At 35.7% G+C, this 72,089-nt stretch overlaps 3 protein-coding genes across 4 annotated transcripts; 2 read left to right on the forward strand and 1 right to left on the reverse strand.

Moving 5' to 3' along the window:
• Positions 1–17,245: 17,245 nt before the first annotated feature.
• Positions 17,246–24,663, forward strand: LOC132636342 (AUGMIN subunit 4). Its single transcript, XM_060353164.1, has 13 exons — positions 17,246–17,455; positions 18,905–18,952; positions 19,054–19,179; positions 19,595–19,945; positions 20,193–20,292; positions 20,757–20,802; positions 21,423–21,516; positions 21,655–21,726; positions 21,916–21,974; positions 23,071–23,139; positions 23,218–23,269; positions 24,212–24,289; positions 24,384–24,663. Exons 1-13 carry the CDS (start codon positions 17,327–17,329, stop codon positions 24,459–24,461), a joined length of 1,302 nt encoding a protein of 433 aa, XP_060209147.1. The 5' UTR covers positions 17,246–17,326; the 3' UTR covers positions 24,462–24,663.
• A 1,367-nt stretch (positions 24,664–26,030) lies between these two features.
• On the forward strand, positions 26,031–28,867 carry LOC132636343 (protein translation factor SUI1 homolog). 2 transcript variants are annotated; one of them, XM_060353166.1, is made up of 3 exons: positions 26,031–26,277; positions 27,532–27,590; positions 28,173–28,867. In XM_060353166.1, exon 3 carries the CDS (start codon positions 28,240–28,242, stop codon positions 28,579–28,581), a length of 342 nt encoding a protein of 113 aa, XP_060209149.1. In that variant the 5' UTR covers positions 26,031–26,277; positions 27,532–27,590; positions 28,173–28,239; the 3' UTR covers positions 28,582–28,867. The 2 variants fall into 2 exon arrangements, with proteins under 2 accessions (XP_060209149.1, XP_060209148.1); XM_060353165.1 differs by lacking the exon at positions 27,532–27,590 and having other exon boundaries at positions 26,034–26,277.
• A 3,661-nt stretch (positions 28,868–32,528) lies between these two features.
• LOC132636345 (calcium-dependent protein kinase 2-like) lies at positions 32,529–39,719 on the reverse strand. The gene is made up of 8 exons (XM_060353167.1): positions 38,428–39,719; positions 36,757–36,900; positions 36,507–36,659; positions 34,703–34,818; positions 33,546–33,713; positions 33,332–33,459; positions 32,900–32,999; positions 32,529–32,823 (listed from the first exon to the last, which is right to left on the reverse strand). Exons 1-8 carry the CDS (start codon positions 39,119–39,121, stop codon positions 32,749–32,751), a joined length of 1,578 nt encoding a protein of 525 aa, XP_060209150.1. The 5' UTR covers positions 39,122–39,719; the 3' UTR covers positions 32,529–32,748.
• Between the last annotated feature and the right edge of the window lie 32,370 nt (positions 39,720–72,089).

Here is a 72,089-nt window from a genome sequence, read left to right on the forward strand (position 1 = left end):
ACTTCACACCCGAAGGTTTACATGCTTTCTCCGACAATATCATCTAAATATATGTTTCGCTAAACAAAGTCTCACCATAGGATAAACCGTAACCTACCTGGAAGGCCGAACAGTAATATCACTAACAATCACACCTTAGCCTTTCCTTTCCTTTGAGGCTCGAGATCAAGAAAGTCCCATGGAAGAAACTTGAAGAACATCTTTGAATTCTCCCAAACCCAAGCTTTCAAGATGAGAGAAACCCCAAACAACATTAATAACAAAAATGCCCAGCTGTTCCACCTCGTTTCTGGTGCCAAACGATCCCAAAACTCCCTTTTGATGCATCCAATGGATTCCTTGTCACATTTCACTCAAGTTAGGCTTTTGAATCACTTCATTTGACCTTATAATGAATGAGATCCGGTGATTTCAATATTTGGACAAATGCATATTTTTAAATACGAATTCAGTGGCAATTTTATAATTAATCTGAAAAATTTGTCAACCCAATTCTTAGTAAAATGACCATAATTCCCTTATACAATGTCGAAACTTGATGATTTTAGTTGCTATGGTTCCGAAATTATGATACGGATACAATGGTTTAGTCGAAACATGAATCAAAGACCGTTTGCTCAATATGGTACCCTTTATGCTCAAATCGATGTCGAAACCAAAAACAATCACCATACAACTCAAACTTATCCAAAGCTCATCGGAACCTAACCAAACTTTATGGACATGTCCAAAATCATCATACAAATTTGTTGAAACTTTCAAAACATCGACACGGGATCATCTTGACCCGATGTTGACCGTGGTCAACTCCAATCCTAACTTAACCAATGATCCAAATCACACCCGAACCCTTCGGGAACTAAACCAATGACACCACTAACGACACTAAGTCATAAATCACCCTTCGGACCTAATAGAACTGTCGGAATTCGATTACGGGCACGTTTATGTAAAAATCAACTTCGAGTCAAATGATTTTCGCTTTAAGGCCAAATTTTTTAAAAGTCATTCCAAAACCCAAAGTGATGCCTAGGGAACTGTGCCACCGGTCCCCGCGGGTCAAAATAGTACTACCAAGGCTCGGAGATGAATCAATGGGGGGGAAAATGGTAAAAATGCAATAAACAACCTCGCAACCTCCTCTTCTTCACAGCTCTATTTCTTCATCTTCTCTCCCAGGAAAGGACAAAACACTTTCTTTTTTCTCCAACGTTCGTTTGGGTTAGAAATCTAGTGCACTTGGGTTCATCCACGATCTAGGGTTCCATTACTTACCTAACTCAAATCCTCAACCCCACGCCCAACCCCCATGAAACAGTTGAATGTTGCTGGAATAATACTTCAAATACCTTGTGTGCCTCTATTTAAATTTTTTAATAATGTATTCCACTATTGCTCAGCATGCTTTGTATTGTAAAAGTTAAATTTGGTCAATGGTGGTTGGTGAGTACTAAAGTAAGGGAAGAAGCTAGAGATCGAGCTTGGATTTCAGCAGAATCCGATAGTTTTGACAAAAGCATTGTATTTGTATTTAAAATTCTACTTTATATGTATAAAGAACTTATTCAAAATCTAGGATCCATAAACTCAAAACTATATTTGTCTCATGTAACAATAGTTATGGCTTATATACATGAGAAAAAACATGTATTAAACCATCGTCAAGTAACAATAGTTGCAACTTTATTCGAAATTAATGTCATTCTTCCTTCTTTTATTCTTTTCCATTTTGAAATTCCTTCTTTATCATCAAGTAACGATAATCGCAACTTTATTTCATCTGAAGGTTATGTCATTCTTCCGTCTTTTATTCTTTTCCATTGAAATTCTTTCTTTATTAAATTTTAAACTTGAAGAAAATTCAAATGCATAGGAGAAAATATATATTAAACCACCATATATATTGATAACAAAAACTATTGCAAAGTAAATTCTTGTAGCATCATGGAGACAAACTAAAAAGAACGACATAAAAAATATTACATCACATAATTCCTAAAAATATGTAGTTAAAAAATTTGTCGTTGTTTGTGGTTCTCAAAAGTGACAACAACTTGGGGTGATATTCACAAAGAAGATGAAGCCTCGTTTTCCAACTGCTTCAAACGACTATTCATATTTGAAATATTGTTCTTCAACCAAGCTTCATACCTTGTTACTTCCTCTTTGTTAAATTGATCAATTGACTCCCACCAACCTTTTTGGCCATTTACTTTCATTTCATCAAGTTGAAGTGCTTGAGCTCTTGCAGCTTCTTCTATGCTCATCAATTCACTACCCAAATTGTTGAGTTCATTCACTTTGTTTCGTGAATCAACCGCAATTAAGTGAGTGCTTTCACTTAATTGTGAGTTGGGATTTAAAAAACGATCAATGACCGCTTCAGCTGTAGGGTGGAGAAATGAGTAAGGTTTACCTGTAGGGGAAAAGAATATTATTCCAATGTCCACATCGCACAACGCAACAAGTTCGCTTGCCTTTTTGTATAGACCCGAGCGACGTTTGGAAAATGTCACACAGCGATCATCTTCGTTTTCTATTTTTGACATTGGAATCTTTTGCCGCCCTCTTGTCTGCCTATTCTCCATGACTAAAATTATATGGAATAAGAATAAAATAAAAGTTTATTGACGAATTTATATGTTTTTTGAAGAAATGATACTTATGAGAAATGGAATATCATGACACTATTTATATGCATCAAAAACATTTTCGCAGTAAATTTCTAACCAAATTCTATAATAGAAAGTAGTTAAACAAATCTAATATTTTAAGCTTAAGAAGTAAATATTTTTAACACACTTTATAAATTTACCAATTATGGTCAGAAAGTGTGAATATAGTTTGAAGAAACACCAATTATGCATTGGAATATTTCAAATGTTATTGCCCGAATCAATTATGCGCCTTGCATTAACAGAAAACAAGTATGAAATTTAACTTGAATAGAAATGTTTTAAAGAATTAAAACAGTAAAAATTCAAGCTTTCCATGTGCATTAACATTAATCAAATCCAAAATTTTAATTTTAATTGGAAATTTCTTAATGTTTGAAAACTTAAATAAGTGAAAATTAATTAGAATATTACCAAATTTAGAAGAAAAGTTATAAATGAATTAACTACAATAAAAATCTGAAATTGAACTTGAAATAGGTAAATATTTAATGTACTCACTAATTTAACTAAAAGTTATTTTTCGATGAAAATATAAGAGAACATAAGTTGAATACCAAAAATTTCAAATATACGAAGAACTCCCAAAATACACAGTGCTTGAAAATTGATCACACTCATACCTTCTATTCCCACAATGCAAACTAAGAAAAGCTAGCAATTTAAATATTTCATCGACAAAACATAAAATAACATAGAACAAAAATGAGGTGAAAAAATATCAAAGGTATATAATGAATGGACTAAATTATTTTTGTCGCTTCTTCTTCTTTAAAGAAAATGGGGATATTGACGATGATGTCTCACATCGTATTGGCGCAGGGTGGATGAAATGGAGGCTTGCTTCAGGAGTGCTGTGTGATAAGAAGGTGCCACCAAAACTTAAAGGCAGGTTCTACAAAGTGGTTGTGAGACCGACTTTGTTGTACGGGGCAGAGTGTTGGGCAGTCAAGAGCTCTCACGTCCAAAAGATGAAAGTTGCAGAAATGAGAATGTTGCGATGGATGTGTGGGCACACCAGGCGAGATAGGATTAGGAATGAAGATATCAGGGATAAGGTTGGAGTAGCATCAGTGGAGGACAAGATGAGGGAAGCGAGGTTGAGATGGTTTGGGAATGTAAGGAAGAAAGGCACATATGCCCCAGTGCGGAGGTGTGAGAGGTTAGCTATGTATGGTTTCAGAAGAGGTAGGGATAGGCCGAAAAAGTATTGGGGAGAGGTGCTGAGACAGGACATGGCGCAGGTTCAGTTTACCGAGGACATGACCTTAGATAGGAGGTTTTTGAGGACTCAGATTAGGGTAGAAGGCCAGTAGGTAGTCGTTGTTTCGATCTATAGTCTATTGTCCTTTGTTTCTTGCTACTATATGTTGTTTCTTGTACTTTGATTATCTTGTTTATCTGTGGTAGCTACTGCTCTTTTTTTTCAGACCGCTCTATTTTGACTTATTCGCTTTCTTTAGTTTTATTTACATTTTGCTTTGAACTGCTTGTGCTTATCTAACCTTTCTCGTTGTGTTTTCTCTTGAGCCGATGGTCATTCGGAAACAGCCTTCCTATCTTTCGAGATAGGGGTAAGGTCTGCGTACACTTTACCCTCCCCAGACCCCACATTGTGGGATTTACTGGGTATGTTGTTGTTGTTTCTTCTTCTTTAAGTTCTTTAAGGACAAGCAGATGAATATGACCAAACAATGATGTTCTTAATTCTAATTTGATAGATAATAATAATAGAATATTATAACTAAAATAATGGACAAGATGCACAAGAGAAATAGAGTAAGGAATTCTTATTCAAGTGATGTCTCCGGGGTAGTTGTTTGCCAATGTCTCTGCGAAATAGTAATTTGGTGAAATTGTGCTTGATAGCTTTAGAACAGCAATGGAATAATAGAATTGTAGTAGTGATGAAAAATAATATGAGATACAACTGAGGAGAAGGAGTGTTTTTTATAGCCTAACATTATGGAACGTCTTCCTTGATTCTCAACCCCATAAAGATTCATATCTGCACCGAAAATGTTGAAGTAGATCCTGGATTCTTAGGAAACGGTTGTGAAATTAGCTTATCCGGATTGACCACTGTTGTATTCCGATGTTGTGTCTTCAAAGCTAGGCGGTCCTGTACCATGGCTCCGGATCCTCGACGGATAAGACCAACCACCCCATACTGGTTCACATGTTAAGACCATACTTTCCCCTACAGAGCCACGCTTGTAATATCTCTATTCCATGAGTGTTATCTCCTTATTCACCCACATGTTAAGACCAAGTTTTTCCCCATAAAGATAGTCTCGTACTTTCCTGATATCCACTATATTGTGCCCTTGAAGTTGAAAAGTTCTTCAATTTTTTACGGGAAATCAAATGAATACTTCTGATTGAGCCGAACCGGTCGCCGAGGTAATCATGACCTTTTACCTTTTCGAAGCTAATATATGCTCTACTTTTTCTTCGTCAACACTTCACTTGACATTTTCGAATTTCTAAAGCTCTCTTCTCTGCTACTCCATCTTCTGTCTTTTGAGTATCGACCAGACCTGGCAACCTCTTCTTTTTCACAGCTCTATTTCTTCATCTTCTCTCCATGGAAAGGACAAACACTTTCTTTTTTCTCCAACATTCGTTTGGGTTAGAAATCTAGTGCACTTGGGTTCATCCACGATCTGGGGTTCTACTACTTACCTGACTCAAATCCTCAACCCCACGCCCACCCCCCGTGAAACAGCTGAATGTTATATGCATAATACTTTAAATACCTTACATGCCTCTTTTTAAAATTTTTAATAATGTATTATAGTCAGTTGCACTTGACAATAACAGGCCCAAATATGTACAACCACATGAACATAGCACAATCAAACCCAATTCTTTATAACTATTAGATTTTCTACCGAGAATGTCAGCCCACTTACGTAATGGGCTCAACTGACATATATATTCCCCCTCTTAATATGTAAGCCTTATACATTTGAATATGCCAACTTGACACTCATACAAACTTATGCGAAGGCTGATATACATATAACATTCAGACTCCCCATGGTATACCTGAAGGATATACATAGCTATATGACTCTTATATACACTTAGTGTATACTAAGGTTGTATACCATGTATATTTCGAGGTATATCATAACTCAAAAACAGGTCAAATGGAGAACATGAGAAATAACCAGCACTGAGTAAATTCAATACGCAACAAAGGGAAAGAGAATTCATGTTGTTATTCTTATATTTCACCCTAAAAGATAGTTCTTCACCCTAAAAGATAGTTCAAAGGCCAGCACAGCTCTGGAATTAAATTAAAAAAAAAACATCCAAGTATCTTGATGTGACCCAAATCGGTGATGAGCAAACTCCATCAATTTCATTCAATTCACAAAGACTCAGACTTGGACGAGAAACCAATCAAGCAAGGTAAACTATCATGTAAGGCAACATACAACACTCAACCATGCTAAATATCATGCTTCATGGCATGAAGACAAGTTCTAATATGCAAACTCAAAGCAATCAACAAGTCCCAACTTGTTCACAAGCAAAAAATCAAAATCACCTCAATACTTCACATAAACAATTGCTTGGGCTAGCAAGGAACACCACGTTGTTAACTAAGCAGTAAAGAAAAAGGGTTTTCCTTTTCTTTTTTTAATTCATTCAAACTTCACACATAAAATTCACAAAGAAAAGGGGAAATTGATCTGAGACACTAATCACTTTAGTATGCAGTCATAGAGACTTAATCATAAAGATCTATTAAGACCATGGCCATTTCAACCAACAAGTACTCAATAATTTATAAAAAAAAAAAAAAAAAAAAAGGCAAGGTCACTTGAGCAAATTTGTAAACGAGTAATGAGCACATGCTCTTAGATTGACAGTTTTAGGCATATATAGGCAAGCTGTTAGGGACGGTGACATTCTTTCCTAAGCGAGGCATGTTCAAGACCACTGTTTGACCTTTCATTCATTCAGAGGCTTTCAATACTAGATGGTGTCCTACACATGCTTACTATATGGAACATGACAATAGGCTAAGTATGGAATGCAGTTAAGGCTATAATCTAACATAACCAAAAGATTACATTTAAGATATGACATTTTTATACTAAAAGATTTAATACACATTTGGCAATAAATTAAGATTGTCTTAATTGTCTAACATTTGATTATATAAAATGAGATTACAAGATTACATCTTTGGCCTGTAGAGAAATCAATTGTACAAATTATTAATTGTATTTAAATGCTTTATTCCCATTTTATTAAGGGAAAATACACACATATATAACTGCTTGCCATTTGGACAAGCATAATTCAGACTAAGACTTTCTAAGTATAAGAAAAAAGTGATTTTGATTTGTTGCAAATTGCTTTGGGATTGAAAATGGCAAATCTCTTGAAATCGGTATTGGTTATGACTGTCCTTGTTGCTGTTGCATCAGGTACTGATTTTCTTGTTAGACTAATCAAAGAACCATGAAAAAAAAGATGTCACTATTTACGTGACAACTAAAACTATTTACGTGAAAGAATGAAATGACAGTCTTTTTGAAAAACATAATTCAGATTATAATTTTTAGGATACCACATTCATCTTCCTTCTTATACATTAAATTATTTTTAATTCATTTATGCCGCAGAATCCTTCCCATGTGTGTTTTGAGGGAGGGGATTTAAGGTGAAATTTTCTTTTGGCAACTTTACAGATTCTATTTGTTTCTTAATTTTCACAACAACAAAAAGTTGTCCCTTTTTGCTCAAAACTTTGAATTTTTCTCTCCTAATATTCTTTTATGATACTTCATTTTTTATATGACCTAACAATAATTTCTACTAAGATTTATATGTTTTTATGAAATTTTTATTATGAATGATTCAGATTTCATTAATTAAGTATGTTTGGTTTTTCAAGTTTGAATCATAACCGTTTAGATCTTAATGATCAAGTGTATTTATTTTTTCATTTTATCTTAAAACCACCTAATGAGTTTGAATAGTCAGATGGAGATTTATAACAATTATTCCCTCTGTCCCGATTTATGCGGTACACTTTTCTTTTTAATCTGTCCTAAAAAGAAGCCACCTTTCTATATTTAGAAAATTTTAATTTATGAGATGATTTATAACCACATAAATATCTAAGACTAGTTTTGGACCAAAATTTTTGAAAGTCTTCCTTTCTTTATTAAACCCCATGCCACGCCAAATGGTGCCACATAAATTAAGAGGGAGGGAGTAATATCAATAAGATGTCCATTCAAGGATTTATACATAGATGATAATTCACAACAACTTTATTCACTTTCACCCCTAACTATTGCCGCACATTATTATCAATAAACCACACCCCACAACCACTATCCTCAGCCACAACCACCGCCACCACCAATCACCACAGTCAGTCGTCATCACTGCTAGCCACTATTTATAATCATCAAAACCAACCACCATGACCACAACAACCACCAATCACTATTGTCAGTACTCACTACCATCAACTAGCAACCTCCACTATATATTGCAAACCATTGTCATCGTTCATAGCCATCGTTAGCTATCGCAATCATCTATCATAATAACCAGTCGTCACCACAAACTACCATCACTATTAACCATTGCTACCTGTTAGTTTCACCACTAGCCACAACCACCACTAGGGGTGTTCACGGAAAATCGAAAAATCAAACCAAACTGAAAATCGAATCAAATCGAAGAACAAAACCGACACTTTTTTATTTGATTTGGTTTTGGTTTTTCATTTTATAAACCGACAAAATTTGATTTGATTATATATATATATATATATATAGAGAGAGAGAGAGAGAGAGAGAGAGAGAGAGTTTGAAATTTTACGATATTAATCTTTTGCACTACTGATTCAAAATCTATGTTTTTGCCTTTATAGTAATCCAATTTTTGTATTTACTTTATATTTTGATTTGTTTTTATTTTTTATTTTGATAATTCTAAGAATCTATTTCTTGTTCAAAATAAATTGTTTTTGAGTCCTTTAATTATTCATCAAGATATCTCAGTATATCACAACTAGAATTTAATTTATTGCACAAAAACAAATTCATTGTAAGAACTTTTTTTTTTTATGTTCCTTGAAAATGGCTCAATTCTAAGATGATGCACACAAATTTTTGGAGAAAGTACATATATAACTTGATTAGATTTATATTTCTTTCTTTTCTCAAATAGGAGTAATTGATTTGGTAGTATTATGCTAGAAAATAGTCAATTTAATGTGTGCTTTGGCTTATATTGTTATATATTTAACTAAAAACCGACAAAAAAACAAAAACCCGACAAAAACCGAAGCAATGAAAAATCGACTTAATTGATTTGATTTGATTCTAACATTTGAAAAACCGACTAAATTGATTTAGTTATCTTTTAGACTCAAACCGAACCATGAATACCCCAAACCACCACCATCAACCAACATCATCACTAATTGGCACCACAGCCACCGCTAGCCATCACCACCACAACCTGCCATGTAATTTTAAAAATAATTCCTTGACTTATATTAATTTAATATTTTATTTAAATAGTATATTTATTAATTTTTACATATACATAAGTTTTATGCATTCAGATGTTGAGAAAATGATTAATCTTAATTATTTTCCATAGCTTAATACAACATCTTAATATTCAGATGTTTATTCACATTCAGACATCTAAATCTTAATGGATATCTTAATATTCATATGTGTATTCAGATGTCTTAATCATAATAAAAACAAATGAGGCTTTAACAATATGCACTCTTTTACCCATATAAATTATATATCTTTCATTTTGGTTTTCTTAATGTTATTTATGATTGTTAACTGTTGTATTTTTCTTAGCCAATTGTTAAGAGATATGCACTTCATTTTTATGCAGAGTATGGAATTGTATCGTTTGCTGAAGGAAAAATAGGAAAAGTATGCAATGTACCATGGGGTATTGACTATTGTAAGATTGGCTCCTCACCTCCAGACACATGCTTCCTATGGTGTTCGAAAGTTGCATTTCCAGACAAGGATATAATCGTAGGATATTGTGAACCCATTGGTAAACATTTTCGTTGTCGATGTGTTTATGAATGTAAGTTTGGAGAGGAGTAAATTAAGATAAAGAAATACTACTAAATATTACCTAATTTTGCTTCTATGTTGATCCTTTTGTTGTAACTTTTTATTCGTTTTGCAAAAGTAAGACAATATGTTTATCAATAAATATGATTTAACTTAGAGTTCATATCACGATTCAAAAATCTAATATAGCGTGATGACACCAACACCCAATCTGGTAGGTGAACCACTTTTATCAAATTAGCGGAAAAGTAAATATGAGAACATTAAATAAGTCATAAGCGGAAGTCCCATAATCATAAATACGAAAATAAACGTGTATACCCCAAAACCTGAGATGTCATGAGCATTTTGGCGGACCCAGAAAATTGAACAAGTGGATTCAACCAGCGACAAAATTGTAGTAATAGTTGATACTAATAGCAACTTTAGACACTATAAATGAGCACCATTAAGACAGTAAATGTGCTTTTAATTTTCATGCTAATCATCATATTTGGTTTTACAATGTGGTCTAACACCAATGTAGTTTTTAGTTTATGCTTATATTACTAACGGATCAACAAAGCGACAAAGATATTACACCACTTTTCAAAAAAGAAAAATGCATGTTACAAGTTACAAACTTCTTAAATCATATTATTAGTTTAAATAGTTTCACAATGTATATTCTCAAACACATAAATATTCAATAAAAATTCATTAAGTTTCAGTCATTATGCATCTTCATATTTTATATTATATTTTTAAGCATTCAATTTTGAGATTTATAATTTGATATTATTTTTAATTAATCACAAAATTTAACAACATAAAGCACAAAATTAGAACTATAATAATGAATGATCAATTTTGAAACAAGAAGTAACCTAACCTTATCTTATTTTTTTAAAGCAAAAAGCAGCCTATTAGGCTAACGAAACACAATAAATAAATAAATAAATGATTTCTCAACATAGTAAAATCACAAATAAAATACGAATACTAATCTTATTATAACAATAAACCATAAGTAAAGTAATGGAGCATAAGTACTATATCAAAAGTAGTGTCACAAACAAAGATTCAGGTAATTACGTATGAGTATCGTATCAAAAAAGTTGGCATCAAAAATTTTATGCTAAGCAACCTTCACTGAGAATCGAACATGAGACCAACCACAAGAGGACTTTGAAACCACTTGGACCGCTACACTACAACTTCCGCTTGCGTCGAGTGGGTTCATTGTTTTCAAATAGCTTAATATTTCGTTTTGTCAGCCAAATTAACATGTCAAAATAATATTTTTTCCGAACGAAGTGGGTTCAACTGAACCCTCTTGCAACCAGGTGGGTCCGCCCCTGGTCATGAGTACATGAGCCACTAAAATATGAATACAAGCAGAGCGCGAGGCGCACCAAGCGCCCCAACAACTGCGATCTAGGCGCGAGGCCTCCAAACATCACTGCCAAGGGTCATATATTTTTTTTTTATTTATTTATCATTTTGTGCTCAAAAGTTTTTTGGATTTCAAACATTCTTGATAAAATGTTTATTTTACTATTTTTTTTGTTCATTCCTTTTAGGTGATTATCACATTTATAGCTTAGCAAATGGTAGTATCAAATTAGGACATGCTATAAGTCCTTAGTTGGTCGTTAGTTTAACTTTGCGCATTTTATTGGCTACATTTATTGTCATACCCCATTTTAACCGAGTTAAAGCAGAGTACAACATATTGGTGATTCCTATTTTTTGTTTATTTGTTTTAAGGAGTCGCCACCTAATTATTTATGGTGAATTAGGACACCTAAAGTTTATTAAAGTTATTTTCTAAAGTTAGCTCTGTTTAAGGTCTGCGAAACTTAAGATTCTAGGTAAGGGTTCAATTAGTCTAAAGGGAAGGTATTAGGCATCCTTTAAGACCCATTAACAATGGTTAACCGACCAGACTTATGATTAGTTAGGCTAAGTGTAAATATAGTATTATAGAAAAGAACATAGCTTTGTAAATATAACTAAAGTGGTAAATAGCCATTTAAGAATGCTATTTGAAATAGGACTTGTAGAAAATAATAATTTGTATAAAAGAGTACTTCTAATGCTATTTTGAAAACACGACTCATAAACGTTGTTAAGGTTTTAAACGAAAGGGTAATAGTGTTGTTTAAAATAATACTTGTAGAAACATAATAATTTGCATAAAAGAAGATTCTAAATGTTAAAATGAAACTTAAAGATTTTGCTAAGGCCTTAAATGAAAAATATAATAATGTTATTCAAAAAATAAGATTCGTAGAAAATAGGATAATTTGCCTATGAATAATAGCTTTTTAAAAGGATGATTTGACAAATGTGATCTTTAGATAAAAAAAATTATATTATATGAATATGATGGTGTAGAAATGCCTAGACTTATATTCTTAAATATGATGAAAAGGCCATGAATTTCTTTCTATTTTTTTATCACTCTTATTTAGCGTTATTCGGGCTAAAATATGCATGATTGGAAAATGCATTCATAAAATATACTTGAATTTATATCTGCGTATTAGTGATGTTTTGAAATTTCTAATACAGTAAGAATGAAAACACGATCTTAATTCAAAATATGTGCTTATGGCTTCGTCCTTGGAAATCAATGGCTTTAACATAGATAAATATTATAGACACTATAAATAAATTAATATGGAAGAAGAAAACGAAACTAAGGAATTAATTATTGTTTCTTCCTACCCATTTTGCTAAAACCCACTAATTCCGCTAAGGCTCGCCTAATCTAAGCAAATAAAACAAATAAAGTGTTAGTCATGTAATTACAAATTAAATGCACAAAATAAAATAAAAAGGAGAGTAAAATGATTGAAAGGGGCTCAACCCATTGAGGACTGTTGCTGTTCACGTTTATTGGGCTTAGGCCCAGATTTTTATTTCCTTGTTTGGCTGCGGATTGGCTGCTACTATAAGGGGCTGACTCGAGAGGAGTTGTGTTGGGCTTTAGCCCAACGCCAAGTGCGGAAGGAGACGAGTCCGAGGGGCTCGTGTTCGATAGTCATGCATAAGAAATGAAAAGAAAAGGATTAGTATGTGATTAATAAATAAGACTAAACATGTAAAATATACACTCAAAACAAATCGGTAGATTATGTATATACTGTGTATATTTAGATATATCTCATGTATATGCATTCATAAGGATGTATAGAAGGTTAATATTAGAAAGCCTTTGCCTCCGTTTTCCCGATGTTGCACACGTTGGCTTAAAGTTACAGCCACAATGTAAGAGCTGCTAAAGTTTGCATCCATATGCAACCACGAAATGGCTCATAATGCAACGAAGATGGGCACAAAAGTGCAGCAACTACACAGGAACTTGTGTCTCAAAGGATGCAACAGCAGAGCAGCTCAATAAGGCTAAACAACATCAATGTACAACAGTAGTTAAAGCATAGCAAAGTGCAGCAGCAGGTGCATTGTTTTGCACCGCCAAAATGCAGTCTCTTAATAGCATTTAGAATTTGAAATTCCCAGTTCATGCAAAGTAAGAAAGGGGTAAAGGATGAGTATTTTTTTTTACATAGAAATGTAAAAAAAAGAACAAGCTCAAAACTATCAAATTCTTTTATATTTATTATAGTTATACTTCTTAGTTCACTTTTAAGAGAACAAACTGCCAACTGTATTCACTTGATCAGGCTTAACAAACAAAATAACTGGAGACATGAAAGGAAACACGTTAATTGAAGGCATGACAAATCCTTATGGGAGGTTGTTTTCAGTTCATCTATAACGAAGAGTAAGATTATTTAAGAGAGGGAACCACACATATATATGACATAAAATGCCAGGCTTAAAAGATTCAGGACATAGAAAGGGCTACCGCCATCCACATTTCTAATGCCGCACAAGGTCAAAAGGTTTCTAGAACCTTAGGCATGACATGCTATTGGAGGAGGCTAAACCACTCCCAAAAGTTTGCCCTTTATCTTACAGCTAGCTTGACCCATTAGCATCTTATTTCAACCAAACTAGTTGAAAGGTCTCCCACTCATCTTTTCAAGGCCAAATGTTTATCAGGCAAGGCAGTTTTTGGCTCCAGGAAAAGAAACAGTGAATCAAAGCCTTATAGATAGGGGACTATTGTAGATTAGGAAAACACTTAGTTTCATTTTTCAAAGCAATCAGAGACTTAAGAATAGTGTAGAGTGATTAAAATTCTCCAGTTTACTAATGATCTGTTAGTTTGAGAATCCAAAATGAATTAAATCTTCCTCTTCTAATACTTAAGATATTTATGCTTAATCTGAGAACGTTCTATCACACATGGAGGATATTTGCACTAAATACTAAAAATGAAACTTAAGGCAAAGTAAGAGGAGATGCAGACTACAAACTTCATCAACATGCTTTCTGAACAGGATAGTGAAGAAAATTAAAACAAAGGGCACTGTCGAACTCAACCAGACTGATTTGTAACCACAAATGCTTCAACAAGAATAAATCTTTGTTTGGTCAAAAAGAGAGAATCAACTTGGTGTTGAAAATTATACGAGTCAACAGACACTTCAGAAATCAACATTACAGTTACCTAGGAATAGAGATAGAGATGGAATATGTTCCACATTTTTTAGAAGAAAGATTGATTCTTGATAGTCTAGAGTTAAGTTATCATATAGGTTGCACTTCACTTCAAATTTGAACACTAAATGATCTTGAAATAGTCTTAGAAAACTGGGAAGACGAACAGATAGGAGTTTGTAATATCATCAGACAACCATTCAAGCCTCTCTTTATAGTTTCAAAATTAAAATATTGACTCCACGCAAGAAAGAAACTAAGATCCCTAACATATCACAACCATATCTACCACTAATTTCAACAGCTTCCAGATGATTTTATAATTCCACATAGAACGTAATTGAAGCAAAATGAAAAGGGGAAGAGGATTACATAATAAAGCAGAATTAAAATTAAAACAGAACTAAGCTACAGGAATTTTAAAACAAATAGAATTGAACGAAAGCAACACTATGATGAGGAAACTAAATATTTAATCGAGAATGAAACTAGGTTGAATGGGGACTTATTTAAACTAATGTTTAAACACACATGGAAACCGTTAGACTGGCTATGTTACACTGAGCCACACTAAGCATCTAAATGAACTAACAGATATCTAAACAAGCGCATGCTCAGTTAGTATCGACCATCCTATAAGCATGATAATGACTCCAACTTACTTAATACATATTTGATGATTACTAACCAGATTCAAGGCTATACTGACACATAGCAAGGATTAATAAACGAGCAAATTTAACATGCATGATTATTTAAACTAACTACATGATTAATTGATGCTACGCTATATTAACTAAGACTAAGTTCGACTAGACTAAACTAAACGACCATTGACACAGCTGTTAACTACACACGAACACAAATTAAACTAAACACACCAAATACTTAAAAAAATAAAGAAAAGGAAAAGGTTTACTGACCTTTTGTAGGTGCAGTGAACGGGGTCTCGAGGTCTCGAATCTACGCTCGATCTTAAAGTAACAAGCCGAAAGAGTAAAACGACTTAATTTTCAAATGGGTATTCCCAAGTATAGCGATTGAAATATGTAAAAAATAATTAGGAATGGTTGAAGTGGCTGCCAAAGAATTGAAACAGAACAGAATTCGAACGAATTCCAGATTTAGAGTAGTAATTAAAGATAGAAAAATGTTGAATGTCGTCCAAAAAAAAAATCCCCCGTTCTCCCCTCCTCTAAAGAAATGCTCCGTCCTCTTTTTTATAGGGAAATTTGAGGTGAGTGGAGGAGCGGGGTGCGGCGGTGATGATGAAAAAGGGAAAGAGAGGAGCGGGGGGAGCGTAGGAGGAGCGTAGGGAGAGGAGAAAGAGTGAAGAGAAAGGGAAAGAGGGAAAGGAAAAGGAAAGAGGCAGCTGAAGGGTTTAAGGGTGAAAAAAAATGGAATGAAGCGGACCGGGTCGGGTATTGAATGGGTAATGGGCTGGTCTGTTGGGTATTTTAGTTGGTGGGCTGGATTATTTTGGGTAGGGGAATGATGTGGGCTGGTCTGAATTGGTGAATATTGTGTTTGTGTTTTGGGCCATTAATTTAGCTGAAAAATATTGACCCTTCTCTTTTATTTAATTATTTTTGAACTTCTAATTTAATAACTAGTACACTTATTTACTATGATAATTAGTGATAACATGTAAAAATAAAGGATTTAATAAGGTATAATTAATTTAACGAGTACAAAAAATCCGAAAACAAAATGATGACGAGCCATTAAAAATTGTGATAAAGTAAATGCTCGTAATGTTGATAGTAAAGTAGTGAAAATTAGTGATAGTGAAAATAAAATGTTCAGCTCGTCAATAAATTTAGAAGCTCAAAGAAATAAATTGAAATAAAGGAGGGACAAAGTTGGATGTCAACATTTATGATGATGTTTTATATATAAAGATATATAAAATTCTAGTAGATTTGCTTAAAAATCAAGACCCTACCAATAAATCAAAAATAACAAAAACTATAAAAATTGTACCTCTATATATGAATTCTCCACTAATTCCTTTCTTTTTTTCTTAATTGCCGTCAAATTTTTCAGATGGAGTTAGGTCAATATTTGACAAAGATTACAACTATTAACTTTCGTCAAACATAAAAGATCAAAATTTTGGTGCATACTTAAGAGACTATTTTAAACATACACTCAAACATAAGGAACCACTGTTTCATTTTCTCACTACTAGACCATAGATAAAGAGTGAAGGACAAAAGGGAAGTGAATACTTGAATTCGAGTTGAATTGCCGGAGAAGTGAGGTAAGCGAGAAAAAATAAATAATTATTTTTTTCCAAATAAACCAAAGTATCATAAATTACAGAATTGTACCTCTTGATTTTTTCCCCCTATAGTTCTCTATAAATTTATCACATAGAGTTTGATAAGTATTTAACAAAGTTCAAAAATATTAATTTTTGACAAACTTTAAGAATTGAACTGAAATTGTTAAGTGTATACTTGAAGGACCATTTAGAACTTTGGACTCAAACATAAGAGTTTATACTCTCACTAGGATAAAGAGTGGAGACAAAAGAGAACTGAATCGTAGTTGAATTTGAATTGAATTGCCGGAGAAAGTGACGAAAGGGAGGGAAAAAAAATCACTTTCTAAATCTCACAACAACAACAATATACTCATTGTAATCCCACAAATGGGGTCTGGGGAGGGTAGACTCTACGCACGACTTTACCCCTATCAAGTACCAAAACTTAAACAATGTAATATAAAACACTGCACTAGATGCTATAAAATTATACCTCAAAATATTGTACTAGACTCTAGAAATAAACCAAAATAAAAATTACAAAATTGTCTAACGTAAAGAAGTAAAATTAATTAGCGCATATTCAAAGGACTATTTTGAACTACACTCAAAACATAAGGGACCATTTTTTCACTAGGATAAAGAGTGAAGGCGAAAAGGGAAGTGAATAGTAGTATACCACTTGAATTTGAATTGCCGGAGAAGTGAGGAAATCATTGGCATACATCAGAATGGGAAGAGGGCTGGGTTCGCAAAATCTACCGGGTGACGTGGCAGGGGTGATAGATCAGTTAGAGAGGCATTGCTTAGCACCAGATGGATCTCTCATCTCCAAATCTGCTTACTTCCATCTCCAAGGAGTACAATCTCTCTCTCTCTCTAATACTTACGTTTTGATTCTTAATGCAAAAAAATTATATGCATTTGGGCATGTAACAAGATGTAGGGTACGAATGTTTTCCATTGAGAATACTTATTTGAAAAATGTTTTCCAGGAAAATAAGTGGTTATTTTTGTATTTGTTACGTAAGCAAAAGATATTATCCTAAAATTATTTCTATATTATCTAAACAAATACTATGGGGTGGTGGGTGGGTTGGGTAGTGCGGGGTGGGGTGATGTGAGTTCGAGGGTGGGGAGAGACAATTAATTTGGAATGCCACTTTTGGGACTTGTTTTCCTAACTTCTATTAGGAAGTCATTTTTCTAATCTTGTTTTCTTAGAGAAAATATTTTTCAAAAATTTTGATCAACCGAACACGGAAAAATTGAAAAATATTTTCCAACTGTACTCTCTCTCTCTCTACAATGCTTACACAAACACACATTTGATATTTAATGGAAAATTAAATGCATTTGGTGTGGAGGCAACTATAGTTATCTTTTTCTGGATCATCTTCTAGTGTTAGATTGAAATGGGTAATCTTGACTAAGGCTGTGTTTGGTATGAAGGAAAATGCTTTTCATGGAAAATGTTTTCTTAGAAAACAAGTGGGTTTCTTCTTTATTTTCTAGTGTTTGGTACGTAATCAAAAAAGTATTATCCCAAGAGCATTTATATGTAATCTAGCAAAAGATTATGTAGGTGGGGTTCGGGGGTTGGCGGGGGTGGGACAGTCAAGGGGTGGGGGTTGGGGGCGTTGGGTGGGCGGGGAGGAGACAATTAACTTGGGTTCTCACTTATGGAACTTGTTTTCCCTACTTCCATTAGGGAAGGGAAGTCATTTTGCTCATTTTTAAGGAACTTGTTTATCTAGAGAAAATGTTTTTCAAAACATTTTGACCAACCAAATATGGGAAAACTGGAAAATGTTTTCCTCCGTACCGAACACACCTTTAGTGTGGAGGAAACTATAGTTATCTTTTAGTAAGAGTTGAGATATTTGTAAAGGTAAATAAGAAGTCCTTTTCCATCCATTTCTTGAAGAAAATAGTTTTCCATGAGAAAAAAAATTTCAAGGAAGAAAATCTTTAGATCATATCAACACACCCTTTAATGAGGACTCTAAGTGGGCGTTTGGACATAAAAATTGTGAAATTTGAAAAAAAAAAGTAGTAGTACTATTTGTTTTAAAGTAGGAAATTAGAGTTGTGATTGGACATGAATACAAAATGGAGTTGTTTTGAATTTTTGTGAGTGATTTGGAGTAAAAATTGTGAAAATAGCTTTTTGGAGTTTTTCGAATTCGGAAATTTTTATCAATTCTATGTCCAAACAGTTTTCCAGAATAAAATTTCGGGAAAAAGTGAAAACTATCAATGGCCAAACGCGCACTAATTTTATGAGATGATTTTATTTGGCAATGCAGGCGAGAGAAGAGATGTCAAAGGAGAGGCACCGCTATTTGGAATCCTTAGTAGGGCTTCTATTTTGGGTGACATTTTCTTTGAATTAATTTGTTTCGTGGATTTCTTGTCTAATTGTTGCATATACCTTTTGCTTGGATAAACCTTATAGGCAATATACATCGAAGCAACTGCGATGGTAGAGGATTACCAGCAGGCCCTTTCGGTGGCCAATCTCGGTGGTATTCGAGATGTTCAGGGTGTATACTCTCAATTGGGCTTGAAAAACCCTCCTCAGGTTCCACTTTTCTGCATATTTGGCCTTAGATTGATGTTTGTCAGTTCATTTGATTCTATAGATGCAGTTTTACATGCTTAACTACCAACTGTGTGTGAACGGATCCCTCTCCTTTAGTTCCGTAACATTACAGGTCTGACTTGGGTATAGGTATTTCATGCCGACTCTTAAGATACACGAAAATTACCAAAAAATTGCACATAACGAGACACGAGTAGTGAATGCTTATGCACACACACCCGTATTGAGTACACACCAATAAACAAATTGACCAATAGATGAGAATGAAAGATAAATTTCAATGGTACCAATAAACAAATTGAATACCAATAGATGAGAATAAAAGACAAATTTGAGGTGCTATACATTGTACAATTAAGTTGTCTGAGTGATTTTGACTCTGAAATGACTTCAGGTTTATGAGGCTCTTGAGCATAGGATGACTGTTGCGGAAGCAGCACAGAGATTGAGGCTTCCTCTTATCTCCAAAGACGGTGATATTCACGAGGAGGAAATCGAAAAGTGGAGTACACTGTCTAGAAGTTCTTTTGATAGCACAAGCACCAGCATTACATTAAACTCGAGCTCAAACTCAACTTATCAAACCAATGCATCTGCAATTGGAGCTGTTCCTGCAGCAAGCAGTGCTTCTACTACCAGTACAACTGATGCAACAGAACCAGATGTTGGTGGTGTTCCCAGTCGTTTCCTTGGAATTACACCTGCATATTTATGGCAAACTCAATCACATCAGATGTCATCAGTGGTATAGCACCTATTTGATTGACGTAGATAACCTCATGGTCTTGTGGGGAAAATCTTTGTTTTTTTTGCCGATTAATTCTTCAACGGAGTGTTGCAGTTATGTTCATGGCTATCTTTGTTGTATGCTTTTATTCATGTGTTGATTGCTTGTTATAAGTGAATTATCTACAAATGTGGAATGCTATTCATCTGGTTATTTAAATGTTAGTTCTACACGTCCATAGATGCTTATATATCTGCTACTATAGGACGTGGCAGAATATCAGAGGTTGCTTTCACGGGAGATTGGTAGCCGGTTAGATGCTAAATGTGATAAGTTAGCCGATGCAGTTGCTATTGATGACATTGGTAAGTTTAAGTTGTTAATTTCTCTTCCTTTATCTTCCCTTGTTCCTTTTCCTTTCAATATGTTGTTGGTTGCCAAAACTTCTAGCTGTTTGCTCTTATACAAAACCAGCATTGATACATAGGACCTGGGCATCTATGTCTGTTTTATTTAGCCTCTATAAGCAAATTTTTATGTCGATGGGTATAAAATGCTCTATTAATCAAATTGTGGTGCAAATAGGAAAGATCTACTGCTGAGGTGCATAAGTTCTAAATTTACTCTTTATCCATTGATACAAAACTGTGCCCCAACATCCCTCGGGGATTCTCGGTTATAAAAAAAGTTCTAGATTTACTCATGTCAGTGTATTCTTCAGACGCTGGTTGACTAGTTCTCGAACTTCTTAAATAACCGAAAACTCTTAGAAGTTGTTGTTCTCATATCAAGATGTATGTAAGAACATAAACCTACCTTGATTCTACAGATATATCTGCTGCCAGTCAAATTTCAGCTGCCCGACTTCCAGAAAGGTCTCTCTCTGAACTAATCTTTCTATGTTGTATAATTTATGTCAATCATTTATAAAACAGGTTGTGCATCTTTATTTTAGCTTGTTAATTTCAACATATTATTCCTCCTAGTTCCATGAAGGAATATACTCTACATTGGATTCACGTTAAGAATAAATCATTTGGCAAAACAAAATTTATATTCAATAATCATGTATTACAACTTCCCCCCCTAGGAGGTGATCTAGCGGTTGAGAGTTGGAGTAACAATCACAGGAACCATGTTTGAATTTAGGTGAACTGTTCCCATCAATTTAAGTTTTGGTGGATAGAGTTAACCTGTACATGCGCTAGGAGGTAATAGGTACCTATGTTGCTCGGGCTCTTCAAAAATGTCAACGGGTGCGTGTCGGATACAATTTTGGAGAATCCGACACGGGTGCGGCATCCAAGGTGAAGAGTCCACGCAATCAATGCTAGTGGAATAGGCGGTGCATGTGCAAGTTGGCCTGGCCACCATTTAATATAAATGATAAATTGAGCCATTTAATATAAATGATAAATTGAGTATAATCATATAATAATATTCTTGATAGCTTTTTAGATCTAGGCGGGGGAGCTTCTAATCCAGGATGTAACAGGGTAAAGTTGATCATTGAGGAGATTGAGAGAGAAGAAGAAGCATGGCGTGAAGATTTATATTCGTCTAACAGAAAATTTGCAGAATACTATAATGTAAGAGTGCCATTCTGCATCATTTTTGTCTACCTATTTCTTCTTGTCAGCCTTTCCCTTCTAAGGTACTTCCACAGATTTGGTTAGAGGCTTATGTTGCTCGAGAAAATATTTGACTTTATATGTTGCCTGTCTAAGGTTTTGGAGCAGATCCTTGGTGTTCTTATTAAGCTTGTCAAAGATATAAAGTTGGACCATCAACATAAATATGTAAGTTTACCATTCTGCTGTTGTTTCTTTTGTTTAAATTAAGGCATCCTCATTCCTCTGATTTGTCAAATGGACTATGGTCCCTGACACTTCGACTAATTTTGGATATTCTGTGGACACTACTGATGGTCTTTTTCTCTTTAGAATATATGTTTATTCTGATTATAATTCGTATGGATCCATTAATAGGATGAACTGCAAAAGACATGGTTGTGCAAAAGATGTGAGACCATGAGGGCAAAATTAAGGTATGACATACCTGATTCGTGTTCTGGTTCGTTGTACTAACTGGTGTCTTGTTCCCTTTTTGGCTTGGAGAGTTGAATAACTTCTTCTATTCATTTGTGTGAACATGGTATGGCTATTGATTTTTCAGAAGGGTTCTCTTTCTTTTCTTAGATTGTTATGGGGTTGGGATTGGCCCATTGGGTGCAAAGCTCAGTTCTTCTATTGCTTCTCTGCCTTAGTATGATAACCCCTTGTCAATTGCATTTCAGTGGTTGAACTCCTGGTTGCAGTTTTGCTATTCTTTTATTTCTTTATCCATTTGGGAAGTAAGGGTTTGAATTTTTTCATCTAGGGGACTCCAAGGCAGTGATAGTTACTCTTTATATGTCATGATCTGTTCAAACTAGTGTGTTCTATTGGTTTTCTCCTTTATGTCCAAAAGGAGATAATTTCTTGAGAAATCTCACATAGTAATGTAACAACAACAACATGCCCAGTATAATCTCACCAGGTGGGTTCTGGGGAGGGTAGAGTGAATGCAGACCTTAACCCTGGGAAGGGAGGGAGGCTGTTTCCAATATAGTAATGTATTACTTTGAATGAGAGTATTTTATTTTTCTTTTCATGTGAAATCCCTGACATTCAATTAGCATAATAGGGTCGTCATTAACTTCAATAGTTCTTATATCCTGTTATTCTCTTACTAGAGAACAGGATATCTTGCTTTGAGACTTACGCCTTTGAGATACTAATATTATGGTCATCAAGTTTAATAGCTTCTGAGACTTTCTGTTGTTCGCCAGAGTTCTGGAACATATAATTCAGACTTATGCCTTGAATTCAATTCCTGTACTTCACAAAATTAGGTTGAAATCTCTTGAGAAATACACTTAGTAATGTGTTAAGTTTAATGAGAGCAGTTTCTTTTTAATGTGAAAACCCCAGAAGATTAATTAGCATCACAGCTTTGTAATCAAGTTTAATAGCACTCTTTAGTTTTTACATCCTTTATAAAGAAATAACATAATATGTTGCTTTTGTACTTGTGCCTTTGAAATGCTAATGTTATGGTCATCAATTTAAATTTAGCTCCTGACACATCCTATTCTTCACCAGAGTTCTGGAACATATTCTCCTACTTGAGACTTATACCCCGGAAACTATTCCCGCTCTTCACAAAATAAGGTAAAGAAACATGACTTAAGAAATCCTTATTGCATTTTCGATGTCGAAGAACGTGTACTCAGTTTACCATCATCCCAGGAAGTATTTGATTGAAGCAACAGAAGAAGCATCACTTGCTTACGAGAAAGCGGTACACTTTCTTATGCTATTTTAATATATTTGTTTTCAGTTTGATGCATCATTTGGGAGTTTACCTCATTTCCTTGATTTGCGTACACTTGTTCCTTGGACTCTCACACCTCATTTGGGAGAATTATGGAATCTTGATCAGTCAAAAATTATATAACACTATTTAGCCCCCATGGCTTTGGTATAGTGGTAAGAGGGAAAGTGCTTAGGCCCATATCACGAGTTTAAACCCTACCAGACAAATACCTGGTATTTAAGTGGAGGAGGGTAGAGGGGTGGGCCATTATCCATTGAGTTTCACACCATGTGCCAACTGTCATCAGAGATTTCTCGGTTATAAAAAAAAATTATCTGTTATATGCAATTGGACAATAGCCTGGTATCATGTTATTCGTCTCCCCAAAAGGGCCTCAATTAAGATTGTTCATGGGCAGCTTTCATTTTCCATGTGAATTATGTCATTGGCGGTGAAGGACCTTGATGAAAAAGTGATCTCTTAGGAAATTGAAGACAACTAAATTTGACTTCACTGAATTACGAGCTCTTTCCTGCATATTTTTGCTTGTCTTTTGTTTGTCCTCACTATTTCTTTTGACAAAAATAGCTGAATACTTGAGCAAATGCCATCACTACTATAGGTCTCCATTTGGCTGGTTGGGTGTTGATTAAGGATGAAATTATTAGGCTTGAAACTAGTTGATCCATCAATCTGATGTTGTGGAGGCATGGCTTTTACTCCTAAACATCGATTCCTGTATTTTTACTTCTTTCAGGGGTTTTCTTTTTTCTCTGTTCATTGTATGCTGAGCTGTAGGTTGGATATAAAAGAGTTCATCTGCCACATGAAGTTAAAATATACTGACTCATTAAGATAGTAGAATTTAACTCCGTTTAGTGCTTGACACCACAAGACTGATACTTACTTTACTGTGAAATATGTTAGGCTTCCCGCCTTCGTGAGTATCAAGGGGTTGATCCTCATTTTGACGAAATTGCTAGGCAGTACCACGACATTGTAAAGGTAAAGAAAAGTTCCTGCGAGTTTCGTTAATTATTATTGTTCATTACTTTTCTTTTAAGTAGATAAATGCTAACTTTGACTCATATCCATGCAGAAATTGGAGAGCATGCAGTGGACCATTAACCAAGTTGAAATGGACTTGAATCCTTTGCCTGCTCACTCCAGCACCTAAAGCTTCTTCATATTCAGTGCAAGGTTCATGTAATATCCATAGTGTTTTTTGTATTATAGGAATTTATTAACTTTTGAATTTCGAATATATATTGTGTTCTATATTTTCCATTTGCTTGGCTTTTAAAAAGCCAAGTTTCTCAGCCACTGTAAAGAACCTAACAAGGAAGGAAAAAGTTTTTGTTATTGCAATCTTTTGAGCAGACTACCCTCTATAGTTCTATGGATTTTTAGTTCCATCCCTAAAGTAGGAACTTTGCTAAAGAAAAGAACTAATCTGATACGAATTTAATGTTTGTTTATTTACTTAGGAAAACATGTTCTTTAAAAATGAGGAAAATGACTTCACTAGGAAAATCAAGTTCCACAACCTTTGCTCAATGGTCAATATTATAGCTTGTGGAAATCGAGGATGGATGACTTCCTAACTATTAAACATTACGAGCTCTGGAACATAGTCACTTCAAAGTCGTTGATTACAGGATGATAGAAAAGAATGCCAACGCTATAAAGATTCTCATTTTTTATCTCCGTCTTGACGAGTATAACCGAATCTCTACTTGCTCAAACGCCAAGCAAATTTGGGTTGCACTCCAAATCCCATGAAGTAACTACACAATAAATCCAGAATTGAAATGCTCATGCAGAACCATGAGTTGTTTTCAGTTGGTACACCACTTAGACGCTAAGGAGGTATGAATAGTGTCTTGCTAGATTTTCGGCTTATTGAATTCTTGATTACTACGATACTGATTTAAGCTCAAGAATAGGTTCTTTACCTTGTTTCACAAACTCATGTAACAAGTATATTGCAGAAAGTAAATAAGGCAGAAGTTTTTACGTGAAATTTTCTTGCTCAATGGAATAAAAATGACATAATACATAGATAGACATTTTATCTTGACCTCAATTGGTAAGTAAACATCCCAATTTTGAGAATGCACATCTAGATACCTCAACTTGATTTAAATTGACTCCATAAACACCCCAACTTTGAAAATGCACATCTAGTAATTGATATCATCTTTATTGATCTAAGTTTGCCGGTCAAAGTCTAATATAAAAAATTGAGTTTTGATGATAGCACAGAACATCGCCACTAGTAGTAATATATGTCATCTTTATTAATCTATCAGAGTCTAATATAAAAAGAATTTGAGAGGCAAAGCTTCCCTTTCACTGAAAGTCTGAAATAGAATATGGCCTTATGAATTGAAATATTTTTTAAAATAGGAATATTTTAAGGCAGCAGCTTCGAATGGAAGGATAAGTGGACAACCATAACATCCTCAAGTTGCATATTTCACTGTTTGCTCATACTTCCTTTATGCGACACTCTTTTTCTTTTTCCCAATAAATAATAATATCATTTTATATATAAAAGTAATTTAATTTATATTTTCATTTTATCTTTAATAAGAGATGATTTATAGCCACACAAATTTCTATATGACTTATTCTGAACCACATAAATTTACATATATAATTAATGTAATTCAAAAGTATTTTTTGCTTTCTTAAATTTCGTGATCATTCAACCATCATCACATAAAATGAAACGATATATTCAAAGAAAAAAAATGATTTGCTTGGGGAGAAAGTAAGCATCTGTTTAGATCGAAAAGTCATCGTGTAGACAAAGTCAGTTCAGAATGTTTAGAACATATACGTGTTTGCTTAATTGTGTAATCTTATCCCTTTGCTTAATTGTGTAATCTAATTCCTACCCAATCGTTTCTATAAAAATGGAGCCTCGTTCCTTTCTAGTCCAAAATATCGAATTACATTCATCAAGCTTCGTTAATTAGCATCCCAAGGTTAGTCTTTCATTTCTTTTTCAATTCACCCGTTAATCGAGTGCTTAGTTAGTATTCGCATAGTATCTTATCCTTCAAATTTTTACTACCACTTGTTGCTTCATTTGCTCTGTTTATCTTATTATTTTGTTGCTGTTATTTTTCTTTCAATTCTTCTTTGACTACACTTCTTTTGAGCCGAGAGTCTATTGAAAACAATTTCTCTACCCCACAAAGGTAGAGCAAAGTTTGCGTAAATCCTACCCTCCCCAGACCCCACTCGTGAGATTACACTGAATATGTTATTGTCGTTGTTGTTGTAACTGAGTGAATTTGAGCTACAAGACTTTTTAGGCCATTGAACTTGAGGTTCTCTAGACCAACCTCAATCAGTCCTGTGAGGCCGAACATAAAAATATCATGTCATCAACAAGTACTATTCGTGTCTTGCTTTACATATTTTCTTTTAATTTTTTTTTTTTGGACATTATGATTTGTTGTTCATCTTCTGTGGATAGTGCATAGTGCTTTTCATGAATTAATGTGGTAGTAATTTGAGAAAATTAGTATACTAATCAAGATTCGTCATTGGGCCTCTTTCATTTTATTCGTTTGTTATAGCTAAGTATAGTAGTTTTGGTCCTTAGACCTTATATATGCATGACTTATGTTTGTGTTTTATCTTTGAATGACATTGGGCAAAACGAAATAACTAGCGAGTTACGTGGTGAACTTTTCTATACTTCGTTTAAAGATTAAATAGGTGCCGCAATTTGGAAGGTAATTCGTCCCACTTGGACAGTTACCATAAATACATTTATTAAATAATTATGTTATTATTTAATTTTCGTATAATAGTCCCCTAATTAGAATTCTGGTATAACTTATTCATCAATCAAACCGAACGACCCCTTAATGTCCAACAAAATCTCAAGTTTTTGGCTTTTTGGAGTTCAATTATAATTTTTTTCTTTTCGGGTTTTCAAGAATTCTTTTTAACCAGGGCATCCATTTGGAAGTTTGGGTGTTTTTATTCATGTATTTACTGAAATTGAACGTTGCCACTATGGTTTACTACTTGTCTTATGTCTAAGGTTAAAAATTGTTATTTTGGAGGATCAACATATTGTGTTCTTTAAGCTCGTTAAAATCTCTTATTTCATTCCTTCAAATTTTATTTATGATTTATACTTGAACCATCTACAATGTTATTGTAGAAATATATAGACTGATTAGTTAAAATTTAAATCATATATATTTTCAATTCTCTTGCAGTGAAATTACCAGCATCAAATTCATATGTGCGCAGAAGTTCTCATATAGAAACATACATGGTCGATACATTTATATTTATACTTTTTTACAAAAAGTTTTAAGTGTATTTTAGTCATTTTAAGCAAAGAATAGCTTATAACATCTTTTTACCAAATATATCAACTGCTTATTAATAGTTTCTTATTTATAAAATCAACACTTAAAATAAATCAACTCTCTTAAAGCTTATAAGCTATTTATAGCCTGTTTGGCCAAGCTTATTTTTTCCCCAAAAGTATTTATTTTTTCAATAAGTGCTTATTTTAAAAAAAGTGAGGTGTTTGGCCAAGCTTTTGGGAGAAAATAAGTACTTTTGGGGAGTAGCAGAAGCAGTTTTTCAGAAGCTAAAAAAAATAGCTTTTGTTCAAAAGCACTTTTTTGAAAAGTACTTTTGAGAAAAATACACATAGAAACACTTTTTAAAAGCTTGGTCAAACACTAATTACTGCTCAAAAGTACTTTTTAAATTAATTGGCCAAACGCAAACAGCTTTTAGCCAAAAGTTGAAAAGTACTTTTGAAATAAGCAGTTTTTAGAAGCTTGGCCAAACAGGCTATTACAATCAGCTAATCTTAACAGCTCTAAATCAGATATATTTTCAGTTCTCTTGCAGTGAAATTACCAGCATCAGTTTCAAATATTCATAGAAGTTCTCATTTAGAAACGTACATGGTCGATTCAAACGTGGAGATCCCAACAAGATTCGATCCATTTGCTGAAGCCGAGGAATTTAGCACCCACAGAGCCAAGGAGTATGTGCATATTCGCATACAACAAAGGAATAGAAAGAAAAGCTTGACAACAATTCCGGGTTTAAGGAAAGAGTACTTGAGTTACGAAAAGATCCTTAAAAATCTCAAGAAAGAATTGTGCTGCAATGGCAATGTTGTGCAGGACAAGGAGCTTGGCAAGGTGATACAGCTCCAGGGAGATCAAAGGAAGAATGTTTCTCAGTTTCTAGTGAATGCTGGGATTGTGAAGAAGGATCAGATCAAGATTCATGGTTTTTAGTTATTGCATATGTGTGGATTTATTGTTATAGGTGTTGCGTCTGAATTCAAAAACAGTCTATACTGTCACAAGGTAGAGGTAAGACTGCGTACGCACCGCCCTCCGCAGAACCTACTTGTGGGATTCACCGGGTGGTGTGTGTGAATTGTGTGAGGATTGACCTGTTTCCTTTTTCTTTATTTTTTCTTGTATTGCTCATGATCTTGTCATCATGTCATGGGTTCCTTTGTGAATTTTAGCTGCTCTTTGTTTTTCAATAATAAAGTTGGGCTTTCTTTAGCTGGAATATTGCTTTGTGCTTAATACAAAAGCGTGTTTGGTTGGGTAAATTTCATAAATAATCATATGACTTTGGCTAAAGGGAGTATCATTCATTGGAAGGTTGGGTTTTCCGATAAATGGCTATTGTGATTTTTGTGTTAGTAGGGTGAAAGTTTTGTGAATTTCTGTTAGAAAAACATATATAGTTATATGACTTTTGCTAAAAAAGTCTTAGTTATGTGACCATTTATAAAATTTATCCGTATTTGGTATGCTAAAGTTTTTTTGTAAGAATATTTTCCAGGAATTTGTTTTCATAGAACTTTTACCTTGAAATTTTGGTTTCACTTACTATTTCACAAATGGAAAAATGTTTTCGTAGGAACTACTTTCTTGCGTTCGTGCTTCTTCGTTTTTCTTTTTCAGGTACTTGTAATGCGCATGATCTTATTGTCATGGGTTTCTTTATGAATCTTATCTGCCCTTTGTTTTTAGATGATAATCTTGGGCATATTTAGGTGGAATATTGTTTGTGCTTAATATGGGAATGTTTTTGGTACGAAGAAAGTAATTACTTGATAATGTTTTTCAACGAAACGACTTAATTCCCTTGAAATATCTTCGATGTATGGTTGGTAAATGAAAAATCTTATTTGAAAAATATATATTACAAATTATTAATAATATTAACAAATCAAAGAGTTTGAAGAATTTTAGCGTGAAAGATTAATAATAATGTCTGTGTTAGTCGGAGCAAATAATATGGAATATTTAAAAATTAACATAGCATAAGGAGGGAAATTATTTCCCCCCTTCTAGATAGAAAACATTTTTCTCGGAAACATTTTTTGTGACAACGCACTATTAAATAACTTCCTCATGAAAAATAACTTCCATCATACCAAACACAGATGAATACTTTGCCAGCACTTACGGTTTGCCAGGAACTAATACGATGAAGTCGTAATTAATAAACCTTACTTATTCAGTAGACATGGGAGACCTGAGAAGGTGATAAATTGGTTGAGTCCGGAGCCTAAAGAGCACAAAAATACACGATATAAACTAAAAGGGGGGCTGCCTTCCATTATATACCAAAAGGCGTATAACGTGGAGGGGCCAACGTTATATCCCAAAAAAAATTTCCAATTGTCAGACCAAAATCAAAAAATAAAATAAAAAATTAATAGTATAGCGTGGCCTGATCCACGTTTTACAATATATATGTTGTAAAACGTGAACTGATCCACGTTATACAACATCTTACACTGAAATTCATCTGTTGCACTGAAATTCAGTCCACCCCTAATTATTGCATGAGCGGACATTAAGAGACAATTTGAAGCTCATTATGAAAGGTCTCTTGAGCAAGCTGCTGCCTCGCCCCAATTGGAATAATATTATGACGATCTATCCATAGATACACTCAAGTATCCTTAATTTCTTCAACTTTTAGAAGTCTCTTAATGTCCGCTCAAGCAACTAAATTCTTTTAACTCTAGAAACTTCCTTTTTTTTTGGCCCTTTAGGCTCCAGACTCCACGATCGACGGAGAAAACAACTCTCTGTCAAATTATCCTCCGGAAAGCATAGAAAATACCTCTAACGCAGTACAAAATAATTTAAATTTATCCTCCTCCTATTTATTGGATCACAATTGTCCTTATTATTAATTTTCTAGTTAAAACTGTTCTTCCTTCCATATTAGATCTCAAATGTCCTTTACAATTAGAAATGTCACTCCTTTCAACTGGATGAAATATGAGTATATATCGACTTATCTCTTGTTTCTTATTCTTCATTCTTAACGACTATCATCAATTGATTTCCAAAAAGGAATTAAAAATAATTGCACCTGATATGAGACTTAAAATAAAGGTAAATGAATTGATTGGTCATATCTTCAAATGTAGCGGTCAAATTAGGAGTCCGGGGCTTAAAGGGCACAAAAATACATGATATACACCAAAAGGGGTATAACGTGGAGGGGCCAACGTTATACCCCAAATTTTTTTTCCAATTGTTAGACCAAAACCAAAAATAAAAATAAAAATAATAATAATTAATAGTATAACGTGGACTGATCCACGTTATACAAATAATTTTGTATAACGTGGACTGATTTTGTATAACGTGGGTCAGTCCACGTTTTACAATATATTTGTAAAACATGGACTGATCCACGTTATAAAAAATTATTTGTATAACGTGGATCAATCCACATTATACAACATATATATATATATATATTGTAAATTATCACTGCCAACAATTTGGATCGTATGCCAGGTGTAGTTTTACAGATTCTTAAACATGTAGGTGTTAGCTATTCGGGGGACCATGAGCCTCATGACAGAAATATCTTTAAATGCCATATGCAGATAAATGTTCCTATATTACGAGTCATCGTCTTGAATACTGCATTTGTGAAGTATCATTGAAGGTTGGAACTGGGGTTCTCTAGGGGTGTGCAGAGAATAAGTGATTGTTCTTTAACATTGAAAGTATAAATTTGGAGCCTTCGTGTGTATGTAGATCCTTCATTGTTGCATATGATTTGTGCAACATGTTACATATTGTGATAATTTACAATATACATATATATTGGTATAACGTGGACTGATCCACGTTATACAAATAATTTTGTATAAGGTGGATCAGTCCACATTTTACAACATATATAATGTAAAACGTGGATTATATGTTGTAAAACGTAGACTGATCCACGTTATACAAAATTATTTGTATAACGTGGATCAGTCCACGTTATACTATTAATGTTTTTTTTTTTTTTGGTTGTGGTCTGACAATTGGAAAAAAAATTTGGGGTATAATGTTGGCCCCTCCACGTTATACCCCTTTTGATATATAGTGGAAGGCAGCCCCCTTTTGGTTTATATCGTGTATTTTTGTGCCTTTTAGGCTCCGGACTCTAAATTGGTTGAAGAAAGCCCTAAAATACTTGACCTTAATTATTTGGACTTGAAAAATGGAGAGTTGTTAGTGAAGTAGGTCATTTTTTAACTAGGCAACAACTTACCATATTCACACCAAATTATATCAACTTATTATAATTAAATGATTTAATGAAGGCATAATACATAAATAGGCCCTCAAACTTGGCCTTAGCTAACAAGTATGCCCTCCAATTTTGGATGTGCACAAGTAGGGACCTCAACTTGTATAAAGTTGAACACGTAAACACAAATGCTGGCGTGACACTGACGTGACACATAACTAGAGGTGTCTAGATGATCATTTTGTAAGTTGGAGTGTTTAACTGACAAAGTGGAGACCTTTTAAGGTGCCTACTTGTGCACACCCAAAATTGAAGGGCATACTTGCCAGCTGAGGCCAAATTTGAGATTCTGTTTATATATTTTGCCTTTAATAAAGTAAGAATATGTGTTGACCATATTGACTGTGAAAAGAAATCTATCTACATACACATGCATCCGGTGTTCATACCAAGTGCAGTTAAGTTTTTACCCTCGTGATGGCTCTCCTTAATATTACTAGATTTCCTCTTATAAATTTTCTGAGCTTACAATTACAAGAATTGTTTGTTTATTTTTTTTACAAAAGAAAGAAAAAGAATAACAAGAGATCGGTGTTCATGTCCATTTTAGCTTCTTTCTTAGTCACTTCAATTTGAAATGCTTTGCAAAAATGTAACACTCAGCCTCTTTAGGACAAATATAGATTACTTGGTAACTACTGAGTAGTCTAGTCAACAACAATTTATACAAAAATGAGAAAAAGAACCATAGAGAAGACAGATTTTAAAAACAGGAATAACCAATTTACATGTTTCCACCGGGGAACTATAAAACTCCAACTAGTTAAGGTGCAGCTTTTGACGAATCACTCTCAATTTTGCCTCCAACGACTAGGAGACTCGTGTTATTAGAAGTGCTTGCCTGGCTGTTTAGCACCACTTCTCATCATTGTACAAAATTCCTCATAGTTGATTCTTCCGTCCTGTAAATGTCACAGAATTAGCACGCGTTAAGATAGGTTTGACTGTTTTGGAATGATTAAGAGTAACCAAACTCACATTATCAGCGTCTACTTCAGATATTATTTCCCTTATACTGGATGGATCGCCTATTCCATGCTCTTCCATAGCTGTTTCGAGTTCATCTCTTGTAATGAACCTGCATTATACAAAAGAAAACTCAACTTATTTAACAATTCCACAGTTTGTAAGCCTGTTTAGCAAAGCTTCGAGTATCTGCTTATTTTGAGAAGTGTTTTTGTTAGAAGTTCTTTTTGAAAAAGTATTTTGGCAAGTAGCAATTTTTTGTTAATTAATTTGAAAAACACTTATTGCCAGAGCAATACTTTGTGCTTGACCAATGTTCTAATAGTGCTTTTGGGATTTTTTTTTTAGCTTCTGTTACTACTCAAAAACACTTATTTTTCCCTAGAAGCTTTGGCCAAACACCTCTATTGATCATCCACTACTACATTTGCACAATGGGCTTACCCACTGCCATCTTTATCAAAATACTGAAATGCTTTGTGTAGATTTTCGTCTCTTTCTAGTCTGTGTTTATGCATGGTGGCAGTGATGAACTCAATATAGTCGATAGAGCCATTTCCATCCACATCAGCCTGAAGAGGACAAGGCATTAGTTGTTTGATTGACAACAAAGTGAAGGGAAGAAACGGTTAATATCTTTCAATCAATTCTGTCTTACAGCTTCCATCAATTGCTTAACTTCAGCCTCTGTGAGCTTTGATCCAAGTCGAGCCAATCCGCTCTTCAATTCTTCATACGTAATCGTGCCGCTATTATCAGTGTCAATATTATGGAACATTGCTTTGAGCCCTTGGATTTCGTCTGCTGAGAGATTCTCAGCAATGACCTGAAACCCAAAACCATTTCAATTAACAATGAGCTATGTTTTGGGTAAAGGAGGATACTTCTAGAAATGAATTCACAAGAACAAGTAGACGTGTGACATGCCTGCCATTCGGTACTGATTTTTGGATGCTTTTTGTAAAGAATCATATTCTTGAATTAGATTTCTACTCTTGTATAATTTGTACCCGGGAACTTTTTTCCACTGTATCGACATATAATTAATTTCATAGAAAAATGAACTCACGGAGAATTAACTAATCATGCAGTGGATTAATTATTGTGAAAAGACAACACTAAAAGAGTATTGAAGTCCATCATTTCTGAAATATGATCAGAGATTTATAACTGGAAGAACGCCAACACTAAATTCGCAAACTTCATTCAAAGAATATGATTCACAACAAATATGGTCGCTTACACTCGTATTGTAATCATGTTCTTCTAAAAATTGTCTGCTTGAAGGAAAGGGTAGGAAGAGTAAATGACACACCCTCCGCCCCAATTTATGTGAAGGTGTTTGGCTGAACACGAAGTTTATGAAATAAGGAAAAACTTTTAAAACATGTGGTCTAAAAAGAAGCTATAGATATTTGTAGTTAGAAATCATCTCATTAAAGGTAAAATAGTATTTTTAAAGTTAAATTATTACTAAAAATTAAAAGATGTCATTCTTTTCCGGACTAACAAAAAATGAAAGAGTATCACATAAATTGGGACAGAGGAAGTAATAAGGATAAACTGAAGGATATTAATTTACTTTCTTTTTTTGATGTAAGAAGAACGGGAAGTTGTAAGCTTTTGCCGTTTAGTCATCTAAATAATTGGGCCAAAAGGTAAGTGGTTTTCCTCATCTTATTTCTTATTTAGGCAAATAAAACAGACTAAGAGGTGAATTTGAAATTATGGTTACACCCTTTTTTCTCCTAGCATCAAACTAGAGTAAAATAAAATGGGTATAAAGAAATAAGAGTTGACTAACTCGGAGATTACCTTTAAAGCAAGTCTCTTGAGTTTGTTCATAGCTCTGAATTGCTTCATTCTTGAGAGGACAGCGTTATCTAATGGTTTATCTGGTGCTACTCCACCTACCTTGAGCCAAGGATGCTCTATCACAAGGCAAATGAAAAGCTCCGTTAGACATGCAAACAAACAAAGCATGTGTATTTGATGTTCTCAAAAAAGTATGACATTCATATACGATGGTCTAAGTTAATCTTAGTTTGAATGATTAACCGGAATAACATAAATAATGATTGAATCCAAGGCTTAAAACAACGGGGAACAGGCCTAGTGTCCAATGACGAAATAACATTTGAAAGTAGGTAAACCACATCAATTTTTACCTAAAACTAAACTAAAGATAATGGAAAGGCAACTAATTATGACTACTTTGAGCGGCAAAAGTTACCTCAAAGAACTGACAAGCAAATTTTGTTTATTTCATGTTTATCCAGGCATTCTCATGTTTGGTGTTCCTATTTTTTAGGTTTCATATCTGATAGATATGGCATCTGCTCATTTTCTTTTAGCCTGAGATGACTACTAAGGTTTACATTTCTTATCAACAAGTAATTGGCTCTACAGGCAATTAATGCCATCAAACTTGTTAAATTGTGTAACCATCTCATCTAAAAGCTTAAGCTGTTAAAGAGAGCACACTTTTATTTACTAAATTATTTTCCCACAAAACTGAATTAGCTTTCTCCTATTGCAGTTAAAATCTCCTTGGCTCCATGTGTAATCAAGTAATTTGAAATATATCGCTTTGAACCCAAAAATGTCATTTTGCACAAAAGAACATGAGCTTTAACTCTTAACATTCAAGCATTTTGTAACCCTTCCAAATGGATTCCAGATATTCTGAGTGTTGGAGTCATTCAAAACCTTTTTCTTTTCCCAATTAAGTTTAACTTCCACTCCTTATATCTTGACAAGGCCAGAAAGATAACTTATCTGGCATTTAATTTTCGATTTTAATTAATCAACCATAACAACAACTACGCCTCAACTCCGATCTAGTTGGAGTGATTTAATTAATCAGCCATAAAAATAAATAAATTTACAGCATTCAATTTCATGTTTTATTGCTTCTGTAATTAAACTAAGAAGTAGAAAGGAGATGCAAACGAGTGGTCTGGAATCAAAACTAGCAAGAGAGCTCGCATGCTAGAAGAAGACAATATTTAAAGAACAAAGAAGTAAATTGTTGAAAAAAGAAAAAGAAGAAGAAAGAAGTGAATCAAAAGAAGCAAAAGTAGTAGAAGAAAAGGTGTAAACCCTGAAAAAGAAGCACACAATGATGGCAAAGATGATCATAAGCATATGTGTTGTTAAATGCCCAATTTTCCTCCACTATTTTATTTTTTTTGGAAACTGGTAATGTTGTTTTCCTCCACTATTTTCTTCATATGAAAAAATTGAGTTAAGCGCTTCTCGCATGATAAATTTGAGTCATATAGTTTCAAATGCACACTTTTAAGAAGCTCATTGCTTCAGAATAAGCAGATAACCCCTTGCTTTTTATCGCTCCATCGTTTTAAGTGGTGAAGCGATCGCTTTTGATAAAACTATTCACAAGCCAAACCTATTTTAAGAAAGAATTAACTATGAAGCAATACCATCAGTAAAATGTAAAGACAAATTTAATTAGATCTATGCAACATCACCGTATTTCAAAACCAAACTTCGCATCCTTTGACGATTCATTAGAAACAAATAGTGTCTAACCTTACTACTCAATGTGAAAACATTACCCCTATTAAAGTCAATGAGGTATTTTTAGAAGGGTGCATACCAAGAACTTGAGCAGCAGAAATGCGTTTCTTTGGGTCTTTATTGAGCATCTTCCGGACAAGGTCCTTGGCACTACTTGTTATAGAGGGCCAAGGTTCACTTTCAAAGTCAATGTCTTCTTTTAATATGGCATCAAATATACCCCTCTCCGTTTCTGCATTACAGAACACATACACCAATAAACACAACAAATCCTAGATAAAACCACACTGTAAACTGATAATTATAGAGAAGGGAGCACTTGATTTTACCTGCCCAAAAGGGAGGCACACCGCTGAGTAGTATATACAACATAATACCTGCACTCCAAACATCTATTTCCTTGCCATAACTCTTCCGTAAGACTTCAGGGGCAACATAGTAAGCACTCCCAACAATATCCTTGTACACCTTACCTGCACGGAATGTCATTTTTTTTATTACAACCCAAACAAAGTAATAGTAGAGGGGATTTTCTCAATTTAGATAATGAGCTATCATAATATAGAATAGCCAATTTCGTATAAGGGAAAAGATTGGGTTCATAGAAGTTCAATCAGAATTAACAGTATTTGAACTTCCTAAGCAAGGAAGAAAAGAGTCTAACCAGGCCGCATAAATATAAGTAACTTGACATACCAATTTGAACAGACTTGAGACATCAATGACTATTTCGAGGAACCCAAGTTTTAAAGGAAATGAAAATATGAAAATTCATGTATCATGAAACCTATTTTATTTTAGCCTGAACTGATCGTGTTACTGTTGCAAAATCTTTCCAGTAAAAAGTGAGGCCTTCTCGGCACAGACAGATTAAATTAGCTAGCATGTTAATGATGTGAACATGCCCAGAGTCTAAACAGATAAAGTCCTGTACTTCGAAACTTCACAATCAGGATCTTAGCCTACACAAATATAAGGCATAATACATAAATAGGTCCTTAAACTTGGCCTCAGCTGGCAAGTATGCCCTCCATCTTTGGGTGTGCACAAGTAGGCACCTTAACTTGTATAAAGTTGAACAAGTAAACACAGACGATGACATGGCACTGACGTGGCACATAAATATTGGAGGGCCACGTCAGTGCCACGACAGCATTTGTGTTTACTTCTTCAACTTTATACAAGTTGAGGTGCCTACTTGTGCACACCCAAAGTTGAAGGGCATACATGCCAGCTGAAGCCAAGTTTAAGGGCCTATTTATGTATTATGCCTAAATATAATATTTTAGGCTGAATACATTGACATCACCTTAAACTTGGTACTAAAGTTTATTTAGACACCCGAATTACAACCTATTTCAATTGACCATCTAAACACATTTTAAATGTTCCTATTCGATACTTTTGGCTCAAATTTTGAAAATTTTTTTGCCTGTGTTCGCATGCATCCATTACGTAAATAGGTTAACCACATAAAATATCTCACTTCTATTAATTATACACATCAACCTCAACTAGAATAGGCTTAAGTCTTACGACTTATTGAGGCTAATGCATATAATTAAAGGAGCTGGCATATTTTAAGTAGTTAACTTATCTATGTAATGGGCGCTTGACGGCTTGAGAACACACGAAAAAACTTTTTTAAGATTTGATTCAGAAGTGTCTAATAGAAATACTTTATCATGGGTTCAGGTTGTTCAATCGGGACAGGCCGTAATTCAGGTTTCGAAATGAAATTTACTGAGAGTTTAAGGGACTGTATATTCAGCCAACTTTCATATGTAGATTGGAGACATGCATCAAAGAAACTCCATCCAAAAGTTGTCATACAGACAACGGCCAAAATTTTTTGGAACTGATTTTCATGTTATGGTATATGATATGTTCTCTATAACAGCATTTCACAATAGCAGCCAAAAGATTACCGGAACAAACGACATGTTATACAGAAGTTCGACTGTATTTAAATAAAAATGAGAGCATACAACAGAATTTACCTTCTTCAATGAACTTGGAGAGTCCAAAATCAGTTGCCTTCAAAGCAGCATTTTCACTCTTATCAGTCAACAGAAAGTTCTCAGGCTTAAGGTCACGGTGCATAACACCCATAAAATGGCAAACATGAACAACATTAACAATAGCTCTACACATTGATGCAGCAGCTCTTTCACTATAATGCCCTTTAGCAATAATCCTATCAAATAACTCTCCACCACCACACAGTTCCATCACAAGATAAACAGAACCTTTATCCTCATAAGTACCTTTAAATTCAACAATATTTGGTTGTCCACTTAAGTGTTGCATAATCTGAACCTCTCTTCTCATATCAGCTTTATCAGCTTTTGTAACAAGTTTTTTCTTTGATATTGACTTACAAGCATAGTGATGACCAGTTGATATTTCAGTACAAAGAAATGTAACACCAAATTGACCTCTACCCAATTCTTTACCTAGTGTATAGTGTGCTTTAACATCCTCAAATGGCTTACCCAAAATAGATTCTTGTTTGAATACTGGTTTAGGACTTGCTTGGTGGGGTCCCCTTATAGGTAATTGAGCTTCTGGACGTGGAGATTTTGTATACTGAATTTGTGTTTGGTGGGTCCCACCACCCCTACTACCACCTGATCTATGTTGCCCATTGGACTTGGACTCTGATGGTTTAGTTTTGCTCAAACAGATACCCATTTATCCTTACAAAGATCCACCAAAATAAGAATCAAGAATCAGGAAAGTTTGGATCTTTTTTCTTCAAGAAAGACTTAAATAACATAGGAATCAAGAATCAAGACAGTTTGGATTTTTGTTCAAGAAAGTACTTAAATTGAACATAGGAATCAAGAAAACAGGAATCAAGAATCAAGAAAGACTTAAATTGAACATAGGAATCTAAGAAAATGGGAATCAAGAATCAAGAAAACAACCCCAGATGGAGATTAAGGAAGATTAGAATCTAAGTTGAAGATACAACTAAAGACACAATGAAAGTAATGACAAATAGATTGGATTTTTCTTCAAGAAAGACTTCTAGGGATTACTTATCCAAAATAAAAAGAAAGACTTTTAAGGAGTTGTTCAATATGGCAGGTCTTAAGATCTCTAGAATTGTAATGAGTTGGAATGAATCTTATAGGGAAAGTAAGAATACTGAAACCTTGGTCAGCATATAAACATGTGTTGAATCATTGAACTCTTTAAACACTGACAAAGGTACTAAAAAAGAGGAGAAAAGAAGAGATTCTTTTGGAAAGGATAACCTTCTTTTGGTGGGTTGTTAGAGCCAATAATAATAAAATCCTAGTCATTTGGTTGCTGATTATGAGCCCGTTTGGATTGGCTTACAGCTTAAAGCTGTTTGCTTATAAGCTTTTCAGCTTATAAGCTGAAAAAAATAAATTAGGGTAGTCCAACTTATTTTTTTTGGCTTATAAGTTATTTTCAGCTTATAAGCTGCTTTAGATAAACTAAGTCAAATGGGTCCAATTATTTTTTTGAGCTTATTTTAAGCATAAAATGACTTTAAGCTGGCCAACCAAACACTCAAAAAAGCTAAAAACAGCTTATAAGCCAACTTATAAGACAATCCAAACGGGTTCTATAACTTGTATCATGTTTAGTAGTATTTTTTGCTATGTATAAAATTCAATATATCAAATACGGGAGTTGGTTAGCAATTAAGGATCTCACATGGTCATGAGGGAAACTATATATTATCTTAGGCGTGATAGAAGATAATAATATAAGTAATACATGAATAATTAAATATTGTATAAATAAATCCTATATATTTAATCTCTGCATACTAGTATCTGCATAACTTTAACCAGCAACCAAACGATCCATAATAAGTCTAAATAATTAGCTTAATTAGTGGAGGTGTTCTTTTATAGAGTGACAAGTCTTGCGGTAGGTATGGCTGGAGCTGTCAATGTGGGCCTCATTATGCACTAGGTCAATGTATTCATTAATCATGTTTAATCCTTTCTTAAACACTTGTACACTTCCATAATATGTTAGCATATAATTCAACTCATGTTTAATCGTTTCTTAAACACTTGTACACTTCTATAATATGTTAGCATATAATTCATCTCATGTTTAATCCTTTCTTAAACACCTGTACACTTACTAAACTTTACAATATTCTCTCAGAGCAATATCTATAAACAACAGAGCTTGATAATAGAGTAAGTAATCTAAAGGAATTAAGAAGTGGTATTTGATTTATGAAGACCTATACATTTTATCAGTGGTGGAGTCACAAGGATATTCAATACCTATTATATATATGTAAAAAATAATTTTGATCATTTTCATTATGACTTAACTATCAATTAGCATATTTGTGTTATTCAATTTCATTATCTTTTTTGTTGAATATTCTAGTATAATGTCATTATCACTCATCTCAAAATTTTGAGTTATTTTCTTAAGAAACACCTTAGATAGTTGTATCTTACTAGAATATAAGAAATATTTGAAGCACAAGTTATATATTTTGTATGAATATTTTATCGAAAAACCTGAGAAAATCGAAAAATCCAAGGTTGAAAAATTCAACTTTTGTTGTTTTGGTTTTTTATTTGTAGATTTAAATACAATTAATTTGATTTGAATTTTGAAAAATCCGAACCAACTCGACCTATGTACACTCCGCCTATGTTCATGCATTTTACCAATCTATCTTTTCGTAAGGATAGAATAGTAACTTCAAAGACTCACAAGTCAACGGTGCAAAGCGAGGTAAATTGTTAGGGTGATCTTGTTTAGGGAAAAGGCTAGGAATCTACCAATCAAATAGAAAAGGCAGAGGTTAGGATATACTCGTATTATGGGTGTCCGAACACACCACAAAAAAGAGAACCAATTGGAATAGAGTGTGGGGAGATCCCAGTGCTCCAGTTACACACTTAACAGATAAGAACACGTTGTGCAGTTTAACAATTGCCTTCGTTATACCACACTACTAAATCAGTGAGAAATTTATGCTATAAAATACTCCCTTCGTTTGAATTTATGTGACACTTTACGCTTTTCGAGAGTTAATTTGACTAAATTTTGAAGCTAAATTGGATTAGATTAACTTAATATTTTAGATTAAAATTTATATATTTTAAAACTACATGAAAAGTACAATAATTTGCAACTTTTCTCATATCAATTTGGTAAAAAAATACATAATAAAATATTGATCAAAGTTCGTGCGGTTTGAATTTCGGAAAACGAAAAGTGCTATCATAATGGAAAACAAGGTTCCATTAGAACGCTAAGTAACTTCCTAATTTTCTTTAGTGAAAACACTATGTTTTTTTAGTCACTAATTCACTTAAAATATCTGTGAGAATAGTCATTAAACATTTTCCGGTGAAAAAATAATACTAGTAACTTTTTAATAGTACCTGTATGGCATAAGGTCACACATAGAGCCAATTTTGTTACTGCCTCCGTTCCAATTTACAGTATATAGTGATAATATAATAAAGTATTAAAAGTGTCATGTAAAAATGAAGCGAAAAGAGTGCTAATCTATATAAAGTATACGCCGCACCGAAATACGAGCAGTTAAGGTGCTAATTAACCTATATAATATGGTCACGCCATATGCCGATATGCGGCGTCAACTCGTATAATACATGTTCTCTTTAAGACTTTTGAGACATGCAACAGAAAATGCTATGCTAACTTTGCCTGTCCTTTTCCTCTTTATTTAAACAGTTTAGGCGTGAGTTTCGCGTACAAATTCGGTCGAACCCAATAGATTTACATTTTGTTCGGTGATAATATATCGTATTATATTGTATTGTGTTGTATCGTATTGTGCTTTATTATTTTGATGAATATAAAATTTGGATAGATTGTATCATTTCCTGTTGTCACATAATGTCAAACATGCATCAGCAATTTGAAGAATTAACCTACAAGAAAAGTAGGGTACGGAGTAGAATTACTATAAAAAGATACGTAAAGGATAAATATGATTACTAGAAATAAGTACATACAAAATGAGAGGAAAAAAAAAGATTATAAGGTAACGATGCGATCACACCAAATCGCTCATTAAGGTAACGATGCGATCACACCAAATCGCTCATTCTATGAAACGAGACTTTTCGTTGTTACATGACGTTAGATTCAACAATATGATACAATAAAATAAAAGAAACAATCAAAACAAATACTGTATTTAAATTAACAATACAATATGATACAATAAAATACAATACAATAGGTAACAACCATCCAAACAAGCTGTAATTAGTTCAAATTATATATTTATCTTAAAAAATTATTAAATATGTATAAGTTATTAATTTAGAATACAATAACTTAATCAGATTAGAATCAAGAAACCATAAGCTCCCAATTTGAGTCCGTCACTGCCTTGATAGTATAGGTCATACTACCATTTGTTCAAGTTCTATCGATGAACCAATCAAGGCCTTAATAGACAGTAGCTTCTGTTTGTAGGGCCAAAAGCTTCATTTTCAGTAATTTGCCGCAGAAAAAACAGTTGAACTACCAACTTTATTCCACAGCTAAACACATGCCAGAAAACGTGAATAAATTATCAGTTTATGACTAGAACATTCTAATTCCTTATAAGATAAGCATGTCTGTTAGTTGTCCAACACAGAGAAATTAATCTTCTATATAGTTGATTATTACACCATATTATGGGCCTAAGGTGATTTACGACAAAACGTAAACTATCTGCATTTTTTTTCTTCTGCGGAGTGCCCTTCAAATGCACTGGTCTTTAATTTTTGCCCTTCAAATTGTTGGTCTTTAATTTTTGGCCCTTCGCTTAAAACTCTTGGGTTCCGGGTTTAAACCCCCATTCAGTCAAAAGTTTTAAAAAAATTCGTCAAGTAGAACCTGGATTCGCAAGGCAGAGTTTTTCCTGCGAAACTCCGCCTTAAGACAGAATTTTGCCTTCAAAACTCTGCCTGCAGGCCTAAATTTAGCCTGAACAAGCCTAAGTTTGCTATAAAACTCTACCTTGCGATTTTTTTTTTACTGAGCCGGAGTTCGAACCCCAAACCTCATAGTATTAGAAAGGCAAAAATTAAAGACCACCCCAAAATAAGGGCACTCCTGAGAATTGCCCTTTTTTTTTTTTTTTTTTTTTTTGCGAATTGCGCTTCTATCTATATAGTCAACTCAATTTCAACCTAGAAAACTAAGTAAATTATAAAATGATATAATCGACTAATTGTTACATCCCGTATTTTCATCAACATATACATGACTAGGATGAGGTGGAAGAATGTACTTAGTCATGAGGAATGAGCTTTTGGGCAAATAAAAACGAGATGCTTGCTTACCCGACGTGCTTGCTTCACCAACTTACTTTCCATTCTACTTGCTTGAGCTACTTAATACATATCGCGATCATTAAACGGGGATGAGACATGTGTTTAAAGAGATAAAGATATGCAAGTGACACCTACTAACTAAGCAAGTAGGTGACAAGTAGGTGCATCGCCTACTTGCTAAAGGAAAGGCCACAATTCATTCTTCAAAAAGGCAAGGTGTCACGACCCAACCAGAGGGCCATAACGGGCACCCGGTGCTATCCACCCGAACACCTCTTATCGTATCATCAACTTCACATCTAGGTGAGCCACATGGCCTACTCATGATTCCAATACATCAACAATACTAATCACATCGGGCAACGACACATTTATATCATCATCAACTACAATGCCCATATCCATATACACAAGCCGACGAGGCTAACAAAATAATATACTAAATGTGAGCCAACAAGGCTACAAGACATCTAACTATACACAACTATCTACGAGCCTCTAAGAAGAGTATGTCACATCATATAGGCGGGACAGGATCCCGCCATGCCCATATGTATGTACACAAAAGAATAATACCAAAGTTGTAGCTCCGGACGAAATGGAGCTCCTCTATGCAGTCCCTGAACAAGAAATCTATAGATCAAGCCTATCTCCTGTCCACCTACGGGCATGACGCAGCATCCACAAATGATAGGACGTCAGTACGAATAATATACTGAGTATGTAAAACATAATCAACATCATAATAGAAGCATAAGAAATAGCGTAAGAAGTAGCATAAGGAATAGCATAAGATAGAAGAATCATGAGGCAATAGAGCCCTTTGTACCTCTAGTGGCCATCATCATATTTACTTACTTGTCTTTCATAGGGGCCTTCCATTTCTAATGCTTACTCGTGCATATATACATACATATACATATTTGTATTCGTATTTATACCATACCCGACCACAAAGGTTCGGTGATTCACATACCCGGCCATGACAAGGCTCGGTGATTATACATACCTGGCCCTACCAAGGCTCAGTGTTATCCGTACCCAACTGCAGAGGTGCGCGCGCGATAGGTATCATACCCGGCCATATAAGCTCGGTGTTACATAATAGTCATAGATACTTAGACACGTATACATAAAAGTCCATAAGTATCATCAACATCATTGCCATCATCGTTTTCGTTACATCTATCCTTAGAGGATCAACTATCATATAAAGGAGGTACTAGAATCGTGAAAGTATCGAGAATCATGAGCTTTGGTAATCTTGGAGATAGAGTCATTTGGAAGACATTATGGAACTCATGAAAGGATAATAACAAAGGAACCATGCCTTAATGAAAGAAGGGTTAGCCTTACATACCTCTTTGTCTTCTTAACTACTTAACGTTCATTGTCGAAGCTTGAACAATCTACATTTAGAAGGATTCATACCATAGTTAAGCCTTAATGATACTCTTAAATTCAAACTAGAATAATTCATGATCTAATAAAAATTGAGCAGCATTTCCCCTATTTCGTCAACTTCCACCATATTACAAAACAACTCCCAACAACCACAATAACATCCATAATATCATAATCAAGTAATCACATTCCATTAAGCCTTCAAAATTCATCCTCATGCTCAAATTATACTAGCAACTTCACACCCATTCTTAGCACATTTTCATAAAATACTTCCTCATCACCATTACTACCTTCCATAACAAGATTATATCCATATTATACTAAGAATCATGACTCAAGTTAGCTCACTACTCAAAAACATCATAAAAGTTACATTTAGCCCTCATTTTCTACTTTCTTCTTCTACCCAAGTTCTTCAACAACAAAGCATTCATGATAACATGAAATAAGCGCAAAAACTAACCTTTCATCTTATGGGAATGAGATTTGGAGCAGCTATCAACTTATGTAAAAACCTTAGCTTCAATGCCTAAGTATATCTTTAAATCTACCAACCCTAGGAAGCCTTATGACACATAAACACTTTGATTCTTGCTTTTTGATCTTTGAAATCTCTTGGGTTTGGTGAAATATGTTGGGAAAAGGGTTTTGGAGCTTTGGAGAGCATGGAAGAAATGTGGGAAATGAAAATAAAGTGAGGGTCGTCCATGCTCATAAAAAGAAAATTCTGACCCGACCCGATTATGCGGCTAATTATTAGACCGCATAATCTTACCAGGTTGCACCCTTCTCTGGAAGCAATCTACAGACCATTATACGGGCCGTATAATTTATATGATCCGTACAAATGGCCGTACAACTGGGAATTTCCGAATTCCATTCTCGTCGACTCGTTTGACTTCCAATCCTCGTGGAACCTTCTTGGCCCTTATATAACACTTCATTAACCATACAATAGGCCCTATAGCATCCCCTCAAGATATTTCTAAATAAATATTAGCTCAATTATAGCGAAAATCTTCCGAACACGACTTATATTTCACTTCCTTCAACAAACTAAAGCTCATATATTCGTATGACTTCAAAATCTTATAGTATGCACTTTAAGCTATCTAATACTTCCCTTAATCTTGTAAGGGTTTCATAATCACCTTAAGCTCACGTTAGCCTACTCACAAGGCAACAAATCCGAAATTTCTGAGATGTAACATTCTTCCTCCCTTTGAAACATTCGTCCTCGAATGTTAGGTTCTTGGGAATTCTATTAAAATTTCGCCAAAGTTTGCTCGGTAAAATGGCACTACCATCCTGTCACAGCAAACCAAAATACACCGCTTCACAGGGCTACAACAACAACATTAATAACCATGGCCACACACGACCAGGAAAACATCAAGGAAAGCACTACATACCTGAGGATAATGGCGTCTCTACCTAAGACTCTTCCGGGGGTGAAAATAAATGCGGGTACCTGAACTTCATGTCTTCTTCTGCTTCCCAAGTCATTTCTTCTCTATTATCATTTCTCCATAAAACTTTAACTGAAGCTACCTCCTTGGTTCTGAGCTTCCGTACTTGCCTATCTAGAATGGCAATGGGAACTTCTTTATAGGACAATTGTTTGGTAACTTGGACATCATCTATTGGTACAATTCTGGAAGGATATCCAATGCACTTACGAAGCATCGATACATGGAAAACTGGGTGAACTGACTCCAAATCAGGAGGTAGATCTAATTCGTAACCACTCAGCCTACCTTGCGTACGATCTCATAAGGTCCAATGTACCGGGGACTAAGCTTTCCCTTTTTTCCAAATCTCATGACGCCCTTCATTGGCGACACCTTCAAAAATACCCAATCTTTCACTTGGAACTCTAAGTCCCTTCGACAATTATCTGTATAGGATTTCTGACGACTCTGAGTTGTTAATAATAGATCCTGTATAAGCTTGACTTTCTCTATAGCTTGCTGGACCAAGTCCGGCCCTATCAATTTGGTCTCTCCTACTTCGAATCACCCAATTGGGGATCTACACTTTTGCCCATATAAAGCCTCATACGGGGCCATTTGGATGCTAGAATGATAACTATTGTTATAAGCAAATTCAATAAGTGGTAAGTGATCATCCCAACTACCCCCAAAATACAATATACACGCCCGTAGCATATCCTTAAGGGTCTGAATGGTAAGTTCAGCTTGTCCATCAGTCTGTGGGTGAAATGTTGTGCGAAGACTCATCTGAGTCCCCAAACCTTCTTGGAAAGTTTTCTAGAAATTGGCTGTGAATTGAGTCCCTCTATCGGAGATAATAGATACTGGAACATTGTGAAGTCGTACTATCTCTTTAACATAAAGCTTTGCATAATCTTCTACTACATATGTAGTTCTGACTGGTAAGAAATGAGCTGACTTCGTGATTCTATCCACAATCACCCATATAGAATCATACTTACGTCGAGAACGGGGTAAGCCTGTAATGAAATCCATGTTAATCACTTCCCATTTTCAAGTTGGGATTTCTATAGCTTGCAATAATCCACTGGGCTTTTGGTGTTCAATTTTCACTTGCTGACAATTAGGACATTGGGCCACGAATTCCGCTATGTCTCTCTTCATCCCATTCCACCAATACATAGATTTAAGATCATGATACATTTTTGTTGCTCCGGGGTGAACTGAATAACGGGAACAATGGGCTTCATTCAAAATTTGTTGGCGTAGCCCTGCGACACTGGGAACATACAACCTACCTTGACATCGGAGAAATCCATCTCCCGAAACTTCAAAGGATGACTTCTTCTTCTGAGGGAGCGTATTTCTGTACTGAACTAGCATGGGATCCTCGTACTGGCGCTCTATCACTTCAACCACTAGTGACGAGACCGCTGAATTCTGAATAGTAGCTCCGATATTGCCTGAGTTCACTACCCGAACTCCTCGGCTAGCTAATTGCTGGAGCTCACGAGCTAACTCTCTTTTCTCTGGTTGAACATCACATAAACTTCCCACAGATCTACGGCTATGAGCATCAGCCACAACGTTTGCTTTCCCGGGATGATATAGGATGTTAACATCATAATCTTTCAACAACTCTAACCATCGCCTCTGCCGCAAATTCAATTCCTTCTGTTTGAAAATATATTGAAGGCTCTTATGATCTGTATAAATGTCAACATGGACTCCATACAAATAATGTCTCCACATCTTCAACGCATGAATCACCGCAGCTAACTCAAGTTCATGGGTTGGATAATTCTTCTCATGTTTGCACAACTGCCTTGAGGTGTAGGAAATCACCTTACCATGCTGCATCAATACACACCCTAATCTAATGCCCGAAGCATCACAGTAGACAACATAGACTTCTGGTCCTTCTGGAAGTGTAAGAACCGGGGCCGAGGTTAACCTGTTCTTCAGTTCTTGGAAACCACATTCACAAGCATCCGTCTATTGAAACTTAGCTGATTTCTGGGTCAACTTCGTGAGTGGTGCAGAGATAGAAGAAAAGCCTTCTACAAATCTCCTGTAATAACCTGCTAAGCCCAGAAAACTATGAACCTCCGTAGGTGTTATAGGTCTTGGCCAAGTCTTCACGGCCGCAATATTTTGGGTATCTACCTGAATGCCACCGGCTGAAATAATATGCCCCAAAAAGGTTACTGAGTTCAACCAAAATTCACACTTAAAAAATTTGGCAAATAACTCTCGAGTTTGAAGAACTCTGAGAACGGTACGTAAATGATCCGCATGTTCTGCCTCGGACATAGAATATACCAGGATATCGTCAATAAGCACGATCACGAACAAATCTAGGAAGGGCTTGAACATATTGTTCATCAAATCCATAAATACTGCCGGTGCATTAGTTAGCCCAAATGACATTACCCGGAACTCGAAATGGCCATATCTGGTTCTGAAGGCCGTCTTAGGAATATCTTTCTCCTTAACTCTCACCTGATGATACCCGGATCTCAAATCTATTTTTGAAAACCATTTGGTGCCTTGTAATTGGTCAAATAAATCATTAATCCTTGGAAGCGGATATTTATTCTTAATCGTCACTTTATTCAATTGTCGATAGTCAATGCACATTCGTAAGGAGCCATCTTCCTTTCGCACAAATAACACGGGTGCTCCCCACGGGGAAGAACTAGGCCTAATAAAATCTTTCTTAAGCAAGTCCTTCAATTGCTCCTTCAACTCTTTCAACTCTGCGGGAGCCATCCTATAAGGAGGAATGGATATGGATTTTGTATCCGGTAGCACATCAATAGAAAAATCAATCTCCCCTTCAGGAGGGAGGCCTAGAAGCTCTTCCGGGAAAACATTTGGAAACTCACTCACCACAGGGACAGACTGAAGAGTTGGCGATTCAGCTTCTACATCTTGGACCCGAACTAGATGGTAAATACAACCTTTTGTGATCATTTTCCTTGCCTTGAGATAGGAAATAAACCTATCTTTCGGGGACGCTGTATTTCCTTTCCATTCCAAGGCTGGTTCTCCCGGAAACTGGAAGCGAACAATTTTCATTCTACAATCAACATTGACATAGTAGGAGGCCAACCAATCCATGCCCATGATAACATCAAAGTCCACCATTTTTAACTCATGTAAATCAACCACAGTATGATGGTCAAAATCCCAACTACGCAATTTCTATATACTCGACTAGCTATTACCGGTTCACCAACGAGTATAGATACCTCAAAAGGTTTGATCGATTCCGGTTTGACCCCAAACCGACCCGCAATATATGGAGTAACATATGACAATGTGGAGCTCGGATCTATCAAAGCATATACATCATGAGAGAATACCGACAATATACCTGTGACGACCTTGGGAGAAGACTCAAGATCCTGGCGTCTCGCCAAAGCATAAATACGGTGCTGAGGACCACTAGAACTGGGAGCACTCCCTCTACCTCTACCATGACTGACTGGCGCATGTGAACCTATCCCCATAGGGCGTATAGATGATGAAGACCCAGCTGCTGACCTTGAAGGCTGGGCCCTACCCCTGCTACCAACCTAGGGGCAATCACGCATGATATGGCCTGGCCGACCGCATGCATAGAAAACCTCTGAGCCTAGTCGACACTGGCCCCAATGTAACTTCCCGCACTGGAAACATCGTGGCACGGGTGGCCTTTCCTGACCCGAATCGCCTCTGAACTGAGATCCTGAAGCCCTGAAACTCTGACTCGGCCCGGAATAAGTAGATCTATCCAATCTCTGGCCTGTGAACCGTGGAGGTGCTCTAGTCATAGAATGACCTGAATGCCTAGAAAACTGTTGTCTTTGCCCGCCTCTAAACTCACTCGTCGGACCCCAAGATCTAGCCCTCTTGCTATACCCTCTATCATGCTCATGTCCACTTCTTTGTTGTTGTTGGCTTTCCTCTAAATTCTGGGCATAGGCTTGAATGCGTGAAATATCCATGTTTTCCTGAAGGGACGCAGTCAAGCACCTATCCATCAAATGTGGCCCTAGGCCTCTCACAAATCGGTGCACTCGGTCACCCATATCCGCTACCGTGGCTGGAGCATACCTAGCCAAAGAATTGAAGCGAATACTATACTCTAAGGCACTCATGCTTCCTTGCCTAAGATTCAAGAATTTATCACCTCTAGCCCGCCGAACCTCTAGAGGCAAGTAATGTCGAAGGAAGGCATCCAAAAATTCTTGCCATACCAGGGGAAGTGCATTGACTCCCCGTGAAGCCATCCAAACCGTATACCAATGAACCGCAACATCCCGTAATCTATAGGACGCTAACTCTACCGATTTAATGTCTGAAGTATGCATTAATCGAAGTGTCCTCAACATCCCATCAATAAAGTTTTGAGAGTCCTAATTCGGCTTTGACCCGAAGAATTCCGGAGGGTTCAAGCTAATAAAATCACGGGCCCTTACACTAACAACCCTATCACCTTGCCCTGTACCTTGCCGCTAAGCATAAGCGGCAACCAATTGAGTAAGTAAATGAATGGCCTCTTTTACATCTTGGCCTGAAGCATCTGGGGGAGGAGCTGGGGGTGCTGGAGCTGGGGCTGAGGCTCCCTCATAATCCTCAGAAATAGGTACTGAGTGGGAGGACTGAGATTGAGCCGCATTCTGGGACTCACCTTCCTCTATATCCGTTGGCGGTGCTCTTTCAGCCCGCTTTTCTGCCACTATCTTGCCCTTTTGGCTTGTCGTAGCCTTTCGCTTTACAGACATTTCTGAAATACATAATACGTGGTTAAGGAAAGAGAAATCCTTATATTATGGCTCTATCGCACAATCTTATGAAGAAAGAAGGTCATTCATTCCTAAAATGCTCACATCCTCCTGTTTATAAGTGTGGCGCGCAACACAGCCATAAATAAGACTCTACTGGACACGGCTCGTAGACACTCCCTAGGATAGAACTGCTCTGGTACCACTTTTGTCACGACCCAACCAGAGGGCCATGATGGGCACCCGGTGCTATCCACCCAGGCACCTCTTATCGTACCATCAACTTCACATCTAGGTGAGCCACATGGCCTACTCATGATTCCAATACATCAACAGTACTAATCACATCGGGCAACGACACATTTATATCATCATCAACAACAATGCCCATATCCATATACACAGGCCGACGAGGCTAACAAAATAATATACTAAAAGTGAGCCGACAAGGCTACAAGACATCTAACCATACACAACTGTCTACGAGCCTCTAAGAAGAGCATGTCATATCATATAGGCGGGACAGGACCCCGCCATGCCCATATGTATGTACACAAAAGAATAATACCAAAGTTGTAGCTCCGAACAAAATGGAGCTCTTCTATGCAGCCCCTGAACAAGAAATCTATAGATCAAGCCTGTCTCCCTGTCCACCTGCGGGCATGACGCAGCGTAATGAAAAGACGTCAGTACGAATAATGCACTGAGTATGTAAAGCATAATCAACATCATAATAGGAGCATAAGAAATAGCGTAAGAAGTAGCATAAGGAATAGCATAAGATAGAAGAATCAGGAGGTAATAGAGCCCTTTGTACCTCTAGTGGCCATCATCATATTTACTTACTTGTCTTTCATAGGGGCCTTTCATTTCCAATGCTTACTCGTGCATGTATACATACATATACATATTCGTATTTGTATTTATACCATACCCGACCACAAAGGTTCATTGATTCACATACCCGGCCATGACAAGGCTCGGTGATTATACATACCTGGCCCTACCAAGGCTCAGTGTTATCCGTACCCAACTGCAGAGGTGTGCGCGCGATAGGTATCATACCCGGCCATATAAGCTCGGTGTTACATAATAGTCATACATACTTAGACACGTATACATAAAAGTCCATAAGTATCATCAACATCATTGCCATCATCATTTTCGTTACATCTATCCTTAGAGGATCAACTATCATATAAAGGAGGTACTAGAATCGTGAAAGTATCGAGAATCATGAGCTTTGGTAATCTTGGAGATAGAATTATTTGGAAGAAACTATGGAACTCATGAAAGGATATATAAAAAGGGAACCATGCCTTAATGAAAGAAGGGTTAGCCTTACATACCTCTTTGTCTTCTTAACTTCTTAACGTTCACTGTCGAAGCTTGAACAATCTACATTTAGAAGGATTCATACCATAGTTAAGCCTTAATGATACTCTTAAATTCAAACTAGAAAAATTCATGATCTAATAAAAATTGAGCAGCATTTCCCCTATTTCGTCAACTTCCACCATATTAAAAAACAACTCCCAACAACCACAATAACATCGCATTTCATTAAGCCTTCAAAATTCATCCTCATGCTCAAATTTTACTAGCAACTTCACACCCATTCTTAGCACATTTTCATACAATACTTCCTCTTCACCATTACTACCTTCCATAACAAGATTATATCCATATTATACTAAAAATCATGACTCAAGTTAGCTCACTACTCAAAAACATCATAAAAGTTACATTTAGCCCTCATTTTCTACTTTCTTCTTCTTCTACCCAAGTTCTTCAACAACTAAGCATTCATGATAAAATGAAATAAGCATAAAAAATAACCTTTCATCCCATGGGAATGATCTTTGGAGCAGCTATCAACTTATGTAAAATCCTTAGCTTCAATGCCTAAGTATATCATTAAATCTACCAACCCTAGGAAGCTTTCTAACACATGAGCACTTTGATTCTTGCTATTTGATCTTTGAAATCTCTTGGGTTTTAGTGAAATATGTTGGGAAAAGGGTTTTGGAGCTTTGGAGAGCTTCGAAGAAACGTGGGAAATGAAAATAAAGTGAGGGTCGTCCATGTTTATAAAAACAAATTCTGACCCGCCCCAATTATACGGCCAATTATTAGACCGTATAATCTTACCAGGTTGCACCCTTCTCTGGAAGCAATCTACAAACCATTATACGGGCCGTATAATTTATACGGTACGTACAAATGGCCGTACAACTGGGAATTTCCGAATTCCATTCTCGTCGACTCGTTTGACTTCCAATCCTCGTGGAACCTTCTTGGCACTTATATAAAACTTCATTAACCATACAATAGGCCCTATATCAGCCCCTCAAGATTTTTCTAAATAAATATTAGCTTAATTATAGCGGAAACCTTCCGAATACGACTTATATTTCACTTCATTCAACAAACTAAAGCTCATATATTCGTATGAATTCAAATTCTTATAGTATGCGCTTTATGATATCTAATACTTCCCTTAATCTTGTAAGGTTTTCATAATCACCTTAAGCTCATGTTAGCCTACTCACAAGTTAACAAATCCGAAATTTTTGAGATGTAACACAAGGATAAGGGTAGCCAAAAGGGACCCCTTAAAGGGGCTGATGCACCTCATTTCTCACTATCATTTTCAGTTGTAAGGCATAAGAGAAGCCATGAAATTCTCTCTCTCCAGACTGACCATCCCTCTTTCTCCCTTAGGGTTCTTGAGTTGTTCTTCAATTCTCTTGTAAAACAGTCCATAAAATCATCTCCTCTCTTCTAAGGCATCAAGTAGTTGGAAGATATTCAGATTGTGAGAGACATAAAACATCCCATGGAAGTCCTCTATAAGGTTTCTCATATCAACCCTAGGTAAAATCAAGTTTTCTAAGTGATTCGGGTGCCATAACTTTCGAGGTGGTTGTTAGTTCCCCTTTCTGATTTATGTGGTGGATTAGAAGGTTAATTTGAAGTGAAGTAAGCTCAATACAAGGCTGTTATAACTATTTTAAGGTGATTTTTAATTATCCTTCCTATGGTTGAGCTTCTATGAGTTGTAACCAACTTGTAAAAGATAGAACTTTTTAATTTTGAAAGAAAAACCATGTTTCTGATGTTGTGCCATGGTGGGTTTTTATGAAGCTATTTCTAAGTTAATTAATGGTTGATTATCATGCTCTATAGGGCCCTTCTCTGAAGAAGCCAGTGATGCTTGGTAGATCTGACAGTGGGCTGTACAAGTTGTCTCATCACCCAGCTGCTTTTACTTGTGATTTTTCTGTTCCTGCTGCTTTCCCTGTTGTTTCCTCTGATTGTAATAGTTCTGCCATTGCTGCTGTTTCCCCCTCCATTTCTTTTGTTCCTAGTGTTCATGCAACTGTAAATACTGATCCTTCTTGCTGTTCCTGCCAATGTGAATATGAATAAAGTTGATGATGTTTGGCACTATAGACTTGGCCATCTGCCTTTTTCCAAAATGAAATCACTTAATAATGTTGGTTCCAAATTATCCTCTAAATAGTCCTTTGATTGTCCCTTTTCCCTTTAGCCAAACAATCTAGATTACCTTTTTCAGATAGTTTTATTAAGAGTACTGCACCTTTTCAGCTTATCCACATTGACACTTGAGGTCCTTTTAATACCCTAACCTATGATGGATCTAGATATTTCCTCACCATTGTTGATGACTGTACTACGGCCACCTGGACACACCTACTAGGTGCCAAAAGTAATGCTTTTACCATTCTCAAAGCTTTCCTTAACTTGATTACTACTCAATTTCACACCAAATTTCAGACTATTAGAAGTGACAATGCCTTAGAGTTAGGGTCAAGCCTGTCTGGTTCTCAGTTCTTTGCAGATCAAGGTATCATCCATCAGACTTCCTGTCCACATACCCCTCAGCAAAATGGGGTGGTGGAAAGGAAGCACAGGCACTTGCTAGACACTGCCAGGGCCTTACTCTTCCAATCTCATCTCCCCATCATATTTTGGGGTGACTGCATTTTAATAGCCACATATTTGATAAATAGGTTCCCATCTCCTCTCCTAAATCACAAGAGTCCTTATGAACTGCTTTATGGCCACACACCTTCTTATGACCACCTTAAGGCCTTTGGTTGTCTATGTTATTCCACTACTCCTAGACCTCATAGGGATAAATTCCAGCCTAGTGCCTCTCCTTGTGTCTTTATTAGTTACCCTTTTTCCAAGAAAGGTTTTAAACTTTACAATCTCCAATCTAAGTCTTGTTTTGTTTCTAGGGATGTATGCTTCCATGAGCATCTTTTTCCCTTTGTCTCTTCCTCTACTGGATCCCAACCATTTGTCCTTTTCCTTCTTCTTATTTTGATGACACTGTTCCTCCAATGCCCTGTCCCGATCCTTCCTCCTCTCCTGTTTGCTCTCTTATTCCATCATCTCTCTCCTCCTCTGTGTCTCCTGTGCTAGCCACACCCTCTTCTCCCTCTCCTACACCTATTCCTTCCCCTATTTCTTCTTCATCTGCTCCTGTTAGAGTATCTCAGACCTAGGAAATAGCCTGCCTATCTTCAGAATTATATCTATAATTCTTCTGTTTCTGTTCCTAGCTCCACTTGTGATCCTCACACTTCATTATCTAGTAAGCAGCAGCCTGTTCTTGAGCCTTTTTCTTACTCTCAAGCTGCAACTGTTCCTGAGTGGCAATATGCCATGAGAAAGGATTTTGAGGCTTTGGAGGCTAATTTAACTTGGGACATAGTTGAGTTACCCAGTGGTAAGAAGCCCATTGGTTGCAAATGGGTATACAAGGTCAAATATAGAGTTGATGGGAGAATTGAGAGGTATAAGGCAAGGTTAGTGGTCAGAGGGGATACTCAAGTCGAGGGGATTGACTTTCATGAAACTTTTTCCCCTGTAGTAAAAATGTCTACTATCAAAACTCTTGTTGCTGTTGCTGTTAAACAGAATCGGTCTTTTTTTTAATTGGATGTAAACAATGCTTTCTGGCATGGGGATTTCGATGAAGAAGTCTACATGAAACTTCCTCCTGGTTTATCAGTACCTGCATCTGCTTCTTCTCTTGTTCCTTTGGTTTGCAAGTTACAAAAGTCTTTGTATGGGTTGAGACAGGCTTCAAGGAAATGGTATGCCAAGTTGTCTCAATCCCTGCAGTCAAGAGGTTATTCTCATTCTTTAAATGACAATTTATTGTTTACTAGAGGTTCTGGGGACTCATTGGTTATCCTAACTGTTTATGTTGATGACATTATTTTAACTGGCACTGATTCCTCTGAAATTTCTGCCCTCAAGCTATTTTTTCATGAGCGGTTTAAGATAAAAAATTTGGGGTTGTTGAATTATTTCCTTGGTCTTGAAGTGTTGTATACACCCTCTGGTGTTCTTCTTCATCAAAAGAAATTTCTGCTTGACCTGCTCAAAGAGTTTCGCTGTGACATTTCCTCTCCTGTTATATGTCCATTAGAATTACATGAGAAGCTCAAGGCTGGAGTGGGTGATCCTTTACCCAATCCTGAGACCTACAGAAGTCTAATTGGTAAACTGAACTTCCTTACTCATACTAGACCGGATTTGGCTTTTGCTGTCCAACACTTAAGTCAGTACATGCAACTGCCTTGTCTCCCTCACATGAAGGCAACTCTACACTTGTTGAGGTATCTCAAAGGTACCTCTTACTATGGTTTATTTCTCAACAACTGCTCTGATTTGTCTCTCAAAGTGTTTTGTGACAACGATTGGGGCGCTTGTCCTGATAGTAGAAAGTCAGTAACTTGTTTTTGTATTCTCCTCGGTGGTAGCCTGATTTGTTAGAAGTCCAAGAAGCAGCCGGTGAGGCTAAATACAGATCCTTGAGTATGGCTGTGGCAGAGGTGACTTGGCTGACTAGATTGCTGACTGATTTTGGCTTTCCTGTTTGCAGCCTTGTTTCGGTTCTCTGTGATAATCATGCTGCAATTCACATTGCCAAGAATTCGGTATTCCATGAGCGTACTAAACACATTGAGCTAGATTGCCATTTTGTTCGAGGCAAGCTTGCTGATGGTTTGATTTCATTGCATCATGCTCCCACTTCCACTCAACTTGTTGATGTACTTACCAAGAGCCTTCCTGGTGCTGCTCATCATTTTCTTATTGGCAAGTTGGGGGTCCTATCACCCTCCAACTTGAAGGAGGGGGGGGGGGTGGGTGTTAGAGTACATAAAATAGTTGATGATGTAGGTTAGTGGGCCAGGTCGGTTTAGGCCTTATTTATCACTGTTGTTAATTAGTTTAGCCAGATTTGGACATTGGGCTCGGTTCACTATAAAAGAAAGAGGCCCAACTCATTTTAATTAACTTGTACATTGCAGATTTTTCTCGGAGATGAAATGAAAGGATTCTCTCATTTTCTCCTTCTCTCTCTACACACAGATTTTTATTTGTTCATCAATTTTTCATCAAGTTTGCGTGTTAACATGGTATCAGTGGAGAGGTGTTGTTGGATTAAGAACTTGTGAAATAAAGTTTGAAAGATGTAGTTGAGGTGCGTGTGGCATGTGGACCGTTATGAGATCATTATAATATCATGTTGTGGCTGAAAATCATTAGGAATAACTTGAATATGTCATGGTTGTTATGCGGATTATTGTTGAATGTTGCAACGTGTGGACTGATTTGGAGTGTTGTGTGTGCGGGCTGTTTCGAGGTGTCCTTGGAACTTGTTTTGGCTAATTCTTGATGTAGTAACTTGGGCGTGTTGTTGTTGATGTTGTTCTGGTTGTTTTTAGAGTTAGTTTGAATTTGAGGGAAGTGAACAATATAGGGAAAATGCTGCCCAATTTTCTAGAAATAATCTACTGGCTTAGAAATACGTTTTAAGATTTTCCGTAGCTTAACCATAGTTCTAACGTCTTAATATAGGTTGAAGTACTCCGGGCAGCATATACATATCAATTCGTGGATTAAGCATCAAAGGTATGTAATGGCTATCCTTTCTTTTCTTGGCATGATCCGTAGATAGGAAGCACTTGTTGAATCTTAAAGAAAGAGAACTATTGTTATGAGCTGTCATAGACATATAACGCTTGTTGATGTGGTATTGTATCTTCCGAGGGATTTCTATCCGCTCCTTAGTTCGTTGTTAATGGAAGAGTCAGAAAAAGACATATTGACACCTCCATATATTCAGTTTACACATGATATACAGCATGATATTTACATCTATATTTTTCTTTAGCCTGTCCACTTGGTTAGTGAGACAGACATGCCTGGCCTACGGGTCGGTGAGACAGACATGCCTGGCCTATGGGTCGGTGAGACAGATATGCCTGGCCTACGGGTCAGTGAGAAAGACATGCCTGGCCTACGAGTCAGTGAGACAGACATGCCTGGCTTGCGGGTCAGTGAGACAGATTGCGTGGCCAACGGGCCAGTGAGACAGATTACCTGACCTTATGGTCAGTGATATATATATATATATATATATATATATATATATATATATATATATATATATTACAGTTGCCTGGCCACTTGGTTAGTGAGATATATGATACTATTACATTGCATTTCCTATGAGACAAATCAGGTGAGATATTGCTTCAGTTTAGTTTCAGTTATCTATTACCTTACATACTCGGTACATTATTTCATACTGACGTCCCTTTTGCCGGGGGCGCTACATTCATGCCTGCACGTACAGATAGACAGACTGATAGACCTCCCTAGTAGACAGGACCCGATATCAGCTGATTGATGAGCTCCTTTTGTTCAGAGTTGCCGGGTCTTTTGGAGTCTTTCTTTTGAGCTTACAGACTTGATGGGTAGGCCGGGGCCCTGTCCCGTCTATGATATGGTTGTGCTTTCTCTAGAGGCTTGTAGACGAGTCCTGTATATAGTGTGCCAGTGTGATAGCCTTGTCGGCCTTGTATATCTCTACTTTGGACATTGTTGGCTTGGCATGGTCATTGCCGCCTCGTTGGCTTGCTCAGTTGTGTATATATGTTTTGGGTGTGTGTGCCCTATTTAGATGAGATAGCCCGTCTTTATATATATATATATATATATATATATATATATATATATATATATATATATATATTCAGAATATGGCCATGTCGACTTGTTGGTATTGTCTGTGTGTAGGTAGGCCCTGTCGGCCTAAGTTGAGATTACCCCTTTAGAGTACAGATTCAGAATGGTTCGCTTGGGCCGAGTATGGCCCGGGTGCCGGCCACGCCTCTCTAGATTTGGGGTGTGACACTAATATATTGATAGTGTAAAAATTTTACACGTTGACCCATAGATGGGTCCAAGATTTGAAGTTTATCGTCCGACAATAAACTCAAGTTAATATTTAGTAAAAACTAGATTCACAATTAAATATCTATGAATATTTAGTGAATTTCTTAATATAAATATAAAATTTGGATAAAAGTTGTTGAGTTCACATGTTGATCCGCCGTCCTAAATTCGGTTTTCCACATAAATGGCTCAACTATTCCTGATCATTGGATCCGGTTATTTAACCCGAGTTTGGCTCTGCTCCATAGTCTCTACTCAAGTATAATTATTCATGCACCTTCCGATGACTGAGGTGTAAACTTATAAGCATGAAAGGGTGGAATTGTTTTTTAGCTTATTTTTTGTTGTATTCTTTATTAATGATAATGTTATAAAAAGACACGTCCAATTTTAGATTATTTCATAATCTTATTAACCGGAAGAAACCGCATTTTTTTTTATATTTATTTCCTGCCAAAAGCTTGGTTCTCTTCCAAGAAAGCAGACATATCTGTTAGGTATTTGGTGTGAATGAGATATGAAAGTTTTATTTCCTTTGCCTTTTCCGAAAAGACAATTTTTTTACCGAAAAGACACACCTGTTTCTTAACAGACACCTATTGTTGGCTATAAATATCTAGCCATCCCTTCAGATTTTACTTACAAAAATTCTGATTGTCTTCTTCCTTCTTTCTGCACTTCAAATATATTTTGTGTGATTTGATGTCGTCTTTTGCGTTCGCCGTTCGTCGGAGTTTGAGATACCGCTATTACGCTGGTGAGTTAATTCGTTCTATCCTGGGATGATATATTCAACAACTTCAGATACTTGAGGGGAATAATTTCTTTAAGGAAACACTGTGAATTCAGTGGGCTCGAATTTATTTTCCTTTCTTTCAGATTCTGTTTTAGATTATTTTTCGACTACAGATTGTCAACAATCTTAATGAAATTACTATTTTTGTATATTCTGTATTCTATTAATCTACTAGAATCTTACTGTTTTGACAAAGAAAAAAAAGTAACTTTTCAGAAATAAAAGTACTCTTTTCTGAGTTAAAAAAAAAAATCTTTTCAGAAATAAAAAGTGCTCTTTTTGGAGACTAAAACATTTGTGGTTTTCTACTCTGCTGTGTGGAGATTAAAATCTGTGTGATTTTCTACTCCAAGTTACTACTCGGTTTAAAGAATATAAAAACTTTACCAATTTAGTAACGCTCGTTGATTGAAGATATAAAATCTTCGCAGCTTGTTTATTCGGTTTGAAGAGATAAAAACTTCACTGATTTGTGCAGAAATAATTCGGTTTGAAGATATAAAAACTTCGCTGTTTATTAATCTGGTTAAGGACACATAACCGTATATACACAAAAGAATGACATACCAAAAGTACAACAACAACTTTGGAACAAGATGAGTGCTCCAATGTCAGTTGAACAGCAACCTACGGGGGCGGATCACCAAGCTTCTATCTGCACTTGCTGGCATGAAATGCAGCTCCCCCAAAAAGGGACAAAGTATTGAGTATGTAGGTTATAAAAGTAACATGAAAGAGACATAAGAAACATAGGGTGAAATAAATGCGACCTGTATGTCTGAACTGTCTCTGTGGCCCAATGATGTACATAAACACTGTGCATGCATGCATGAGGTCATACATATATATGCGTATTTAACACAGTCAAGCCTCTATGGCATCCCATCGTTTCTTATCGGCCTCTGTGGGCATCATCATCATCATATGACCAGCTGATCAGCTGGTAATGCGTATTTAATGCCGTCAAATTTCCCATACCCTATACATACATATAAGACATAATATATGCGTATATAATGCCTGAGGGGTCACAGGTTTGTACATGCATAACTATATAAAATGAAATGCATTACTATGATAAACGTATGTCCTAAATCTGTCGGAGTGACGTAAGGTCGGTATACCTCCGAACATCTTTATGGGGCAGCATTTTCATCATCCAGTAACTCTAAGAATCATACTGAATCTAAATAAAGACTTTCTAAAGACAACATTATAGAACATGAATCAAAATGGATCATCCCTAACTTCTAAGAATAGAATCGTTATGGATTAACGCTACATGTACGTCTTGTTATTAAGGATCATGCCAAAATAAAGGAAACTCAACCTTAACATACCTCAAGTTGTCCAAGCAATCCAACAACAAGCTTATTACCTCTAGAGCATCAATCCTATAACAAAAGAATACATATACAACTTAAATGGCGCTAGTATATCACGTATATCAATGATAACTCGATTCAAAAGTGAAACTAGCAGCATTTCCCCCATTCCTCAATCATTACCACATAGTCTACAACCAGCAATTAACACAACAATCTTATATGATTTTCTTTAAGCTCGCATTCACAACATTTAAAGATATACAATTGAGCAGCCCATACACAATTGTATACAATACTTTCCTTCTTCCAAATACACCAAGTATAACAATCTCAACACATTCTCAATACTAACTATTATCCCCTCATAACCAAATTTTGCTAAAAGTACACTAACAATCATAGTTCATGCTAGATTACAACTCAAAATAACATCAAATTCATGTTTGAACATTTTCTCCGATTTCTTTCCTTCAAACCTTAGTATAACTATCACATAAACTTTTAACCGTGGAAATAAGATGAAATCTTTCCTCAAGAACTCAAGAACACTTTAATTCCAAGACCACTTCACTTTAAAATTTCTTCCCAAGCTTCTACAAGAAAGAGAGATAAGTTTCAACATTACTTTAAAAACCCTAAGCGTTCAATTCTCACTTTGATCTTTGATTTTCACTTGAAAGAGTGATTGAATGTGTTGAAGGAGGTTTCTAGAGCTTTCATGAACTTGGGTTTATGTTAAAATGACTTAAAAATGAAGAGGGGTCGTGATATAGAAAATCAAAAAAAATTCACCGCCTCAGAAGATACGGTCTATAATACCGAATAAAATTATATGGCCAACTCACTGGCCGTATAATTTTATACGGACCGTATAGTGATCCGTATTTTCCAACCCAAAAATTTGCCTTCTCTATTAAATTTTTAGCTCCTTAAATACGGTCAGTATCTCAAGATACGGTCCGTATAAAGCAATTCCAGAACCAAACTTTTTCGGAACGTATTTTCTTCAATTCTCTTATTCTCAAATCCTTCCCTTACTTACCAAACATGAACTTAAACCCTTATAAACATAAGATAAGCATGCCCAACCTCATATAACCTCGAAGAAAATTCCGGTGTCCAAGACTAGGGCCATTAACATATGACGAATCTCAACATATAAAACTATGAGGTGTAACGTCTTTTAGCAATAACTGAGAAGAAGTTAAAAGATCTCTTTATCTCGTTTTGAGAAAAGAGTCACAACTTTCTTGGCATTAAACATATGAGTTCCTGGCACATGATTTTTCTATCATAACGTAAATGTCAATTTTGGGGGGCCAATACTTGGTAAGTATTGGCAAAGATGACGTGGTGGGAAAACTTTTGGAAGACAAATGGAGAAGGCACCAGATTATGTGATGAGATTTATTCTCTGCTTGAAGGAGAATATTAGAGAGCATTGAAATTCACCACTCAAAGAGATAACTCTCAGTGCAATGTCTACGAGTAGTTCTCTTTAAAAGTCAAATGAGACAATTGTTCAAGCTTAACCACAGTGTTCAGCCACTGTTTGGAGAGTTCAGAATGGAAAAAAAGGTTCTATTTTTTTTCTCTAACTTAATTTAAAATTTATTTGTTAATTTCTACTCTATATGATTTATAAAATCTTGTTTTTATAAATGTGAGGGTGTATGTTCATTATGTGATGAGCTCAAAATATTTCATTTACCATAAAATTAATTAGTTGGTATATAATGTGGCATCATGCACGAAATATGTGGAATATTATTTTCAAGGTGTTAAGGCATGAATTAGACTTACATTTATACTTTAAAATTATTCTAGAGATCATGAAAGTAATATGTATATATTATTTTGGCTCAAAATTAGATGAATTTCTCTGAAAAGTTTTTGTAAAACACAATATTTTGTTTTTGTGTGTATGCCAAATTTTTGAAATTTGTCAAGAACTATTCTTTAAGATGAAGAAGAATGAAACATCTTCTTTGATTCCTAGACAATCATTATCTTTGGGGTTAAATGTCTATAGATATAGTACTTCGACACATTTACAACGAGTGATCAGTGATGGATGGAAGTTGAATCTGTCTGAAAAAATTGCAGCAACAATTAAAAGTGAAATGAACAATAGACATTTTGTTCCATACTTATGTTAGACTAATTCCTTTTCCATCTCCATTCAGTATACTGATAGTGGGTAATACTTTTTATATCCGTTCCAAATGTGTCTCGTATGAAGATTATTTTGACCATGTAGAATGGAAAATATATCATGGAATTTTTAGCAAAATTTGGTAACTTTCTAACAAGTTTCTACCTTACTTTTTTCCGGATAATACAAGAATTTTCTTGAATCTATTTGATAAAATAGAAAAGTTGAATTCTAATTGGCAGAACCATAAAACATTAATGACATGATGTCTTTAGTAACTGATTTCATTGTTCCAATTCGACAAGATGTTGTTTTGACATTTGATACTGGAGAACTCTGTCACGCCATTCTTGCATATCATCTAGCAAATGAAATCAATTACAAGATAAAGACACTTCAAAGGAATCACTAAAATCACATGTCACGTTTGGTAATAAGAAAACTGTTTTGTGTCGTACTTTGTGTCGTATCATTGTAGGATAACTGAAGTCTCTTGATGGAAATAAAAGTTGGGTGTTTTATGATGTATGTGCAAAAATATTTGGCACCAGTTAAGAATGATTGCTTAGCATGAAGTTTGGCTAATAAGATTCTAACATCAAAACGTTTGAAGGCATTTTTTTAGTGCATGCTGACTTAGGATCATTGATGTGCATTTTGATATGATGTTATGGAGAGAAATTCTTCATATGACCTTTAATTTTGAGTTGCCCAAGAATAGAGAACTTAAAATATTTGAAATGCGGGGCTTCCTGGCTTATGATAAATTCAATATTAGACTTAGTATTTAATTTGGAATAACAAGAGATATGAAAATTGATGGCATTCTTGTATATTACGCCAAACCAATAAAATCTATAATGAATTTTTGATACACCAAATTGATAATTGGTTATATACTTGTTCAGAAGAGTTATGTTCTTTCATCAAAAGGTGTCACTAGAAATGTCTTGTTTTTATGAAAATATGTGTATATTAAAATATAATTATCCGTATTGACATGGATGTTGGTAAAAGGCTACCCGTTGTTTATTTTTTGATAAATACGACGTTAAATTAATCATTGATAATAATGAATGCCTTGTTAATAAGTTCTTGTTTCCCGTGGAACTTTTGTGTGTGTTGGGTTGGGGGGGGGGTGCGGTGGGGAGGGAACTATCCTTATGATTAGCAAAATACTCAATAGAGTGCCTAGAGAAAAACACAATTATTCCATATGAAAAGTGGAAAGGAAGAAAGCAACTTGAATTACTTCAAAGTGTAGGGGTGTTTACCTAAAGTGCAAATTCCTAAACCCAAAAGGTTAAAAATAGGACTAAAAACTGTTGATTTGTTTTGTAGGATATGCACCAATATTAAAGGATATCGGTTTATGGTTCGCAAATCAGAAAATGCTGATTGACATTATTCTAGTATGTTAACCCCATGATATATGTCTTGATGGTATTGATATGGTATGCCCTTGGTGGTAATATGGTAGTTAGTAAAATCTTCACATAACTCGTTCTGTCTTGGTAAGGAATAGTTGATCGAACTACTAATTTGATGTTGTTGGTCATATGTCTTTCATTATAGGTAGTGTTCTTTAGTTTCGTGAACGGATGTCACTTGAAAGGTTGTAAATTTTCATGATAAAATGTATTTGTTGAAAGACAAATATTTACAAAAGACAAGACGGTTCATTGAATATATGAGTTCATTGATTTATAAATCGAAGAACCAATTGATGATAATGATAAAAATCGACAATAGCTTGAATTTTCACATCGGTGAATGTGTTATTAGTTGGATATTTGAAGAAGTAGACTTACAAGAAGTGGCATGGTTGAGATATATATATATATATATATATATATATATATATATATATATATATATATATATATATATATATATTGTTGAAAGGATGTGGCTACAACTGATGTTAACCATCCACGGGTACCATGATTTCACTTTAAATGTAGTTAGCGGTCCGCGATATATCCTATTTTAGTAGAATTTTTGTTTTGCATTATAATAAATATCCCGCAGTTATTGAGGGGTATAATGATGCAAATTGAATCACTGGGTCAACCAAAATAAACACAAGTAGATATATTTTTACCATTGGTGGAGGAGCAATGTCTTGGAAATCGTCCAAAAAAAGTTGTATCGGCCGATCCATAATGAAGGCCAAGTTCATAGATTTAGACATGATCGGTGAAAAAGCTGAGTTGCTCCATAATTTCATGGAAGATATTCCATTCTGGCCCAAACCGTTGGCAGCAATATGCATACATTGAGATAGCCAAACAATAATAGGTAGGGTAGGGAGCGTTATGTATAACGTGATATCTCATCACATACAACGGAGACACAATACCGTTAGACAACTACTCTCTAGTGGAGTTATCACTATTGACTATATAAAGTTAAGAGATAACGTGTCGGGTCCACTTACAAAAGGCCTAACTAGAGAGGCAGTTGAAAGATCATCGAGGGGAAAGGGTTTAAGGCCTAGGGCAAGTCATCATGGCGATAACTCTATCTAGTAGACTGGAGATCCCAATATTTAGGTTCAAAGAGATCAAACAAAGTTATGAATGACGGTTCAACATTGTCAAATAACTCAACCTATTCTCATGATGAAGACAATGTTTAGAAACAAGGATAACACATTAAGGCTTTTTAACGAATTAATAAAGCTTAAGCTTTTTAATGATTTCTAAGTTAAGCAGGTATGACAAATAGTGTATCTACAGGATGACACGATTAGGAATCACCTATGTGAGTGTGAAGTGTAAGCCGCTTCAAGAAGTATGTTAGGTAAAGGCCCATGCCCTACACACTCATGAAACTAGGCGGTGTTCATGGTTGAAACCAACACAACAATGAGAACCAAAGACGATTAAGGGTTAATTGTGTGACATATGGTTGTCTAGTTATACACCAAAGAGCGACAGTTCAAAGATATTAAATCTACCAATTGGCCAAGTATCCGACATATGTTCACTACAGAAAGTTCAAAGGGAAACCTATTTATTCAGATGCAATTAATCTTTACTTACAAATCACACACTAGTCGATACATTTCTTGATCATACAACCATTCTCTATCCATGTGGGGGATTGTTAGGTATTTTTGATGTGAATGGGAAATGAAAGTTTTATTTCCATTGCTTTTTTCGGAAAGACAAAAATTTTACCGAAAAGGTACATGTCTTTTCAGAAAAGACACACCTGTTTCTTAACAGACACCTATTATTGGCTATAAATCTCTAGACATCCCTTCAGATTTTACTTACGAAAATTCTAATTATCTTCTACCTTCTTTTTGCACTTAAAATAAATTTTGTGTGATTTACTGCCGTCTTTTGTGTTCGCCGTTCACGGGGATTTGAGGTACTGCTACGCTGGTGAGTTAATTCATTCTATCCTGGGAGGATATATTCCATAACCTCGGGTACTTGAGGGGAATAATTTCCTTAAGAAAATACTGTGAATTCAGTGGGCTTGAATTTATTTTTCTTTCTTTTCAGATTCTGTTTTACATTATTTTCTGAATACATATTGTCAACAATACCAATTTCCAGAAAGAAAAAAAAAGCGGACATACCAAGTTGCGCCTATGTCAGTTTATTTTCTTCTTTACATTTTAATATATGTTTATTACTTATTTATAAAACTAAACTTGGTTAATCTTTTACACGAAGAAAATTAGTAATCTATATATAATATAAAGCTGGGCATATACAAGGTGACGTGACACCTCTATGGCCACCATTCCTATTTATCTTTTATCTCCTTTTTTTTTTTTGACCTTTTTCTCTTATTTTCACCTTAAGACATTGATTAAAATTATATTAATTTTCACCCTTAAATTCTTCCATTAATTTCTTCATTAATTTATATTTATGGAGGTTACACTATAGCACAACGGAAGAGCAAAAATTCCTGAAGCCCTTATGATTGCACATATTAGCTTCTTCTCTTAAATTTCTTTCGTTAATTCTTTAATATTAGAAGTTACATATACGGATGTTACATTATAATCTATGGCACACCCGAAAAGGCAATAGATTGAAGAGTCTGTTCTTATTCCTGAAGGTAGCGGTTGATTCATTCTCCTTCCCCTAGAATTAATGCATGTTAATGTACATTAAATTTTACAGTAATATAGAGAGAGAACGAGGAGTTTTGAGGAGTTGGGTAATGATGGAAGATCAAGATGATATAGAGAATAAAGGAGTTGGGGTGATGATAATGGAAGATGGCAAAGATTTAGAGAGGACAATTTTAACGGTTTCTGACCCCCCATAAGAATTATATGCAATCCCATTATCTTTACAAACATATTCACCATGAAGTGCATAGCCACTAGGCTCATCATCACCACATTCTTCCCATTCTTGCAAATTCCCACCAATTGGTTCATATCGAAAGTGTGAGGAAGGAGCATACCTCAATTTTCCCCCATGTCCATGGTGTGTAAAATGAGACTCTTCATGCTCGTATCCACCATAGGACCCTTCTTCATACTCATCTACTCCTTCTTATGCATAAGCCTCATGAGGTGTTGCGTCACAATTGCCGTCGGAGTAGTATTCTTCACCCTCGTACGAGTGATGATCATATCGACCACGTTCCTCATATGACTCATGAGCACTATCACCATCATTTTCGTTATAAGAATAGTGATGTTCATATCCCATGTCATCTCCCACATAGCCTCCGTGACCCTCATAGTCATACCCTCCATTGCTAGAGGCATAACCATCAAAATCATCTCCACAAGACTCGGAAGCTATGGATGACATCCTTATCTCTCCTTCTCCTTATGTCTCCTCTTCGTGTACCTACAAAACGAGCAAACAATATTAGTAGCAAAAGCTCCTCACGTCACTCGTATTTGCACTCAAACTTACCGCTCAACCTAAAGCTTCTTCCAAAGTTGGTCAAGAACCCTCTTAATCCAAATCAATTCACAAGATTGCTAACCTTTGTGGAGGAATAGATTCTTGTTAATCGAAAGACGGACGACTCGATAAAGCAAAAGAACTTGAGCCAAGAAGATTCAACGATGTTAAAACGAGAAAATCTTGAAAGAATTGGCACGAAAAAATTAAGGACTCAAGAACTAGTTAACAACTAATAGGATCGATTAATAGTTGTTAATTAGTTGTAAGAATCAAAGAAAGGAAGTTAAGAAGGAATCAAACCGTTTTCGAGCACTTAGACAATCTTCTGGAGGTCGTGCGTTAGCTATGCGTCGCACACCCTTCGCACAAAATACCTCTCTCTAAATCTGACACTTAGAAAATTTTCGGAGTTTCCAGAGTCGTGTGATGGCCATGCGTCGCACAAGGATCGCACAAAATACCCCTCTCTGAATCTTTGCAACTCACACTGATTTTTCTGAGATTTTTTTTTTGGTCATGCGATGGCTACGCGACACACAGCGAGAGCACAAGCCTCACCGTGCGATGGTTGCGCGAAGCACAACCAAAGCACAACCTCCTGTGAGTTTTTTCTTGAACTTTGGGCTGGATTTTCTGAATTTGGATGATGTATTGGGCCCATTAAATCTAGGATCTTTCCCTTTTGGGGTGGAAAAACAACTTTTGACAACTTTGGGAAAATATTTTGGATCAAACTCCCTTTTTGGTCTTCTTCTTCACTATGAAGATATGAAGATGCTCAAGAAGATGAAGAACACCCAAAATCCAATCCACCTCCAAATCAACTTATTTTCCCACCAATTTTCAGATCTAGATTCCCTTTCACCTAGAGAACAAAGCCCAATAAGAATTAACTTCAATTTAGCCTCAATCACCCAAACCCATTTGGAGTTTTTCAAAAAGCTTGAAGGTCTTCAATGGTGATTTTTCAAAACACCTCCAAACACTCCCAAATTCGAGATCTAGATGGATTTGACCACAAGGAACTTGATTCTAACTTCAAATCCACCAAACAACAAAAAATTTTCTGATTTTTTTTCTTTTTCTTTTTCGACCTTTTTGTTTTTTCAACCAAGGATTGAAGAATTGATGGACTCCTCAACCTTGCTCTGATACCAAATGATACGAATCGATTTGGGGATGAAGCCAAATCAACTCAAAATGCGGAAATTAAGGAGAAAGGGGATGAGAATTAGAGGATAGATACTTGACCCGAATAGGGGAATCCTATAGACAAATCTAGGTATATGAAACCTAAACCCTTCTAATTTGAATTCAACAACCCAAAAGAACCAAAGCAATATGAATTCAAGGCAAGATATTCGGATGAAATCCACAAACGAACAATCTTCATGAAATCATTGGAAATAAACGGTTCAAAGACCAACAATGGAATCCACCATTAAATCTACTAAACTAAGCTAAACCCTAGCTAAACAAACTATGATAATCCTATCATCACTCAAATATTCATAATCCAAAATCTAGGTAATCAAAGTAATCAAATGAAAGACAAGCTAAGTAAAGAAGACTAATAGGAAATTACAATGCTACCCTTAATGAAGTAAGGGCCTTGTTTGGCTAGTCTTCTTAGTGTAGTCTTCAATTCAAGAATTGGCCTTCCATGGCCAAACACGCCCCTCCTTGCATAGATGGCCCTCTAATCAACCTTGCATGCATGGCCTTCTTGCAAGCATAACCTTCTTTGCACAAATAGACAACTCCCTACCTTGTCCAAGTTTGTACATGTAGCCAATTTACAGAAATGCCCCTATTTGCACGTTTGGCCACTTTGCGCATTTGGCCCCCTTTCTAATAGCTTATTCTTCAAGCCACACCCAAACTACCTCCCACATATCATAAGCCTCATTGTGGGGCTTGTATGGGCCTTCAACGCCATCCTTATCATCCATGCCGCTTGTAGAGCTTGAAGTTCTATATCTTGGCCTTGGATGTAAGTCTTGAAATGAGGTGTGCCAAGTAGGATCGTATCATCCTCCCCTTCTTCATAAGGATTCATCCTCGAATCCAAACTTAGCAAAACCCAAGGGAAGACATACGAAAACATACTCCTCAAGGATTGAGGGTTAGCACACAAAATAATAACCACACATACATGCCAAGGATGGACAAATTTGTGGTACAACCACACATCAATAGCAATCATGCTATCAAGTGTGCACATGAGGTATCAAGAAGTTGAGTCCTCCAAGATTCATGACATGAGGATAGAGTAATAAAACCCATGGATGCAAAATACGAAGCATGTAATACTACATTGGTTCTATTTGACAAGAAGCACCATAGGAACACATTTTCCAAATAAGGTGTTCCTAAATCCAACAAGGTAACACCCGGGTCAAATGGGAAGTATAGCCACCTATTAGGGTTAATAAAACAACCAACTACCCCACAAGTACCTTCCTCAACATAAGATGCACCCCCAACACAAATAAGAGCGTCATCATATGCAAAAAGGTAATAAAGAAAGGTATCACTTAAGATAACTTCCTCATCCATGTCATTCTCCAATGTAGCTTCACAATTAGGTTCAAGAATAAGATCATTCAATAGGCTATTATGAAGTTGAACATGAACGGAAGAATTTGCAATTTCTAGACAAGAATCACCTTCCTTTGTAACACTTTCCTTCCCCACAAATGGATCACAATCCTTCAAAGGAGGATCTCTATCATGGGAAAGATTGTCATCATTCCGTAGTGGATACATATCACATTATAGCCTCCAAAAGAAACCAAATGCTCAACATTACCAAACATCCCACTAGGTTCATCATTCCTAATAGTCATGTCAATATCAAATAATGCATTACCTATAAAGAGAGAAGGATCACTTAACATTGAAATATCAAAGCATGCAATTCCACTCTCATAAAGACAACAGTCACTTTCCACAATACTTTCATGCACACGACTAGGTAAATGGTCAATTGTACCAATATCATCACTAAATTGAGGGTCATTAAGCACATCACAAGGTTACTCAAATAGTGGATTTTCATAGCAAACAAATTGATCAACACAAGCAACCACACTACAAATTGGACGCAAATTGATCTTGCTAGAAAAATCAATTCGGTCATCGCTAGGATCAACTAGTGGGTGTCCTAACATCTCACATGACAATGTACTAACATGCAAACCAAGAGGATCAACACTAGGTGGACACAACTTGAACTCAA

Source organism: Lycium barbarum, chromosome 4, assembly GCF_019175385.1.
Source record: "Lycium barbarum isolate Lr01 chromosome 4, ASM1917538v2, whole genome shotgun sequence".
Lineage (NCBI taxonomy): Eukaryota > Viridiplantae > Streptophyta > Magnoliopsida > Solanales > Solanaceae > Lycium > Lycium barbarum.

Bases quoted from the DNA above. Each gene is read 5' to 3' on its own strand.
- LOC132636345 (XM_060353167.1), bottom strand. From the start codon at position 39,121: ATGGGTATCTGTTTGAGCAAAACTAAACCATCAGAGTCCAAGTCCAAT. The intron at 36,901-38,427 runs GTAAATTCTGTT...CATTCCGTGCAG, and splicing joins CTCCAAGTTCATTGAAGAAG to GTAAGGTGTACAAGGATATT. The intron at 33,000-33,331 runs GTAAGCCCATTG...TGTATAATGCAG, and splicing joins TTTGATAAAGATGGCAGTGG to GTTCATTACAAGAGATGAAC.
- LOC132636343 (XM_060353166.1), top strand. From the start codon at position 28,240: ATGGTCGATTCAAACGTGGAGATCCCAACAAGATTCGATCCATTTGCT.
- LOC132636342 (XM_060353164.1), top strand. From the start codon at position 17,327: ATGGGAAGAGGGCTGGGTTCGCAAAATCTACCGGGTGACGTGGCAGGG. The intron at 17,456-18,904 runs GTACAATCTCTC...TTGGCAATGCAG, and splicing joins CTTACTTCCATCTCCAAGGA to GCGAGAGAAGAGATGTCAAA. The intron at 21,975-23,070 runs GTATGACATACC...ATTCTTCACCAG, and splicing joins ACCATGAGGGCAAAATTAAG to AGTTCTGGAACATATTCTCC.